Source organism: Sceloporus occidentalis, unplaced genomic scaffold (assembly GCF_023333645.1).
Source record: "Sceloporus occidentalis isolate IW3139 unplaced genomic scaffold, rSceOcc1.0.p SCAF_32, whole genome shotgun sequence".
In the NCBI taxonomy this organism is placed as follows: Eukaryota; Metazoa; Chordata; class Lepidosauria; order Squamata; family Phrynosomatidae; genus Sceloporus; species Sceloporus occidentalis.
This window is the reverse complement of record NW_028317012.1, coordinates 1,307,820-1,379,908: the sequence shown is the minus strand read 5'-3', so window position 1 is coordinate 1,379,908 and position 72,089 is coordinate 1,307,820. Positions and strand designations below refer to the sequence as shown.

The 72,089-nt window shown below is 43.2% G+C and overlaps 3 protein-coding genes across 4 annotated transcripts in view; all 3 read right to left on the bottom strand.

Annotated features, from left to right (window-relative positions):
- Positions 1–33,171: 33,171 nt before the first annotated feature.
- On the bottom strand, positions 33,172–56,119 carry LOC149298457 (solute carrier family 12 member 4-like). 2 transcript variants are annotated; one of them, XM_089487428.1, is made up of 24 exons: positions 55,984–56,119; positions 49,635–49,723; positions 49,188–49,319; positions 48,738–48,884; positions 48,020–48,074; positions 47,534–47,664; positions 46,401–46,642; positions 45,686–45,900; positions 45,269–45,433; positions 44,771–44,869; positions 44,519–44,576; positions 40,354–40,528; positions 39,759–39,877; positions 39,353–39,451; positions 38,698–38,817; positions 38,157–38,261; positions 37,636–37,804; positions 37,180–37,375; positions 36,493–36,662; positions 35,932–36,063; positions 35,531–35,638; positions 34,764–34,948; positions 33,498–33,631; positions 33,172–33,263 (listed from the first exon to the last, which is right to left on the bottom strand). In XM_089487428.1, exons 1-24 carry the CDS (start codon positions 56,117–56,119, stop codon positions 33,172–33,174), a joined length of 3,273 nt encoding a protein of 1,090 aa, XP_089343554.1. The 2 variants fall into 2 exon arrangements, with proteins under 2 accessions (XP_089343554.1, XP_089343555.1); XM_089487429.1 differs by having other exon boundaries at positions 35,950–36,063.
- A 1,623-nt stretch (positions 56,120–57,742) lies between these two features.
- On the bottom strand, positions 57,743–63,384 carry LOC149298456 (dipeptidase 2-like). The gene is made up of 11 exons (XM_089487289.1): positions 63,245–63,384; positions 62,749–62,875; positions 61,965–62,094; positions 61,726–61,867; positions 61,320–61,389; positions 60,778–60,954; positions 60,166–60,250; positions 59,423–59,498; positions 58,935–59,070; positions 58,207–58,359; positions 57,743–57,856 (listed from the first exon to the last, which is right to left on the bottom strand). The coding sequence occupies exons 1-11, from the start codon at positions 63,382–63,384 to the stop codon at positions 57,743–57,745; spliced, it is 1,350 nt and encodes a 449-aa protein (XP_089343415.1).
- A 4,749-nt stretch (positions 63,385–68,133) lies between these two features.
- Positions 68,134–72,089, bottom strand: part of LOC149298455 (tRNA-dihydrouridine(20) synthase [NAD(P)+]-like) — a 9,726-nt gene continuing 5,770 nt past the window's right edge. Inside the window, exons 10-16 of the mRNA XM_089487288.1 lie at positions 71,871–71,957; positions 70,492–70,660; positions 70,217–70,338; positions 69,580–69,738; positions 69,223–69,310; positions 68,693–68,766; positions 68,134–68,356 (exon numbers count right to left, since the gene is read on the bottom strand). Of these exons, the coding sequence (XP_089343414.1) occupies positions 68,134–68,356; positions 68,693–68,766; positions 69,223–69,310; positions 69,580–69,738; positions 70,217–70,338; positions 70,492–70,660; positions 71,871–71,957 (922 nt within the window). The remainder of the gene's footprint in view (positions 68,357–68,692; positions 68,767–69,222; positions 69,311–69,579; positions 69,739–70,216; positions 70,339–70,491; positions 70,661–71,870; positions 71,958–72,089) is intronic.

Genomic DNA, 72,089 nt, shown 5'->3' with positions numbered 1-72,089 from the left:
GTGCAGCCGCATAAGTGCTGTGTTTTTTTTTGATCAGCAAGCAGTGACGTTAACTGTTTTGCAAAGATTTTCTCATTTATTTTACATTTTATTTAAATTTTATTAAAAGTACCCTTAGTGCTTTGCTCACCTCAGTCCATCAGTGAAGTGAACTTGTTGGGCTAGTGAGTGCAGCCGCATAAGTGCTGTGTGTTTTTGTTCAGCAAGCAGTGAAGCTAACTGTTTTGCTGTGACATTTTATTTCTAATTCTTTTCAAGAAAAATTGACTGTGGCGAGCTGTACTAAGCAAAGCTTCAAGCTACTAGCTGTAGTACTAAAATAATTCTAATCTTCTTTAATCTTAATTTATAATATATTATAAATAATATATAACAATATAAATTCTAATTCATAATCTATAATATAAGTAATTCTAATTCTAAATTCTAATTCATAATCTATATTCTTCTATCTATAATACATAATATATAAGTAAATTATTTCTAATCTATTAATATTATATAACGTAATATTAATTAATAAATCATATACTGAATCTGATTTAACCTCACTTTAGCTTAGTGGGTTTGAGAGCGTCTGCCTAGAGGTAGACTTATAGTAAGGAAATATAGCTTTAGGCTAGCATAGTAGTAGGCTAAGCTCTTAGGCCCGTGTAAATTCAAATTAAAAATAAAATACTGCTAGTTATTAAATAGTTAATCTTGAGTTAATAATTTAAATAACTTTAGCACTTTGGCAGATTGCACACAACAGCACAGTGCAGTAGTGCATAGTTTTACTTTTTAAGCAGTAGCACTGAAGAGAACTTCCTCTAATTTTTTTGTCTTTAATTCATTTTTCCTTTTTTTTATTTTTTTTTATAGTTTTTTAAACACTACACTACACTACACACACACTACACACACACTACACACACACACACAACACAAAATTTGAAATGGATCCTCCTTTTGGGACTAAGTAGGGACAAGCTCCATCTACCACCACCACCACCACCACCACCACTACGATCATCACCATCACCACCACCACCAGCAGCAAAACCTAGCAAATCTAAAGCTAAAGCAATTAGCAGTCCCACTATGGCCAGTACTATTACCACCAGTCCCACCACCACTAGTTCTGCCTCTGTTCATCCACCCCGAGCAGTAGGAGCAGCACCCAAGGCACACTCCAAGGCACATTTTACCAGTGCTAGCATGAAGCATCACCTCAGCACTCAACACAACGCTGTGCTATTGGGGAAAGATGCAGAAGTAAAACTTAATGCAGGCAGCATAGCTGGTGGCCGTGGAAAACCCCCAACAGCTTCTTCTTCTGAGCCAATAGCAGCAGCAGCTAGTGCTGGCAGCCAGAGACCAAGGCAGGTTGGAGCACTGCATGTCCAGCCCACCCTGGCATTCCAATCCAAAAGGTCAATGCCCAAACAGCAGGCCAATAAAGTAACGCGACTGATTGGTCAGTTCATTGCTGTTGGAGGGGCATCCTTCTCTATGATCGAAGGGGAGCCTTTCAAACAATTGATGGCGGCTGTGGCTCCACAATATACAGTTCCGTCACGTTCCACTTTCAGCAGGAACATTGTCCCCTCATTGTATCGGTACTGTGTTGCAGCAGTGAAAGAGGAGCTTTCCAAGGCTGCTGGTCAGTCTGTTCATTTCACTACAGATTTGTGGTGTGCACCTAGCGGCCAGCATGCCTTTCTTTCTTTGACAGCACACTGGTGGCAGCCCGGTGTGTCTAAGGAAGCTGCTGCAGCAGGCTACCGATCTTTCCTTCTCCATGCAGAAGTGATGGATGAAAAGCACACTTCCCAAAATATTCTGCATGCAATGAGGAAAATGTTTAGCCTTTGGGTGGGAGCAGAGGGGGGCACCAATGTTGAAGTCGGTTTTGTGGTAACTGACGGAGGTGCCAATATGGTGAAAGCGCTGCGAGATGGTCATATTGTTGGTGTGCGCTATGCAGCCCACATCATCCACCTTGTAGTGAAGGCAGCAATGTCAGAAGGAACTAATGTGGCAGCAGTAGTTCTGTCCCGCTGCAGAAAGATCGCTGGGCACTTTCACCATAGTGTTAAGGCTAGCCAACTTTTGAGGGAAGAGCAAGAGAGGTCAGGTCTTCCCATACACTGCCTACGTCAGTATGTCAGTACACGGTGGAACTCCACGTTAGACATGCTGGAGAGGATTTTGGAGCAGCAGAGGGCAATCCATAATCTTGCCTCAGAGCACAATATTGGGATTACCTCTCCATTGAATAGGGAGGATTGGACAGTGATCGCCCAGCTAGTGGCAGTCCTTAAACCATTCAGGGATGCCACAGAAAATTTAAGCTCAAACACTGCCAGTCTGGCCCAGGTAAGCCCAGTGTTCTCCCATCTAGGCAGCAAGATGGATGTGTTCCTTGGAAACCGTGAGGCTGTTCAAGGTGGCACTCTACATCCTGACGTAGCAGCCATAGTCAGGAAGCTGAAGGATCTGCTAAAAGTATAGCTAGCGTGTCTTTGCGATCCAAGAATTAAGGGAAAGCTAGCTTTGAAATTTAATGTTCTCAGTAGCTACCGGGAGCAATTGGTCAACAAGGTGCGTGACTGGCAGCGTAAAATGGGAATGCTGTCCGAGGAGGGAAAGGTGCAGGAGGAGGAAGAGATTATGTGGTCTGCTACTCCTAGCAGCAGCATCAGCAGCAGTGCCACAAGCAGCACAACACAGCTGAGTGGAGCAGCTGCGTTTTGGGAAGAGGCACTTGGGAGTATAGTTGGACCATCTGACAGAGCTAGCAGCAGAAAGGAGAGTAGTGCTGCTGAAATGGTCAAACTTTACCTCTGTGAAGTTCCTTCTGCGCCTAATGTTGATCCTCTTAGCTACTGGGATGAAAAGAAGAGTGTGTGGCCTGCACTCTCATGGGTTGCGCAGCAGCTACTATCATGTCCGCCAACCACAGTTCAAAGTGAGCGCGTGTTTTCTATGACTGGAAACATACTGAGTCCACAGCGCTCACGCATGGCACCTCATCTGATGGAGCAGATTGCCAGCTCTTTGCTTGGAAAGTTCATTTTTTTTCTCTGTAATGTTTAAGGTAGTTTCTCCCCCTGGTTGCACTTGCTGCGGTGTGGCAACGCCTGCTACCTCCGCCGGTGTAGCCAATTTACGCTAGGGCCTAGTGTCTGAGTTCTGGAAGTCCGCTCCCAAACGCCAAGGACTGACAGTCTTCGGATGCTTTGCCCTGGGGTGAAACAGGTGAGCGGGTCGTCAATTGCCCACTCATTCACCTTTTTCCTGTTTCCAACGCTGCTGCATGTGGTAGTGCCAGTATCTTCTGCCAGTTCGCTTCCTGGCTGAAATCATGCCTCAAATGTCCCTAATGGAGAGGGTAGTTAATCCCCCAGGTTGCATTTGCTGCGGTGTGGCAATGCCTGCTACCTCCGCCAATGTAGCCAATTTACGCTAGGGCCTTGTGTCTGAGCTCTGGAAGTCCGCTCCCAAACGCCAAGGACTGACAGTGTTTGGATGCTTTGCTCTGGGGTGAAACAGGTAAATGGGTCGTCAATTGCCCACTCATTCGCCTTTTCCATTTCATTATTTTCCTTCTGATACACAACCAACCAACCAACCAAACATAGCACACACAATAACACAAATAACACAGTGACATAACACATAACACACAACGCACATAACACATACACGTACAATGCACAAATCACAAGGACCTTTCCTCTTGTTATTTGTCCTGGCCTTCACTTCTACACTCACTAGCATTAACGCTATAACTCACACTTCATACTATAACATTTTTTCCATCCACATACCTGCCAACAGACCCAACTTTTTCAGGGACAGTCCTGCTTTTTTCCAGTCCTGTCCCATCTAATTTAGCTATCTAGGTATGCAAATACACGTTGGTAGTTATAGCTCGGTAGGTAGCACTAGTATAAACATTAAATAAATATAATAAAGTACTAAATAATAAATCTAACTTTAAAATACATTTAAATAAACCCCTAATTTTTTTCTTAAAACCCATTAAAATTAAAATTAAATTATTATTTAGACATAATACATCTTTAACCAAACCAGTGCACTGCTACTAATCTTAAACATAACCGTACATTAACCCTAAGCTATTTTTTAGTTCTTGTCCAACATTTTTCCATCCGCATACCTGCCAACACACCCAAGATTTTGGTGGACAGTCCTACTTTTTTCCAGTCCTGTCCAGTAAAAGTTGGGTTGTTGCAAAGTATGCCATTGTGAATAGGTAGCAAATGTTAGGCATGTATTACAAGTGGTCCAAAATCAATTTAAAAATGTAAAATAATCCCTATTCTTTTATTAAACATTTATGGATGTGTGATTGTGTATGATAAACGGAGGCCAAGTTCCTTGGAGCATTTGTCTCTAGGTCATTTTGTGTACAGTACACCTCAGTACGTGTGTGCAACTCTATTGGTCGTTTCGGCAGGGGGCTGGCCTGCCATCAACGCATGAAGTGCGTTCTGCAATTCACTCGTTGATGCCAGACCAGCCCCCTGCCGAAACGACCAATAGAGTTGCACACACGTTCCTTCACGGCAGCTGCTGCTGCTCCGATGTGTTGTTAACCCTGTTATTAACCCCTGCTAGGCAACCGGGAAGGAAACGAAGATTAAACGAGCACGAAGAATGTCCGCGAATATTCGCCCGAAGAGAAGACAGGAACGGGCGAATATTCGCGGAATACGAAGGTTTTTTTTCCCCCGAAGACGAGCACGAACCTGGTGCCCAAGTCTAGAAACAAGACCGAACCGTGACCTTCTCCCCGGCAGAGACGTAATAGACGTTCTACGCCCGGCTTTAAAATGTATCGCGCTCCAAAGAATCGCGGCAGTTACAGACATGTCATCGTTAATAATAGGTTAAAAAAGAAAAAACTAAATTGCATGAATTTGTGCAAGCGGAAGAAATATGAAATGAGAAAACCCTGAATGAGAAAAAAGGGTAACCAACGGCCATTACGCCGAGACGTCTGCTCTGTCCGGATCACGCGGCTGCAAATTGAAGGAGACTGGAGAGGAGATTATTTGTGAATCCCTCGTTTAATGCACCAGGCTGGAGGGACGCTAACGCCGCTCGACAACACATTATAGCCCAAGGCCCCGGTCTTTGCCTCCGGTCTAACGAGCAAATTGATTTTAGCTTTGACAGTTTTAAAGCTAAGTGACTTCGCGGGAAGGTCTCGCAAGACAAAGGAGGCTTTAAAGAATAAAAGTAGGGCAACAATGTATCAGTTACAGAAGGTGCAAGTTTGTGATGGGGGAGAAGAAGGGAGAGAAGAAAGGGTTCCGGCAATACACCGAGATGCGTTAATGGACAAAACAAAACAAACTTTGGCCCCTCGAGACTCCTCTCTTTAAACGACCATCTCACGCTCATTAAACTGACTAATGGACCTGCAATCATTCTGACAATCAGGGCTATACACGGCACCCCGGGTAGAGCGAGTGCAACATACAGGACAACAGAAACGGTATTTCATACGCCTCGCGGAGCGCGTGCACCATCACCCCGGCCTGCGGGGGGCAGTATAGAGTGTCTGTTAATTACCTGACAACACTATCCCTCTTCTAAAATGATCACCTAGCATTATATTGCCCTCCCCTTTGGAAGCGAAGCTTAGAAAATTGCCCAAAGTTTAACCTTTGGGAAAGATTGCCCAAAACTCTCAAGTTTGAATCTGTTTTGGATCCATTACTTCCACGCTGTGAAGGGGAAAGGTTTGCCACCTACATGTCGGCCCTACCCTAACTAAGAAGAGTCTCGTGAGCTGCACCTACGTGGTTTGAGAGAACTCCGGAGCTTCATCGTTCACGTTGGAGACACGGATGCGGACGGTGGCTGTCCCGGTGTTTGGGTCTTCTCCGTGGTCTATCGCCAGAACCACAAACTCGTAAAGATGGTTAGGCCTCTCGTAATCCAACTCCTGGAGGGGGCTGATAACGCCCTCCTCGGAGATGCCAAAATCGGGGCTCAAAGAATAATAAGAAACCTCGCCATTCAAACCGGAGTCTCAGTCGGTGGCTGTCACTGGTTATAAGCAAACACAAGAACAATAAGCATGCGCGGCGCTCTGATACACCATATCATTACACATCAATACAGCTGGCAATACAGCCCTATAGTAGGACAGCCGTACGGTTTGGGGGATTACGGCTGTAATTGAGTCTGCTGCTGATCGCTCGACGTTCACTTTCTTTATTCCCAGATATCACTGGGTGAAAATTATTTTGAAGCCTTAAAGGGAAAATGACATTTTACCCAATACATTTATACACTTATACACACACACATACACACACGCACACATACATCCATATACATATACACACATACATACATATACACACATACACACACACATACATCCATATACATATACACACATACATACATATACACACATACACACACACATACATCCATATATATATACACACACACATTCATACATATACACGCACACATACATACATACATAAATATATATACACACATACATACACACATACATACATACACACACACGCACACACACAAATATATATACACACATACACATACACACAAACACACATACATACATAAACACACATACATAAACACACACACACACATATACATACTCTGCTAATTCCACTTCTAGAAGTAGGAGCATTATAGAAATAGAGCACTGAGTATCTCACCGCATGGGTGACATCTTTCAGACTGATGCAGGAAGCTATATTATACTATATATTATACCATATATAATACTATATATTATACCATATACTATACTATATATTATACCATATATAATACTATATAATTATATTATACTATATATTATACCATATACTATACTATATATTATACCATATATTATACTATATATTATACCATATACTATACTATATATTATACCATATATAATACTATATACTATATATTATACCATATACTATATATTATACCATATACTATACTATATATTATACCATATATAATACTAAATAATTATATTATACTATATATTATACCATATACTAGACTATATATTATACCATATATTATACTATATATTATACCATATACTATACTATATATTATACCATATATAATACTATATACTATATATTATACCATATACTATATATTATACCATATACTATACTATATATTATACCATATATAATACTATATAATTATATTATACCGTATACTATACTATATATTATACCATATACTATACTATATTATACTATAGAAATATGACAAAGTCTTAAAAAATGAAAGTTTTCCAGTCCCAGAACGGAGAAGAGTCAGTCTCAGTTTCTTAACGAATAATAAAATTCTACCTCTTCAGTAATTAACAAATAGATCCTCTTCTCAGCCGCTATCTCCTAATATACCAAGAAGTGAGAGTTATCACCTGAAAAGTGCATTCTATCTCGTGGGGCGTACGGGTAGAGAGCTATAAGACCCCCCCACGCCAGCAAGGACTATCACATTAACCTTGTAAGAGAGCGGCTGCCGCAGGCACTGTTTCAGGTACGTTATCCTTGCTATGGATTCGCTGCTGAAATTCTGGCTTGCAGTCATTAACATCTGTGATTCCAACCGCCACCTGCAAGATATTCAATGAGAAAAATATTCAATCTGCATAACATAGCAACGCATCCAAATGTATACCATGCGCGCGGAGACATCTCAAGCCACTAAACGTCTCCTGCCGGGGTGCGTTCTCCCCAAGCGCGTGCGTAAGCGCTGCACGTCCCGGCAAACGAGCGGACATCTTTCTGATGCATAAATTCCACTATTTTATCTCCTTTTGGGCTAGAAAGAGTCTCCCACCATCTGTGCAGGCATTAGCGAGCCTCTCTGTGCAGCACTTTAATTAAAATATATAGGAACATTATGGAAGAACATTATAGGAGCTCTGTTTCCTGATCTCGTACTTCATTGAAACATAATGACTACCTGGCTACGAATGTATGAGATATGGGGCAACACAACAGCATACATTGTGGCATATACAGAGAAATACTCCTAGACCCCGTTCGCCGTCTGTCGGGCTACCTGCACGGTGCTCTTCAGGTCCGTCGGCTTTTCGGTAGCGGTAACTCCCAGTAGAAACTGGTGTGGGTCACTCTCCAAATCTACACCTGATGAGCGTCACCTCGCCAGTGATCCGGTCCACGGAGAACAAACTTTGGGGATCTGCGACCATGCTGTAGCTCAGGGGATTACTTTGATGCGATATCGCGGATACGGTCACCAACCTAGAACATGGAGGACAGGTCAATCCATCGCGGGCAGCGGCTCCAAAACCAAAGAGACCGTTGAATGGCGACTTACGTGCTTCCCGGGGCAGCGCTTTCTGGAACGTGTACGGTGTACGAAGCTTGTTTAAATTGTGGGGGTCTGACACCGGCGATCACCGACACGACAGCCGGGGAACCTCTCATCCCAAGCTTATCAGCGGCCTGCACTTTGAGCAGATACTCCTGACCTTCCCTGTAGACTCTGGTTAGTTGTCCGTATCCAACCTGTGCTGCGGTCAACGACAAATCTGTCTTCTCCACCTGGAAAGCCAACAGATGTCATAAAACTGTACATCAAGAGCAAACCTTCAAGCAAGAACACTCTCGCCCCAATGCCAAGTTAAAAGCCCTACAGGGGGCTTGCAGAAAAGGTTCTGGGATACCCACCAGAAATGGCACACATCTGAGAGAGAAACGTCGGGATCATATACATTGTGCATTTCGTATGCTGTTTCTGGAATTATTACCTTCCAATAAGAAATACTCCACTTCTCCGCTCATGCCTTCGTCTTTATCCATAGCATGTAGCTTATACACGCGTGTTCCCGGGCCGGCAGAAGGTAACACCGCAGCCAGGAAAGGCGAGGGCTCCATTGTCTGGGCTCTGGTCATTAACGTCCACCATGGTCAGCTCCAGGTGAACGAGGTACAGAGCCGCTCCTGGCGGAGTTCCGAAGGGACGCTAGGCCGGTATTCCTAGAATACCGGCCTAGCGTCTCCAGTCATTGCCCTGGCCCTGAAGGCTTCTTTATTCAAACATCAGGTGTTGTAGAGCAGCTAATTATAAGCTTGTACCATTCAAGTGATTTAACCCACCCAAGCAGTTAAAATCTTTTTTTAAAGATTAATGTGCACTCTGCACTGAAAAGCAGTCCCTACTAACGGGATAGGTTGTGTGTATGCACATGGGTTAATCCATGGTAACAGTATCCAGTCCCCAGAAGTGCCAAATGATTTAAATGCCCCCCCAAAGCAATTATTATTATTGTTGTTCACGAGAGCAGACAAGCGGTGTGCGGGGACCCGAGGCGTGCTGCGCTCAGACAGGCGCCTTCCGCCTATGGCTCCGGCTACATACATCTAGAAAATCACATTGCCCCCGGGCCACCACAAGCTACGGATCCAGCCGTCCTTTCCCTTTTAAATGAGCCTGCGCAAACGTCTCCAGCGGAAAATCACACCGCGGGCGATGCGGGGGGTTAGGGGCTCTGACAAGGGCCACACATTCTGATGCATGGGGTTAGGGGCTCTGACAAGGGCCACACAATGTGCTGTCTCTGCGTCTGGGGCGATCCCGCGACACGTTATAGTTCAGGATGGTATGAAGTATCTGGTAAACCGGGTGAGGGTCTAACATGAGACTAAAAGTCAATGCACCGGGAATCTCTTCCTAGAGGGTTTCCGGACGTCTCTTGATTCGCTTTCGTTAGGATATCTGCTTCCACCAACCTGAGAAAGGACGGTCAGCTGAACAATTACCTGCGCGAGACACGCTGCTAGCGACCATATAAAAGAAAATGTTAATATCTTCATTCTCTCAGCGAGGTCTTATGCTGGTCTGGATGAACCCGGACGTATAGCGCATGAGCCCGGAAGTATAGCGCATGAGCCAGAACCCAGACAGAGAGAAGGGAGAAAGAGAGAGACAGAGAGAAAGGGGGAGACAGAGAGAAAGGGGGAGACAGAGAGAAAGGGGGAGACAGAGAGAAAGGGGGAGACAGAGAGAAAGGGGGAAACCAGAGTTACGAATGGACCCCTTACCGGTGCCGTGCAGCACTCTCTGTCCAGGGTCCTGAAGGGGGTCACGACGCCGGTCTCCCAGTTCACCCCAATGGGACAGTCCCCAGGGGAGACTGGCTGGAATGAGGAGCCATTGAGTTCTCCAGGTTCCAGGGCGCTCACAGCAGAGCCCGGGGCGGCGTCTTCTGCTATGGAGATGGCATAGAACGCCTGGGGCACGGGGGATGCCCTCTTCCGCCTGAAGATGCCCGGAGATGCCTCCTCTTTACTGGGCACCGAAAACGTCTTGGCCCTGGGGCAGATCCGCAGCTGTAGAGGGGCGCTGCGCAGCGGGGGCTGGCCATGGTCCCGGGCATACACAGTCAGGTTGAGGGGCTTCTTGACGTTGAGAAGGGACCCCACCAGGACCACCTGGCCGGTCTTCGGGACGATGAAGAAGTAGTCGCTGGTGGGCTCGGCGAAGTACACCAGCTCGGCGTTGGTACCTTGATCCGGATCGTGGGCAAAGACTCTGAACACCACGGACCTCAGCCCCGTCTTCTCATCCAGGCTGATCGTGGAGCGGTTTACGGGGGCAAACCGGGGGGCATTATCATTCTCATCCAACACGTGCACGGTGAGCACGGCCAGCTCGTTGACAGTATGCCCCGGAGAGGAGCACCGCTGGCAGCACAGCCCCAGTCTGAACTCATACCGGGAGCTCTCCTCCCTGTCCAGCACCTGGGTGGTCTTCAGAGACAGCTGGGCATACCTGTGGTGGAAATAGACTTCAAACAGAGAACCCCTGTTAACCCGGAGCACCAAGGCTGGGGGCTGATCCTGTTCAGGGGGATGTTTAACCCATTCACTTTAGTCCCTATGGGCCAATTCTCCCGCACCGACCCAGAGAAGACAGGTTTTCTGAGTTTAGGTCCTTCATCAGTCCAGGTGGCCAGAGACACCAGAGCGCACCTGGAAAGGAGGATGCAGAGCAGGCAGCCCCTGAGCCGGGTCCTCATCACCCCCAGCAGGCTAGGAAAAGGGGATTAAATGGGAACGAGAAGATACAGCGTATCAAAACCCAGCAACATCTACGATCCTCCTGAAGCTGAAGGCAGTTTGATGCAGAAAGCCAGAGATATGGTCAAGTTGGAGGCGTTTAGGGCACCCTCTATGGGTGGAGGAGGAGACCTTCAGCCCGCTCTCTGTGTGTGGCAGAGACATCAAGGGGTCTGCTAGGATGTGATGGGAAGGGAGAGGAGGGGGCATTTCAGTTACCAAAACAAGCCTTTGATATACTAAGCGATGCGTGAGACAGGGCACGAAGAACCTTCAGAATTACCGTAGAACAAGGCAAAGAACGGCGGAATTGAGATTCATCCTGTAATTAAATCAGTGAGCTTTCCATTGGGGACAATATACGATGTGTTAACTCTCGGTGTGCCAGCGCCGGTCTTTTTGCCACTTGGGTAAACAAGGTTAAATCGGAGAATGTCCCCCTTTCTCTATATTTACGCGTATCAGTGATATTATCGCACGTCCTCAAACCAGAAAGTCATCAAAGATTTTGGGGGGGAGACCTAAAAAAGATATTTTTCTGCCTGTAACGTAAAAAAGGGAACTTGAGGCGTTTTCTTTCGTTCTAGAATGTTTTTAAAATGTTACACGTCAGGTTTTTTTTCTTTAAGACCATTTTTCCCCCCCCAGTAACATTTTTATTCTTCAAGTGACCTTTGGAAACATTAGTAGATATTTCTACGCAGAAACCTAATGGACACAACATTTTTTCCATTAAAGTTATGAAAGGAAAGATCTGGAGGCCGGCTCTTAAAACTGTCAGTGTGACCGATTCCGAGGAAGAGTGACAAAGCCCATCTGTTTCTATAGGAGCTTAACAAGATCTGCGAGCGTTCGACTAAATAATGTGTGGCAAACGTAATTACTCGTAGAGCCGTAAGCCGCTTACGATGTCATTTGTACGATGCAGTCTTTGGTGTATGATACCCCGGGGAGTTATTCTCAAGTACTATTTATTGAGGTGCATTACAGTTTATTACCTCTCCGGATGGGCTACACATTGAGATTGGCTGCCGGCTTTTAGACCACAAATCAGGCTTTAGATAACCCTCTGCGTGCAAATAGATCCGATGATATCTACGGCAATGAAATCTACAATCCCACTCGGCGAGGTCAACGTGGGGTATCCATAAAGACCTCAGAGCTCATGCAAACTCAAGCAGAACTGTCCGTCATCAACCATCCTCTTTGTAAAGCTCATAACTGCTGCAGATCCTGAGAAACCCGACTTGTAGTCCACAGCCGCCATCTACATCTTCCAAAGAAGATCTGCAGCAGCTGTAGGGTTTGTCTGGTACATCATTACAAACTCAACAGCCAGCAGGATAAATGCTTTAGAACCCAACATGTATGCGGTGGAACAATAGGAACCCTTAAGAACCCAAACTTGTAGCCCACTGCTGCCATCAACCTCTTAGCTTCCAAAGAAGATCTGCAGCAGCTGTAGGGTTTGTCTACATCATTCACATAATCTCACCAGCCAACAGGCTAGATGCTGTAGGACAATAGGAACCATTTGAAACCCAACTTGTACCCTATTGCTGCCATCAACATGTTGGCTTCTAAAGAAGATCTGCAGCAGCTGTAGGGGTTGTCTGGTTTGTGTTACCCATCACAATGTCATCGCTATGAGACTAGTGGGAACCCTTAAGAACCCAACTTGTACCCTACTGCTGCCATCGACACCTTAGCTTCCAAATAAGATCTACAGCACCCATAGGGTTTGTCTGCATCATTCACGCAGTCTTACCAGCCAACAGACTAAATGCTTTAGAACAATAGGAACTCTTTAGAACCCTACAGCTGCCATCGACAACTTAGCTTCCAAAGAAGATCCGCAGCAGCCGTAGGGTTTGTCTATTTTTCTTTGTACATCATCACAACCCCAGCGGCCAACAGGTTCCATCACACTGGCTCTTGCTCTGTACCATTAAGATCACACAGGCTGATGAATGGTTCTCCGGGGCAAGTTTTTTGTTTTTTGGAGTCGGTTTCTGACTTTGCACATCTGAGGGCATCTCTAAAACCGAAGCAGTATTTCAGGCCCCTGGGAATCTGGTCCTCCTCGCGCTGCCCGCCCGAGGAGGACGTCGCGGGCGGTTGCGGCAGCCCCATCAGGGGTCAGGCAAGCCGCGGGGGGGTGAGTAGGCCCGGCGGGGCTGCACGGGGGGCGGCTGGGGGACCTGCTGGGGGGGATGTCTCGGAGGAGGCAGGGGGGTCCTCCGGGGACGACCCGGCCCTCTCTCCAGGGCCCTCGGCCCGCTTACCTCCTCAGGGTGGGGGGATGGTGGGGTCTTCCCGGCTGCAGTACGGCTCCTCTGATGAGGAGGCTTTCGCTACCCCCCTCCCCCCTTTCATTACGGCGCCTGCTGGTGGCTTGCCAGGTTTCTGGTACTGCAGGTACTGTTCCAGGACCTGTGCTCTCACCCCCTTCCTCTTCACATGCTGTGTCTGGTGGGCTGCTGCAGGATGCTTCGCTGCTGCTGGGACCGGGACTTCAGGGACCTTCTAGCAATACGGCTTCAGCTACGGCGCCGCAGGAGGTCTGCCGGTCGCTTGGTGGTGAGTTGCCTTCTCATTCTGTGGGCCTCTTGGGAGCCGGGGTGGAGGGTCGCTCGGGCTCTTCTATGGGTGCTTTTCTGTCAGGTCTGCGGGGTTTTTTGGATGCGTGGGAGCGCGACAGGGGTGCTGGTCCATCGGGGTCGGGGCTGGATAGTCAGGTTAGGTCCGTGTGGGAGCAACCTGGTGGTGGCGCGGGGTCTTTAGGTTCGGTTTCCTTTTCTGTGCCTGCTGTGGCGGGGTCTGCTGGTGCCGGGACGTCTGGCCCGGTGGCCCCCGGGGTTCCGGTGGCGGTGGCCCCGCCGGCTGGCGGGGCTGCTGCGGTGATTGGCTCGGTGCCAGTTGTGGATGCAGCTTTAGGGGTGGCGGACGTGGCTCGCGGGGCGGCCTACATGTGTTGGTCTGGCCCGCTTGGCCTGCATTTGAAACAGGAGGTTAAAGACAAGATCTGGAAAGGGGAGTTTTTGGAGATTTTCTCCCTTCTGCCGCTGGAGGAGGCACCTCCCCCTGCGGCGGAGGAGAAGGATAAGGAAAAGGAGAAGGAAAAAGAGAAGTATCGGTATCGGCGGATTCCAAAGACCTTTGGGAATTGGATTCGCGCCTTTTCTATTTTGGCTAGTGTGATAGGCGAAAAGTGCCCTGAGAAATGTTCGGCACTTTTTGCGTATCAAGATCTCATCTGGAGTGCGTGTCGGACTTATGGGGGTCTGGGCTGGTGGCGGTACGATGAGCAGTTCCGCCAACGCTTGGCGGTCCGGCCGTCTATCGGTTGGGATCAGATGGACATTGGTCTGTGGCTGGCCATTATGACTCGGCCGGCCACGCACCAGGGTGGTTTCTCGTCGTTTCTTGGGGGGGCCAGGGGGGTATCTGGTGCCACGCCCTCTCCGGCCGGTCAGCGGCGGCCGGGGTGCTGTTACCAGTTCAACGACGGGCAGTGCAAGTTTGGTGCGTCCTGTCGGTTCAAGCATGAGTGCTCCGGCTGTGGCGGAGCCCATCCCCATTCCCGCTGCTTCAAGCGGGCAAAGGGGGGCGAGCGCACAGATGTGGGATCGAAGGGCGACGACACCAGTGGACGTCGCCGCGATGCGCCCGTGGCTAAGCCCGGCGGGCTGCTGACATTTTGTTGCGGGGGTTTTCGGAGGGGTTTTGGATTCCCTTTGTGGATGCCCCTGGTTTGGTTAATTTTCGGAATTTGCGCTCTGTTGCGGAATTTCCTGATGTTGTTAGGGACAAGTTGCGTAAGGAGGTTGAGTTAGGGAGCATGGTGGGCCCTTTCGCCGTGCAGCCTTTGGCAAATTTGCGGGTGTCCCCGCTCGGGGTGGTTCCTAAGAAGGATCCTGGTAAGTTTCGTTTGATTCATCACTTATCGTAGCCCCTTGGTAGTTCGGTTAATGACGGCATTTCGGCTGACATGGTTCGGGTTGTTTACGCGTCCTTTGATAAGGCGGTTGACATGGTGCGGTCGGCGGGTCGTGGGGCCCTGTTGGCAAAGACAGATATTGAGGCGGCGTTTCGCCTTCTCCCGGTTCACCCGGCCTGCCATCATTTGTTGGGTTGTCAGTTTGAGGGTTGTTTTTACGTTGATATGTGCCTCCCGATGGGTTGTTCTATATCTTGCTCCTATTTCGAATGTTTTAGCACGTTTTTGGAGTGGGTTGTTCGGGAGGAGGCGGGTTTGGCTTCTATCCTGCATTATCTGGACGATTTTTTGTGTATCGGGGCGGGGGATTCGGGGGATTGTCTTCGTCTCCTTCACACCGTGCAGGCCGTGATGTGTCGTTTTGGAGTTCCTCTTGCGGCCGACAAGACGGAGGGTCCCTTGACCTGTCTGAGTTTCCTTGGAATCGAGATCGATTCTGTGGCGATGGAGTGCCGCTTGCCTGTTGATAAGCTGGTTGACCTGAAGGGGTTTGTTGCCAGGGTGCGGGGGATGAGGAAGATTCAGCTTTGTCAGTTGCAATCGCTGTTGGGGAAGTTGAACTTCGCTTGTCGCATTTTGCCGATGGGTCGGGTTTTTAGCCGGCGGCTGGCTGCGGCGACGGCGGGTGTTGTCCGGCCCCGCCATTTTATTCGGCTCACTCGTCCGCTGCGGGACGACTTGGCTGTCTGGGGTTCCTTTTTGGATACCTACAATGGTCGGTCATATTGGCAGACACCCCAGGTTTCTAATTCCCAGTTGCATCTTTACACGGATGCGGCTGGGTCGGTGGGTTTCGGGGCTATCCTGGGGGTGCACTGGTGTGCTGAGAGATGGCCGGTCTCCTGGAGGGAGTCGGGGCTCACCCGGAACTTGGCGTTCCTGGAGCTTTTTCCCATTTTGGTGGCGGTAGAGGTATGGGGTGATGTTCTCCGTGATCGGCGGGTTCTGTTTCATTGCGACAACTTGGGGGTTGTTCAGGCTATCAATACTTTGACGGCTTCCTCTCCTCCGGTGGTTCGCCTTTTGCGTCGGCTGGTGTTGCGGTGTTTGGGTCTGAATGTGACCTGTAGGGCAGTGCAAAAGACCTGACCTCTCTTGCTCTTCCCTCAAAAGTTGGCTAGCCTTAACACTATGGTGAAAGTGCCCAGCGATCTTTCTGCAGCGGGACAGAACTACTGCTGCTACATTAGTTCCTTCTGACATTGCTGCCTTCACTACAAGATGGATGATGTGGGCTGCACAGCGCACACCAACAATATGACCATCTCGCAGCGCTTTCACCATATTGGCACCTCCGTCAGTTACCACAAAACCAACTTCAACATTGGTGCCCGCATCTGCTCCCACCCAAAGGCTAAACATTTTCCTCATTGCATGCAGAATATTTTGGGAAGTGTGCTTTTCATCCATCACTTCTGCATGGAGAAGGAAAGATCGGTAGCCTGCTGCAGCAGCTTCCTTAGACACACCGGGCTGCCATCAGTGTGCTGTCAAAGAAAGAAAGGCATGCTGGCCGCTAGGTGCCCCCCCAAAGCAATTATTATTATTGTTGTTCACAAGATCAGACAAGCGGTGTGCGGGGACCCGAGGCGTGCTGCGCTCAGACAGACGCCTTCCGCCTATGGCTCCGGCTACATACATCTAGAAAATCACATTGCCCCCGGGCCACCACGAGCTACGGATCCAGCCGTCCTTTCCCTTTTAAATGAGCCTGCGCAAACGTCTCCAGCGGAAAATCACACCGCGGGCGATGCGGGGGGTTAGGGGCTCTGACAAGGGCCACACAATCTGATGCATGGGGTTAGGGGCTCTGACAAGGGCCACACAATCTGATGCATGGGGTTTGGGGCTCTGACAAGGGCCACACAATGTGCTGTCTCTGCGTCTGGGGCGATACCGCGACACGTTATAGTTCAGGATGGTATGAAGTATCTGGTAAACCGGGTGAGGGTCTAACATGAGACTAAAAGTCAATGCACCGGGAATCTCTTCCTAGAGGGTTTCCGGACCTCTCTTGATTTGCCTTCGTTAGGATATCTGCTTCCACCAACCTGAGAAAGGACGTTCAGCTGAACAATGACCTGCGCGAGACACGCTGCTAGCGACCGTATAAAAGAACATGTTAGTATCTTCATTCTCTCAGCGAGGTCTTATGCTGGTCTGCAGGAGCCCGGACGTATATAACACAGGAGCCCGGACGTATATAACGCATGAACCCGGACGTATATAACGCATGAACCGAGCGGACCCCGACACATCCCGCCGGTATATCCCGCGCGGACCCCGACACAACCCGCAGGTATATCCCGCGCGGACCCCGACACAACCCGCAGGTATATCCCGCCCGGACCCCGACACAACCCGCAGGTATATCCCGCCCGGACCCCGACACAACCCGCAGGTATATCCCACCCGGACCCCGACACAACCCGCAGGTATATCCCGCGCGGACCCCGACACATCCCGCAGGTATATCCCGCGCGGACCCCGACACATCCCGCAGGTATATCCCGCGCGGACCCCGACACATCCCGCAGGTATATCCCGCGCGGACCCCGACACATCCCGCAGGTATATCCCGCGCGGACCCCGACACATCCCGCAGGTATATCCCGCGCGGACCCCGACACAACCCGCAGGTATATCCCGCGCGGACCCCGACACATCCCGCAGGTATATCCCGCGCGGACCCCGACACAACCCGCAGGTATATCCCGCGCGGACCCCGACACAACCCGCAGGTATATCCCGCGCGGACCCCGACACAACCCGCAGGTATATCCCGCGCGGACCCCGACACAACCCGCAGGTATATCCCGCGCGGACCCCGACACAACCCGCAGGTATATCCCGCGCGGACCCCGACACAACCCGCAGGTATATCCCGCGCGGACCCCGACACAACCCGCAGGTATATCCCGCGCGGACCCCGACACAACCCGCAGGTATATCCCGCGCGGACCCCGACACAACCCGCAGGTATATCCCGCGCGGACCCCGACACATCCCGCAGGTATATCCCGCGCGGACCCCGACACATCCCGCAGGTATATCCCGCGCGGACCCCGACACATCCCGCAGGTATATCCCGCGCGGACCCCGACACATCCCGCAGGTATATCCCGCGCGGACCCCGACACATCCCGCAGGTATATCCCGCGCGGACCCCGACACATCCCGCAGGTATATCCCGCGCGGACCCCGACACATCCCGCAGGTATATCCCGCGCGGACCCCGACACAACCCGCAGGTATATCCCGCGCGGACCCCGACACAACCCGCAGGTATATCCCGCGCGGACCCCGACACAACCCGCAGGTATATCCCGCGCGGACCCCGACACAACCCGCAGGTATATCCCGCGCGGACCCCGACACAACCCGCAGGTATATCCCGTGCGGACCCCGACACAACCCGCAGGTATATCCCGCGCGGACCCCGACACAACCTGAAGACACTTCGACAATCCATACGTTTAAAAATTCATTCATATAGGATGCTATCATTTTCAGATGGGGTCCCTTTAATCCCCTCCTCAGCCACATTCGCGTTTCACGGGTTAACGTCTCCTCGTTCCCGGCCCTAGTGCCCACTCCTAGTGTTCTGCACCCAAGGGGGATTAAAGCTCCCGGGGTTAGCAGAGCTCTGCGTCGGGTCTCACCGCGTCAGGACTCATTATTCCCGAGTCGGAATCTGATCGATATGAATTGAAAATGATGGGACAGAGACAGCAGCTACGATGCGACTCGACAATACCGTGCGTTACACGGACTCAACCGGACAGCTCTGCATCCTTCCCGACGTGTATTTAGCGATCCGTCTCGCGGGAGAAGCGGTACTCCACATTACTACGATTACAGAATAGCGCGTGACGAGATAGACAGATCAGCCGCGGCGTTTCATGGTCGCTTTAAATTATCCATAAACCTCGTTCTGCGGTCGCATCCGCTTCCTAATCCGCATTACCCAGGTGAATGGTTTCCTTACACAGTTAATGGGAAATATACCTGAATTGGTGCGTTTCGCGTGGCCGTGGGGTCTGGGGAATATACATTGGGCAATGGTGACCAAAGAACGATATGGAAGCGTCGGGCTGTCTGGTAGTGATGGGAGTATACTCCTGATCTAATTATGTATAAATAGCTGTGCTGTTCTGTTTGCACCCTACACTAAGTCTCGACTAGAGCTTGGGTGATCACAAAGGGTTAATTCCTAATTGAGCTTTCAGCGGCAAGAAAGATCTCTATGGCGGAGATACTCGGAGTACGGGTCTCCGTCACACCAAAGGAACCCCATAGATAACTTGACAAGAGGGATAACCCACCGCTGCCACCGAAGGACTACCAGCCGCGACATCCCACCTGGCCACGCAAACCGGGACGTACATCGATCCGGCATGAATGCTCCATATAGAGCACCTCGCGGGACGTTTTCGGATGAAGGGCCAGCTGGTGCCCCAAACCATAGTACCCTATGACAGCGGAGACCCCAAAGGTGACCCCAGCAAGCATCTAGCAAGACTGCCAGCCCCCGCCAGGGTTGTCTGAATGGGATCATCTTGGTTAATAAATCTGGAACATCCCAACAATACTCTTCAAAGAGTCATGACCTCATAGGAAACATGTCCACCAAAGGAGAAGCTTCAGCACCGCTTCTCACATAAAATGAAGAATCTTTTCTCCGACATGTGCAGAAGAGCCTTGAAATATTTCAGTTCCTGAGGTACGAGCCCCGCGCAGGCTCAGCCCGTAATTAAGGATAGGGATCCGTGGCATTTCTCTAGAAACGCTCGCCGTGAACACCTTTCTGAATGCAGAGTGATTAGCGCCCGGCGCGCCCCGCTCCGCTCCGCATCGCCGGCCGTCTGACATCATTCGTAATTGCGGTTTTTCAGCACTCTGAAAAGGTTAATGATTTCGCATCGCAAGGTACACGCGGCGTCTCGACCGCCAATCATCAATAAACAAATCCGAAAACAAAAGGGAAACGCGTTTCCAGCTGAAACGGCATCGAAAAAAGCAATTTTCATTAAACAAACAGAAAAGTGCAATCCTTTGTTTGTTTCGGCTCCTGTTTGGATTTATTTATTATGGGAGGAAAGTCGCGATTCGTGGGTCGCCAGCAGGTTTCTGTGCACTTTTCTGCATTTAATCCACGGGAGCTAAACTAATATACAGTTTGGGGCAGAGCTCTGTTTGCTGGAGGACTCTGATCCCTATCATCCTTTCTGAGCAGTGTCTGGCATGGAGCTCAATAGTAACACCTGGAGCAGAAGGTGGGAGCGTGCATGTCTAGCGCGCACAAGGTGCGAGCGTGCATGTGTAGCGTGCACAAGGTGCGAGCGTGCATGTGTAGCGCGCACAAGGTGCGAGTGTGCATGTGTAGTGCGCAGAAGGCAGAAGAGTTAAGACACCCAAAGAGTTAAGACACCCAAAGAGTTAAGACACCCAAAGAGTTAAGACAACCAAAGAGTTAAGACAACCAAAGAGTTAAGACAACCAAAGAGGTAATGCCTCCTCTTTACTGGGCACCGAAAACGTCTTGGCCCTGGGGCAGATCCGCAGCTGTAGAGGGGCGCTGCGCAGCGGGGGCTGGCCATGGTCCCGGGCATACACAGTCAGGTTGAGGGGCTTCTTGACGTTGAGAAGGGACCCCACCAGGACCACCTGGCCGGTCTTCGGGACGATGAAGAAGTAGTCGCTGGTGGGCTCGGCGAAGTACACCAGCTCGGCGTTGGTCCCTTGATCCGGATCGTGGGCAAAGACTCTGAACACCACGGACCTCAGCCCCGCCGTCTCATCCAGGCTGATAGTGGAGCCAGGGGCGTAACTAGACGCCTCAGGGCCAGGGTGCGAGAATCTGTTAAGGGCCCCCCCACCCCCCCCAAAAAAAAAAAGTTTAACCCAACAATTTTTTTTCAACTAATTCAACAAATTCAATTTACATATTGAATCATATCTGTAAAAAAATCAAAGAAAAAGGGGCGCATGTACAAAGGGCATAATCCAGGGGTGTCCAAGTTTTTTCTGCAGTGGGCCACTTCATCAGAATTGTATACGTGCGCGGGCCGCACTCATTTTTCACTGTGACAAAAAATATGGCCTTTAATAAAATATGCAGATTAAAATAGAGTAAAATGACACAAAACCTTTACTCTTCCTCTCACTGATTTCTGGGCCTTGAAAGTTTTGCGACTACAAATTCAGGATTCCCTAGATTTATTCTGGGGATGAACTAAAATGAAAATTCTGGACCAAAACATTCAGGGTTCACTTAGCCAAAACCGAAAATGACCCCCACCTTTAAAAATAATAATAAAAACTCACATGTTTAATAAAAGTAGGTAACACACAATTGGACAAAATTAGCAATATGACTTGGCATAAATGCTGGTACCTAGGCATGATGGGACTGTGCTCGCTGTGATTGCTGTTAGCGCGGCCTCCCTCTGCCTTCTCTGCTAAAGCACAGAGGAAGTAGGATGTCACGTGAACTCCGCTTCCTCTGTGCTGTCCAGAAGACCCTCCCACAAGTAAGTAGCAGGGCTTGAGATGCGGCTCGTGTAAGATCAGTTGCCCTGGCTGCCGACCTTACGCGGGCCGCACCTCGAGGTCTCGCGGGCCGCATTTGGCCCGCGGGCCGCATGTTGGACGCCCCTGCCTTATTTTAAAAAAAAAAAAAAAAACGTAAAAAAGATTTCGGGCGGCCCCTTGGCTTGGGCCCCCCTGCTGCCGGGGCCCGGTCGCAGTCGCGACCCCTGCGACCCCGGTAGTTCCACCACTGCGTGGAGCGGTTCGCGGGGGCAAACCGGGGGCATTATCATTCTCATCCAACACGTGCACGGTGAGCACGGCCAGCTCGCTGACGGTATGCCCCGGAGAGGAGCACCGCTGGCAGCACAGCCCCAGCCTGAACTCATACCGGGAGCTCTCCTCCCTGTCCAGCACCTGGGTGGTCTTCAGAGACAGCTGGGCATACCTGTGGTGGAAATAGACTTCAAACAGAGACCCCCTGTTCCCGAGCAGCTCCAGATGCAGCCGGCGACCTGTTACCCCGGAGCACCAAGGCTGGGGGCTGATCTCCTGCACCGACCCAGAGAAGACAGGTCTTGTGAGTTTAGGTCCTTCATCAGTCCAGGTGGCCAGAGACACCAGAGCCCACCTGGAAAGGAGGATGCAGAGCAGGCAGCCCCTGAGCCGGGTCCTCATCACCCCCAGCAGGCTAGGAAAAGGGGATTCAATGGGAACGAGAAGATACAACGTACAAAACCCAGCAACATCTGCGATCCTCCTGGAGCTGAAGGCAGTTTGATGCAGAAAGCCAGAGATTTGGTCAAGTTGCAGGCGTTTAGGGCACCACCTATGGGTGGAGGAGACCTTCAGCCCGCTCTCTGTGTGTGGCAGAGACATCAAGGGGTCTGCTAGGATGTGATGGGAAGGGAGAGGAGGGGGCATTTCATTTACCAAAACAAGCCTTTGATATACTAAGCGATGCGTGAGACAGGGCACGAAGAACATTCAGAATTTCCGTAGAACAAGGCAAAGAACGGCGGAATTGAGATTCATCCTGTAATTAAATCAGTGAGCTTTCCATTGGGAACAATATACGATGTGTTAACTCTCGGTGTGCCAGCGCCGGTCTTTTTGCCACTTGAAGGGTCAACAAGGTCACAATGATGACAAGACAAATTGCCGGCCAGAGGATGTCCTCCTTTCTCTATATTTACGTGTATCAGTGATATTATCTGATATTATCGCACATCCTCAAACCAGAAAGTCATAAAAAATTTGAGGGGGAGTCCTAAAAAAACACCCATCCAAAAAAAATTTTTTGCCCGTAGGCATAAAAAAGTGAAAAAGTGAATTTGAGACGTTTTCTTCTGTTCTAGAAGGTATCTCAAATGTTACGCGTCGGGTTTTTTCCTTAAGACCATGAACCCCCCCCCGCCCGTAACCTTTTTATTCTTCAAGTGACCTTTGGAAACATTAGTAGATATTTCTACGCAGAAACCTAATGGACACAACATTTTTTCCATTAAAATTATCAAAGGAAAGATCTGGAGGCAGGCTGTCAGTGTGACAGATTCCGAGGAAGAGTGACATAGCCCATCTGTTTCTATAATGTGTGGCAAACGTAATTACTCGTAGAGCCGTATGCCGATTACGATGTCATTTGTACAATGCAGTCTTTGGTGTATGACCTCAGATCTCATGCAAACTCAAGCAGAACTGTCCGTCATCAACCATCCTCTTTGTAAAGCTCATAACTGCTGCAGATCCAGAGAAACCCAACTTCCACCGTCGCCATCAACTTCCAAAGCAGATCAGCAGCAGCTGTAGGGTTTGTCTGGTACATCATTACAAATTCAACAACCAGCAGGATAAATGCTTTAGAACCCAACATGTATGCGGTGGAACAATAGGAACCTTTAAGAACCCAAACTTGTAGCCCACTGCTGCCATCAACCTCTTAGCTTCCAAAGCAGCTCTGCAGCAGCTGTAGGCTCCGCGGACCACCGGGTATATGGACGTTCCACGGCACTCAGAACGGGCCCGGGCAGCAGGTCCCCGCGCGGGCCCGGGCAGCAGGTCCCCGCGCGGGCCCGGGCAGCAGGTCCCCGCGCGGGCCCGGGCAGCAGGTCCCCGCGCGGGCCCGGGCAGCAGGTCCCCGCGCGGGCCCGGGCAGCAGGTCCCCGCGCGGGCCCGGGCAGCAGGTCCCCGCGTGGGCCCGGGCAGCAGGTCCTTATAATATAAAGACACAGATATGCAGATATAAGGTTACGATATAAAGAGCCAAATCCAGTGAAAGTAACGCGTGGCCGAGCCAACTACCCACAGCCATTGATATCGCATTTGTTGCACGAAGTCAGAATTTTCAGGGCAATGAAACACAGAACGTCCAGTACACGGCAGAGAAACGAGGGGCATCTAGGGGCGTGCGGGAGGCATAAAATAACACATAGCAAACAAAAATGGTAGACGGTATTATTACTATTATTATTATTACTTATATACACAATATATACAACGTATCAGCACCAAGAACTTGGAACGATCAGCTTTACACACATGAGAGGGTAACCGGCACGCCGCAGCCCAGCGAGCGAATCAAACCCCAGAACATGGACATAAACTCTGCACAAAGCGTAAACAGCGCTACAATATTAACCCTCTGTGTGCCACAGCGGCGTGTGGCCCATCGCAAGGCAAACACAATCGTATTGTTAAAGACATATAAGCGAGCGGCAAACATCTCAGATGCTACATCACAACAGCATAAAACACAGGGTTTAACCCTTTCGGCCCAGTTTGTATTTTTAAAAAAAACTATTTATGGATAAATAAAACCACATGCGTGTCTTGTAAACAAGCTACTCACCGGCCCTCCGTGTCCTTACTGTAATAGTTCAAACAATCCCTCCATGCGGTAAATTTTGGTGTAATAATCCATTCCCCAGAGCTCCGCCGATCTGCAACCAATATTATATTCCAGGGCCTTGGCCTGCTGCTTGATTGAGCAGATAATTCCCCACTTCACCCCAAACAGACTTTTCGGGGGGCAGAAAGTTGACAGCATCCCCCCACGCAAACTTGTGGGGTCTTTTGGGTTTCCATTTCCTAATAGAAAGAGTGGATTAAGCGGCAACATCAAAGCAGCTCTTTGGAAATCACTGAACAGCCCAGAAGTCCTGACCCAGGTGGATCAATCAGGGCCGCCCTCTACCTGCAAGATCCACCTCCATTCCTACCAGGAGATCCTGACAGCCCGCGGGGATCAGACCTCGCAGTAACAATACGTGAATAAACCGTGATATTCGTCGGAGGACAGCTACAGGAGCTGTAACAGGGCACCTACCGCATGGAGAGGGACAATAATAATCATTATTATGTGAACGATGTATAACGGGGCAATATCTGCACTTTATGCTATAAGATTGGACTATAGTATGTGTTATACAAAGTTTCAGACATGGCGTCTGTTCATCCTCACCCCAGCCTCAGGGGGTACCGGAAAATTAATGGGGTTCATTGTCAACCAACATATTCAATGATGCAACATTTTTTTAAAATAAATGATTGTATCGATAACAATAATAATATTATTATTAATAACAATAATAGCAATACTAATAATAATAATCATAAAATATAACAATACTAATAGTAATAATATTATTAATAGTAGTAATAATATTATTAATAACAATAATAATAACAGTACCGTATTTGCTTGATTATAAGACGAGGTTTTTTCCAGAGCAAATACTATGAATCGGTATCGTCTTATAATCAGACCTCAAATAGGTCTGACTATGTGACTAAGATCCAGATCACCCGCAGCGATGCTGTTTTATGCCCCCCCCCCCCCCAGCTTACCGGTGCATCTGAGTCCCCGGTGCTTAGCCTGGGCAGCGTGTAGAGCTCTACCCAATTCGTGTAGACAACTTCCAGTTATGCACATCTGCCCCCAGGCTTGCCACTCTGCCCCAGAAATGCCTTATACCCCCTATATGCCACTGTGCCCCATGATGTGCCTTTTAACCCCCTTAATGCCACTCTGCCTCCAGAAATGCCTTTTAACCCTCTATACGCCACTCTGCCTCCTGAAATGCCTTATACCCCTATATGCCACTCTGCCCCATAATATGCCTTTTAACCCCCTAAATGCCAGAGTGGCATATAGGGGTATAAGGCAATTCTGGAGGCAGACTGGCACATATGGGGTCAAAAGGCATATCATGGGGCACAGTGGCACATAGAGGGTTAAAAGGCGTATCATGGGGCACAGTGGCATTTAGAGGGTTAAAAGGCACATCATGGGGCACAGTGGCATATAGGGGGTATAAGGCATTTCTGGGGCAGAGTGGCAAGCCTGGGGGCAGATGTGCATAACTGGGGGGGGGCAGGTTGTAAAAAAAGGAAATAAAAACAAAATATTTTTCTCAATCATAGCTTTTATTAACAAACAGTTGTTCACATAGTTTACATGAATTAACATTTACTGGTAAAACTTTTTTCCTATAGGGTCGTCCTATATTCAGGCTTTTTCTTTTTTTCCTAAATTAATATTCAGATTTTGGGGGGTCGTCTTATAATCAGGGTCGTCTTATACTCGAACAAATACGGTAATAATAATAATACATGCTGGAATGTATTAGGGATGTAACACTTTGTAATAATGTATCAACGTGCTGCATTTTATTATAGCTGAATTGTTACAATTCTCCAAAATGACAAGATTTTTTATCTTTCACTTACATTATCTGCAGCCCTAGCACACGCTATTGCTGGTGATCATGTGACGTTTGGATGCCCCCCTGTTATGCTCAATGCTTGGTGGATGAGCTCTGTAAATCACCGCAACACATGCATTTGTAGCTGACCACCGTGCAGTAAGATAAGTACTTTCATCCAAAGTAACCCTCACCCCCATTACCCCTTCACAGTAAGTGAAGTGCTTTTGTGTTAAAGACGACGATACATTTCTCGGGCAGAACATCTCCTGTTTGCTGTCCTTTGTGCTTAATATAATTGGATATATAATAATATATATCATATTATCACTGTTTAATATGAGGGAAGCACATGCTTCATCCGCAGCTGCTGCAGTCTTATTAGGGAAGTATTATTTGTATTTATTGTCTACTTTATTACACAGCACGTGATTTTAGGTCTATTTACGTTCTTCATATATTAATATATAACATGATATAATTAAGGTTTATTATGAGGGAGGCACATACTTCATCCGCGGCTAGAGTGGAATCTTTGTGTTTAATATAATTGGATATATAATAATATATAATATCATATAATAACGGTTTAATATCAAGGAAGCACATGCTTCAGCCGTGGCTACAGCGGAATCTTTGTGTTTAATATAATTGGATATATAATAATATATAATATGATATAATAACACTTTAATATGAGGGAAGCAAATGCCTCATCCGCGGCTAGAAGGGAATCTTTGTGTTTAATATAATTGGATATATAATATATAATATCATATAATAACTGTTGAATATGAGGGAAGCACATACTTCACCCGCGGCTACAGCGGAATCTTTGTGTTTAATATAATTGGATATATAATATCATATAATAACGGTTTAATATGAGGGAAGCACATACTTCACCCGCGGCTACAGCGGAATCTTTGTGTTTAATATAATTGGATATATAATATCATATAATAACGGTTTAATATGAGGGAAGCACATACTTCTCCCGTGGCTACAGCGGAATCTTTGTGTTTAGGCTTTTTATGCAAATTGTCCCATTTATGACAATCTCCAAGCTGCTACTGATACCTCCAGACTGAGAGGGTGGATGATTGCTCTGCTATACAAATGCGCAGATTGCAGAGTGTATCATTCTGTATATACAATACAATTTGTCAAAAATGCATCCAGGGAACATGAATACAGAAGTAAGGGAAAGGTGATTGGAGATTATACAATGAGCCATTTTAGGAATATCAGTTTTGAAGTGTTTTATATGCAGGGAAACGACGGTCCCTCTTTTTCGAATGTATCTGTTTGTCTTGGTCTGTCAATTCTAAATTTGTCACAGCCTTTGAATGTATGGACTGTATGAGGCGCTGCAGAGACAGTAGCAGAGTGTAAGAGACAGCAGCAGAGTGTAAGAGACAGTAAGATAGTGTAAGAGAGTGTAAGAGACTGTAGCAGAGTGTAAGATACAGTAGCAGAGTGTAAGATACAGTAGCAGAGTGTAAGATACAGTAGCAGAGTGTAAGAGAGTGTAAGAGACAGTAGCAGAGTGTAAGAGACAGTAAGAGAGTGTAAGAGACAGTAACATAGTGTAAGAGACAGTAGCAGAGTGCAAGAGACAGTAGCAGAGTGCAAGAGACAGTAGCAGAGTGCAAGAGACAGTAGCAGAGTGCAAGAGACAGTTGCAGAGTGCAGGGGACAGTAGCAAAGTGTAAGAGACAGTAACAGAGTATAAGAGACAGTAGCAGAGTGTAAGATACAGTAGCAGAGTGTAAGAGAGTGTAAGAGACAGTAACAGAGTATAAGAGACAGTAGCAGAGTGTAAGAGACAGTAGCAGAGTGTAAGAGAGTGTAAGAGACAGTAACAGAGTATAAGAGACAGTAGCAGAGTGTAAGAGAGTGTAAGAGACAGTAACAGAGTGTAAGAGAGTGTGACAGAGTATAGGAGACAGTAACAGAGTATAGGAGACTGTCAGAGTGTAAGAGACAGTAACAGAATGTAAGAGAGTGTAATAGACAGTAACAGAGTGTAAGAGACAGTAAGAGAGTGTAAGAGCCAGTAGCAGAGTGTAAGAGACAGTAGCAGAGCGTAACAGAGTATAGGAAACAGTAGCAGAGTGTAAGAGATAGTAAGAGAATATAAGAGACAGTAAGAGAGTATAATTGACAGTAACAGAGTGTAAGAGACAGTAGCAAAGTAAGAGACAGTAGCAGAGTGTAAGAGACAATAGCAGAGTGTAAGAGACAGTAAGAAAGTGTAAGAGAGTGTAAGAGACAGTAGCAGAGCGTAAGAGACTGTAACAGCGTATAGGAGACAGTAACAGAGTATAGGAGACAGTAACAGATTGCAAGAGAGTGTAAGAGACAGTAACAGAGTGTAAGAGAGTGTGGTAGAGTGTAAGAGACAGTAGCAGAATGTAAGAGACAGTAGCAGAGTGTAAGGGACAGTAAGAGAGTGTAAGAGACTGTAGCAGAGTGTAAGAGACTGTAGCAGAGTATAAGAGACTGTAGCAGAGTGTAAGAGACTGTAGCAGAGTGTAAGAGTGTAAGAGACAGTAACAGAGTGTAAGAGAGTGTAAGAGACAGTAGCAGTGTGAATTTGTGATGGGTGAATTTGTGATTAGGAAGTGAAGTTCATATTCTGGAAATATAATGGATGGTGGACGTTGCTTACAGTCAGGATGTGTATTTTGTTACACTGTGATGTGAGGGATGTCGATGTTGAGGGACCTAATAGTAAGAGTCAATGAGCACCCAATGTCGACTGGCTCCTTTAGTAAAGTTTCCGAGAGAGCGCAAGGGTCCCTTCTGCCTGCCTGTGTTAAACATAGAAACATAGAAAGTGACGGCAGATAAGAACCATTCGGCCCATCCAGTCTGCCCAACCTCTGAATCCTTTCCTTAGTATCTGGCCTTATCCTATATCTAGCTTAGCCTTATGCCTATCCCATGCTTTCCTAAACGTCTTCACTGTATTGACATCTACCACTTCTGCTGTAAGGCGATTCCATGCATCCACTACCCTTTCCGTAAAGTAATATTTCCTGATAATATTACTTTACCTACGGTTGTTAATATAACAACCAAGTAATTATTTGTTCAATTTCTTAACACTCTTAACTGGAGGTCAGTGATATTTTATTGAATCACCCTTCGCATCAATAATAAATCACATAAATTCTGCAAAGTACAGCCACTTAACTGAACCCCTTAATCTCCTGTTTCCGGACAGAAAAAATTGTATTTATGATTTACTGTAAAATCTAGTTCGCCAAGTACGCTTATTTTGTCGCCATACACCGCTTTTAAGCTTGTTTTTCAGTGTACGTTTGGACAGAAGCATACCTTTTTATTAAAAACATTTTATTGCATCTTCTTCTGTGTTGGGTAAATACCGCAAACACGTGTGGGTAGGAGACAGAAACAGATCAAAGGAGCCACACAATTTACTCTTTACTCAATGATCATGTTACATTTTTAATTAATAAACCTCTGTTTACAGATTTATTATTATTATTTATTTATTTTTAAGTTTTTTTAAATCTAAAAAGTACCAGCTCATAGATTAAGAAACCAACTGAATCCCAAACTCAACAAAACCATGTATAATTATAGCTTGTATGTACTCAGCTGCACAAATTATTTAACAGATACATTGTAACTAGTAATAGTATCAATTAAAATAACTACATATTAAAATTATTAACAAAGAAAACAAATAGACTCACGTGAAATATATTTGATAGTTTTATTAAAACACACACCATTCAAAAAACATTTAGTTTGTTAAAACAAAATATTTGCATTTTGTCAACACGGGAAGAAGCAGCGTTTATTATTCAATAGCACACTTAATTAAAAAAAAATCTCAGTATAAGAAAATTCATTGTACAGGGAACGAACGGCATATTCACATAGCTGTCTGTGTATCCAGATAAAACAGGATAAGCGTGAAGTCACGGCAAGAATATGAAATAAACACGTACTCTTTTTTCTATTAACCACCCACCATACAAAATTATATGACAAATGCCTTACCGATGACATTAGGCAGAAAAGAGTGAGGACGAGCAGAGTCGCTGTTAAACCCTAGACTCAATAGATGATTATTTTAAATTTAATATTTAAATACCCTTTATACTTACCATTTAAAAGAAAGTAACTAATCATGAAAAGTATCCATTGTACTAAAATTGTTTTGCATCGGTAAGAACAACAGAAAATAGTTATTGTTAATATATAAATGGGTTTCCCCAAGGATATACACAGCGGCATGCTACGTTTTTATGTTTGCCAAGCATGTGGTTGGAGCGGCAGATGAGTTGAGTGTGTGGCTCTGTCGGCCGGTGGCCCACTGGGCATTTGCCCTGTGTGCCAGATGGAAAGTCTGGACCTGTATAAGACACGTCATGTTATTTTGTATTTCTGCATGATACTTTAAATGTCTTAAAAAAGGGGAGAACATGAAATATGTGATTTTTAACATACTAAAATAATTACGATAGGAGGGAAAGGATAACTATTCCACTGGTATTCCAGACACCAACTCAGCCGACATTCAAATCCTAAAGTTCAGGCTTCCAAAAAATATGGCACATTTTTAGTTTTACAGTTTTGCCTAATCATTTTTGACTTTGGTTAAGCTCTCAAACCCAAACATACACCACTAAACATGGTGTGAAACACCATCAAAGGCACGTTACGTTTTCCTCTTTCACCCCCAACAGTAAGTGCAAAAACTTGAAAAGCATAACATTCCAGAATAACATAATCAAGCTGGATAGTAAACGGATGAGTAAATACTCATATGTTCCACAGCTTCATAGGTAGATTTGAATAGGCCACAATTTTTGGGGCTGACTTACATTAACTGCAGTAATAAAAATGTTGAAAGTAAGCTGCTTTTCCCAAATATAAGATTAAAAAAAACAACCTCAAAAATATTTGAATACTTTTACTGTAAGCCAATCATGTTTGCTTTGCTGATCCTTGCATACTGGGCAGTAGTTTAATCATAAATGGTGTTCATGACTTATCTGTGCTGCTTATAATGAACCAACAGGCACTGTGAGCACGCGTTCACAGGCATCTCCCTTGGGGCTAAGTTTAGAAACTGAACCGAGGTGCTTCCTCATGCCATTGGCATAGAAGGCTGGTAGGTGGCCTTGAGTAGGGGGGGATTGCCTCACTGTTTCGCAAGAAGGGTTCCAAACTCCAAGATTCAAGGGCCACAAACAAAAAGGCAGTTTGAGATATAACATCTTAAAAGGGACAGTTTAGTCCCTAATTTCTGTTTAGAAAAAAGCATATTGGAAGCCATTTTGCACGGACTCCAAGGTGTTTTATTGCAAGTGCTTTATTTGGTTATTGGAGGCTCCCACCACCCTGCTATATTTTTCTTATAATAAAGAATTAAGTATGTTATTAATACCTACGTAATGCTTTATCTTAAATCCCCTTAATTATTTAATTGTACTTACCTTACTGCTTTACATGAGTTCTCACCTACTAATGATGCTCTGGCATTCTCCAACCTCTGCCCTTGTGACCTGTAAGCCTCCTGGAGATCGTAAAACTACAGCGACCACGAAGCCGGGTACAGCAAGGGTAATTATTGCCCTTTACGTATGCCTCCTGCACATGCGCTATAGGGCTCTTATAGAAGTCAATGGACGCAGCAGCAAAGAATTCAATTGACTTTCACTAATTCCACGGATTTCAATGGGAGCGCTACGGACCACGTGCAGGAATCATCAGATCACGTGTGTTCAACACTTCAATACAGTGACACACGGCACTTAAAACACCGCTTTAATCTGCTATGCATAACTGTTAATCAAGACAACACACACCACAACACACAGACAACAAGCTATGCGGTATGATCGAGGATCTTTTGTGGTACTGGGTCCTGTCGGGTTTCTTAAATTACTTAGTACCTAAGGTATTCTCCATCCTATACATCTAACCATGTTTATTACCAAAAACCCAGTAAGCAAAAACATTTCTGTAGCAATTCTAATACAAATAAATAACAGTACAAAAAAATAAACATTTCAAAATTAAAAAAAGTTGCTTATTTAGTGCAGTAATTTTTGTACTATGAATACGAGTTTAACATAAAAGTCATATTAGCTTTAAACAGCAGCTTTTCTACTCCTGCCGGTTCTTGTTTGCTGTGAAATGCTCTAATTTTTCTTTTGCTATTGACTGGTCAGGTTTACTACCCTAAAGCACACTGGCAGTTAAATCCACTATTTATTTATCAAACTACTTAACACGACCAAAAGATTTTCGCTAAAAAACAAAAGTAAATAAAAAAAAAAACTCCAATTATGTGAATTTCTATATTTGTTCAATGAATACATGTTTTTGAATGCTAGTTCAAAGAACTACCTGCACTCAAAAAGAGGTACCATTATCAAAATTCCCAGCACTGAAGCATGGTCAAAACTTAGGATACAATTTGCTTTACATACCCCTGGGCCAGAAGGTGCCAGCCCTCCCCTGCTAATTTCCTAGCAAATAACTATAGTATATACAATTTCTGTGCAAAGCATTTCAAGATCTTCATACTGGTGTATGGCGTATACTCTATTTTACCCACATTTCTTTTTGGGTACTCCCTTAAGGTCCCCAAAATGTACACTCGGATGCACAGTCCGTAGGTTACTGAATAAATAAACAATGGAATTTTAATTAAGGAGACAGTACAGGTTATAGTATCAACACAATTTGCCATCTTAACAATGCCCTCTTTATGTAAAAATAATGCAGACTAAAATAGCCTGAAACACCAGTCACAACTGTTGGCTCAGGAGTAGATGGTGATAACTTCTCTTCCTCCTCCTCGCACCAGAAGGACTCTCTCCAAACCTTCCGTCAGGACCTCAAGAAACTCCATATCTTTGCAAGAAAGTTAAGAATATACGCAAGCAAATAACAGAATACATTACACATTATATAGGGCCAGTCAAGCTCTTCGGGCAAAAAAGGCTCACTGGGATTGGACCTTCATAATGTGTAGTGAAGTCAGGGAGCTACAACCAAAACTCTCCTGCAAATTCACTATTGAAGACTTGACACAATCTCACAAAACTGCATGTATTAGAAGGTAAGAAAGTAATCTGTGTAGGATACAATTTTCATTCCCATCTGGATTTTTAGGTGGTCCTGGCATGTTGAGAAGTACCAGTTTGGCATTATGTGACCGGTTCACAATAACTTCATTCAGCTTGACTGCAGTGTGCATCTTCCAAACATTACCCTGGTTCCTGTGATGATATTACAAAAGAACACCATAATCTACAAAGTTGCCTTTACACATGCAGTGCTGAATAAAACACCGCACATGGATACAAGATAAATGGAAATAAAAACATGTTGGCCTCAAACAAAGGCCTTGCCCTATTTGTTGTAATTTTTGTCCACATTAACATGAACTTGGATCTAGTTTAAGCCCCAGGCTATTGACCTAGGTCAAAATGAAGCCACGACAGGAGCATAGAGGAACTGTTTGTGTTCGATTCACTCCACAAGTAGACACGTAGAATGTAACAAGCTCCTTTCCCAAAATTTCAAGTTCAAATACCGTATTGGCTCGAGTATAGGCCGCACCGAGTATAGGCCGCACCCTAAAAGTTAGGTGCTTTTTAAAAGAAAAAATTTAATTTATAGTGTAATAGATATGCTGCCAATCTGCCCCCCTCCCCCGAGACATGCTGCCACTCTGTGTGTCCCAACGAGACATGCTGCCACTCTGTGTGTCCCAATGAGACATGCTGCCACTCTGTGTGTCCCAACGAGACATGCTGCCACTCTGTGTGTCCCCCAATGAGACATGCTGCCCTTCTGTGTGTGTCCCCCCGAGATATGCTGCCACTCTGTGCCCCTCTCCCCTAGACTTACCAGTGCAGACTCCCGGAGTCCCGGGTGTCTTGCAGGGCCGGCGGGGGACATCTATTCTACGCAGAACTGTATACAACTTCTGGCACCGGAAGTTGTATACCGTTCTGCGTAGAATAGATGTCCCCCGCCGGCCCCGCAAGACCCCCGGGACTCCGGGAGTCTGCACTGGTAAGGAGGGTTGTTAAAGCAGACGTTCACCGGCGAGCGTAAACAACCTCCACTGCCGGCACGTCTGCGCGATGTGCTTTAACAATCTCCCTTGCCGGGACTCCCCGTATCGGAGAGTAGGATGCAGTTCCCCTGCACCGCTGCGGGGGATCTGTATCCTAACCCTGCTGCCTGCCCGGCGCCCGGAACTGCATGTCCCGGGCGTCGAGCGCTAGACCCCGAATATAGGCCGCACCCCACTCTAAAGACTTAAACTGGGGGGAAAAAGTGCGACCTATATTCGGGCAAATACGGTATATATATATATTTTTTAGCTTCTTCTTCACTTACGGTTTGATGTTAATAAGTTCTCGAAATGGTTCTTCTATGTTGTTGCCAGACCTTTGCCTTGACCAGTATTTCTCCTTGGTCCAGGTCATATGAATCTTATCCGGCTGCATTTCTATTTCCATCTCTTCACCAAGATATGGGGTCTCCAGGTGAGTGATAGAATGCCTGTCCTTTACTAACTGAGCCTGATAATTAAGGTAAACATGTTGTTAGAGAACCACAGCCTGAAATGCAAGGCCAATGGTCTTAAACAAATAAAAAGCACAAGGAGCATGACTTTAACTGAATTGTTCACAAATCATTTAAAACCGTATACAGGGTGTAACGGGTTCACCTAGAGAGCTGTAGTAACTCCCAGAGATCACCCACATGTATCCTCCTGTTGTCCCCGAAATAACTTCCAGCACCAGCCAGCATACACACCTTGGAACCCTGCTATGTGTACCCAATAAGTAGACACAACTACCTTGAATTGAGTACAGCAGGAATGAACAACTTATTGATGTAAAACATAGACTCATATATCCACAAAACTTAATTAACATAAATTAACATTGATAAACAGGTACATGTAGACAACCCAACCTTTAATCCCCTTTAGCTACTGAATCTCCCCCTGACAGCAATCCTGTTAATGGGATTAGTTTACACAATGGAGTTCCTGCCTGTGCAATCTTTGTTTGGCAGCCAGGCTGGAGCCATCTCTGACTACCTTGGGCCCTTGTACGACAGGTCATTCTGTCACACAGGGAAACATGCTTCTGTACCTCTCGATTTCTTTCCGTCTTGGTGAGGCGTATCTGTCTAAGCATTTGTGAGCGTTGCTCCATCATCATAGTCCTCTCATATGTGTACGCAGATATGTCATTGTTATGCTAGAAATAAAAAAAAAAAAGGGACGTTACTCATCAACGTAATCATCTTGCCTCTGTCTGCATGAACCTTCAATAAAAGTTTTCAGAACATTTGTTTATGAAATTGTTTCATAATTGTTTCTCATCAGGGTAATTATTTAGACATTTCAGAATCACAACATTTTTGTTTTGTGTATTTTATAATTTAACTACATGGCGCAACAATGAAAATAGTGAAAACATTTGTTACTATTTACATTACTTTTGTACAATGAAATACGCAACCCGTCTTAAGTAAATAGATATCAACTGACCATTTCCACGACTTCAACCTCAGCTTCAATCCGCAGATGATAAAGGAATGTTGCAAGATCTTTCTTCATTTGAATGCTGTTGTCATCCATTTGTGCCACGGTAAAAATTCTTAGTTTGCATTTTTTCCAAACCTGGCAATGAATTGATCATTTTCACAAACTGAAAAGGCATCAGCTATAAACACGCAGCCCACTCTCTTTGTGAAAACCCAGATGGGTGACCTTTGGAGCCACTGATGGTCAGTGACCTTAATGACCAGTCTTAAGAAGCTTTGTAAACAGCTTCTGACGCTTGGAAAGTAAGACATTTTATGATGGATTATTTTCATTAAGGACCAGACAATTAAATAATTACCAGATTTACTACTCTATTAATTCCGTTTTGCAGGTCACAAAATAGCCACACTTCAGCTGCACAAAGTTGCACTAGATTCTCACATAAACAGTACTGAAAAGATCAAATGTAATTCTTCATTCTGGGGACAATATTGGGAAAGCAGGGAAAACTGAAAAGAACTATATTAAAAAATGAAAACAAACTATTGTGATTAATATTGATACCTTGTGCTGTTTCAGGAGAAATGGAAGGAGCATGAGCATCCCACCATCATGCACTATCCACCATACATCAATGGTCCCATCCAGATAGCGCTCATGGTTGCTTGGGTAGAAAGGGACATTTTTGGGTACCATCAACGCAAGATGTGCTGCAGTGGTGCACCGTACAGTGTCTGAAATGGAAAAAAGTTTAAGTAACACATTTGAAAGAAAGAATTTAACCTAATTTTGGATTTTCGCCATGATTTTCCCCCCAAGGATAAGGTCCCATAGCGCTGTCAGGTTGCCCCCATTCAACTGTACAGAGAACATAGGTTTGGGAAAAGGAATATGGTAGTTGGTCCTCTGCTAGCCAGCCAGTTTCAATTACCTCACCAACACATGGGGTGGATGAAAGAGAAATAACCGATGATCCTTAGGAACTTGTTTTGATATGCTTATTCAGGTCAGGTTGCCCCCATTCAACTGTACAGAGAACATAGGTTTGGGAAAAGGAATATGGTGGTTGGTCCTCTGCTAGCCAGTCTGTTTCAGTTACCTCACCAACACATGGGGTGGATGAAAGAGAAATAACAGATGATACTTAGTCCCTATTGATTTCAAATTAATCTATGTTTGTGCCCTGAAATGTAGAGCTTTAATGCGAACAAGTGTACTATAAATATAAGAAGGGCATATGAGTTAACGTACCAATAAAAGTTTTACATGAGCTTGGATCTTCACTTTGCCTCCATCCATACGGCCATCCCAGCATCACAGTGTTATGTTTCATGCCTCCAAGCCCGCTTGACTGTATTAGGTGGGATATACCACTCCCTACTGTATTGGAAACCACGACCTGGCAGAATCCTTTCACCTTCTCAATTTCCATCATATTTTTAATTGTCTGTAAGGAAAGAAAAAAAAAAACTGTATGAAAAGTATTTGGCAAAGCAAACATTAGAAAACAGCAAAATGTATAATGCATTCATCAGCTCTGGAAAGATGTATGCATAATTCCACTGCATTTACAAGAACATGCCCAACTGAAAGAAAATATAATCCCTAAATAAAAGCTCTCAAAATTATGCAAACTTTAAAAATAGAAAAACACACACAGACCATTTTCAAGAGAATATAAGAAAAGATAGATAGATGTAATTATACCTGTTCTGCAGCCTGTACCTCCCCATAGCTCTCCAAAAAGTTCCCCTGTAAGGTGGTGCCAATAATAGTCAATCCTTTGCCCGCTTTTAGCTGTGAAGCAAAAGTCAGCAGACGTGGGTACTTTACGTGTAAATCCTCATCCAGTTTCAAAAGCACCAGAAGTTGAGGTCTGAAAGACATAGGCAAAATAAAGACTATTAGCTTAACTCGTGACTGGTCTAGGTTTGGGAGAAAACCTTTATAAATTAATTAAAACCGATTCTCAGAGCCGATTTTTATTAACTATTTGGTTCAAAAGGGGGCAATTTTTCCCAATGGAAGCTGTGTAATGTGTCAGAGCTAGCATATCAATCATTATTTTGGCTTCTCACCCTTATAGAGGAAGACAATCCAACTGCCTTCAAAGAAATAGAGCAGCAACTCAGAAGATAAGCAAATAAACGCTGTTAAAATTAGAACTCATCACCTAAATGTGGGGAAAGATTAGGTTTTCATAGAAGAGCACAGAGAAAGCTAAATACCTCCAATTCTTAGTATGCGGGGGTCCTTCTTCAAGTCTCAGCAAGGAATATCGTGCAGCACTTAGAGAAAGGCCTCTGATCCCATCTCCCCATTCTTTTTTGGCCCTGAAAGAAAAAATAGCTTGTGAGTCCCCTCAAACAGCTTGTCTGTGTCTTCAAACAGCTTGCCTGTGTCCCCAAACAGCTTATCGGTGCTCCCAGTCAGCTTGTCTCTGCCATCTTTTCCATGAAACAGCTTTTCAGTACCCCAAGCACCCTGCCTGGGCCATTTGATTACCAAAAAAGAGTAGGAGAGAAAATCCTGGTGGTGTGTGTGGGGCATCTGTAGGGGGGACCATCTGTTCTTTAAGGGATCCCAAAATGTCTGATGCCGGCCCTGACATATGATGGCCTTCTTCACACAAGAAATTACTATAATTAAAGACAACCCTGCTGCATTGTACAGCCCATGGAGAGGTTTGTTTTTTTAGTATGACTTGCACCTGCAGATAGACACAGAGAAGCACTGTTTCCTGTTTTAGTTTTCTTTAGACATACTTACCCTTGGTATTCTATATATTTATAAATCACTCCAGCAATCAACATGGCCACAAGAGCATAATACCAGGATGAGATGAACATCAGGGCCAAGCAGATACTCATCCCCAAGAATGACAATGTCCTAGAAACAAAGAAAAAGTACTTTGGAAATGTCACCAATGTATATGTATCTGACTGTAAATAAGGGGAGTCAACTGGTAGCTATCAATCCCAAGATTACACAAAAGTGGGCACTGTATTGTATGAACTGTAGTATATCTGCCACCTGGATATCCCTGTTCTGTATTAAACTACTAAAGACTATCTTTATTCTACATCTGAATCGATGTTCAAGATTTCTGTAACCCACCCACTTTGATACTACAAAGAAGTACAAATTTAAGCTCAACAAATTTACTGAAATGTGGATTGGGGAGTCAGTTAAAGTATTTAAAATGCCTTAACAGTATGTTTTACCAGTTACATAAGTATAATCTATTAACTCTTCCAGTCACTTAATCAGTGCTTTTGTTCTACAAACATAAATTTAACAATTTACTAATATTTACCTTTTTTAATATTTACTAATATTTTAAAAAATATAGACAAGTATATTGCATATCACCATGGGGAAATATGCTTGGGTTCAAGTCAACTTTGGAACACATGTTTCTCACCAGTGATAAAATTTAAACCGCGGTCTCCAGTTTGGGGTTCTTAGCAGTGTCTGTACAGCACACGCCAAATTAACAAACAAATAGCACATTAGGAAGAACCTACAGAAAGCAAATTAATAAATGATTAAAATAAACAATTGTGATCTATGCCAATCGTATTTGTTACCCACTTTCCTGAACAATTCTAACAAGACACTTGAAGGAATAGCAATAATATAAACACAAACATAAAATTTTACGGCAGATAAGAACCATTTGGCCCATATTGTCTGCCCATTATATAAATACAAACAAACATACACCATCTACATCGTGTTTTGTTATTTACTAGATTATGGGTTCAAATTAATACTGCAGTAAATGTTCATATCTGGGTTTGTGGTCGGCTATTAAAAAGCAGTCTTACATAGATAAGATAGGTGCCACCATGTCCAGTGAAGCAATGAGAATTCCCAGTTCTGCAATCACAGCCGTCATCAAGAGAGCCCATGTTGGTTCACCATTTGCTTTTCCGTAACCAAACACCTAAAATACACAAATAACTCAAGAATTACTGGGATTGTGCAATTAGTTGGATAAATGAGTTAAGCCAAAATTACAGAGTGCCAAATAACACAAAGATTAATTACGATGGCCTGTGCCATTTCCAGTAAAAATGTGTTAGTGACCCCACAGAATATATTCAAACTAATCAAAATAATGTGTTTTACCCTCTTCCCTTCTCCGCTCTCTAACATTGTTATTTCCCTTTGTCTCTCTCTACATGGGGAATATTGAACCATGTTGGAAATTTATAATATGGAACCTACATCTTGTTACTCATTTTTGGGACTGTTTGATGGTAAACCCGAGAAATCCAAGAAAAACCCTAAAATGTTATTCTAATGCTGTATTTGTTTAATGCCGTTTGATTGACACAATAAACATATTTACTCAAACCTTCAAGGCTGTACTATCACATAGTAATGTACATAAACATGTGACATAAATTATCCGCCAACCTGCAAGAATGGGATGATATTATCATTGGCTATAGCTTGCAATAAACGAGGAGCTCCAGTTAGGCTTTGCAGTCCAGCTCCACACGTAGAAAAGAACGAGCCAATGACGATGACCCAAGGCGAAGGCCAAGACATGATCCCTACTACCAAGTTCTTATTGACTGTATCTCCAAATCTATAATAAAGACAATGGTTTATATCATCAACAGTTGTTTTTTCACTACAAAGGGAATTTACACAATAAATAAGAATCTTCATTTGCATCATAAAATATTGAAAGGACAGACTTTGCAGCAACGGGTGGACCATTTAATTTACAATATGTGGAATGAGTACGTAGGACCGGAGCACATCCTTGGTAAGATGTACCATGGACCTTCAGTGCTAATTCCTACACCAGTTCAAAATATGGTTGTCACAGAAGGCTCTGTGCATGGGGCTCCTGAAAGGGCCTGGGGCCAGTCTCCTCCTTACAGACTACGGGCCCTGGCCTTGGAAGGGGTTCTTTTTTTGGGGAGGTGGATACAGGGGGGTCCATTAGGAGTACTGCTTCCCCCTGGTGCAGAGTGCCATGTTTCCCCAAGTACCAGAGACTGTGGAGCTCGGACACAGTTTTGGGGCACTTGTATTTTGGGAGGGGGTTTATGTGTGGTTTTACTCTCCACTGGGTCAGGACTTACATGAGAGCTCTATGGCCAGTATTCACACCTGGGTCTGATATCCAGCAGGTTTCAACCATAAGTTAGGGAACTGCATGTGTTTATCATCCTCCCCACAGACTAGAATAGCGACCCCTACTGGGCCAAGGTGGGCTGAGTGCAAATACTAAGCTGTGTGCAAAGGAGAACCTGATGGAGAACTGTGTGTGGTTTGTTGTGTCTATTGTATGTAAATTACCCCCTTGTACTGTTTAAATAGTAGTGTGTGTCCAAATAAACTGGGTCCTGTTTTCACCTCAACATGAGTGCTCTCTGATGCTGGCATCAGAGCAGGAGCACCAGGGAGGGGATGCAGACAACATCACTTTTTATTAATAAGAATAATAAAAGTTTATAATATAATCAAATTTTTTTCTATAATTAATTAACCATAAAGCAGGGTGAGGAGGGGGCCACCTCCAGACTCACAAAGAGTCATTCTCCAGCCCGCAGGAAAGGAAAAACCCCAGCGTTGGAGGAAACCTTTTGAGAAGCCATGGCTGGAAGGATTGCCCTTCCCTTTGGGCATTAAGAGGTTAATTCTATCTTGTGGATGGGGTAAAATTAAATTTTAAATTAAATACCAATAAATAATCATAAACGTAAATCTGCGGGTTACAATCTTCAGACATCTACTTGGATCCCGACATTCTGCAAATCTCTTTGCCGGCGAGCCAACACTCCGCAGATCTCTTTGTCAGGTGACCAGCAGTTTTGACGTAACCTCTTAATGCCCAGAGGGAAGGGCAATTCTTCCAGCCGTAGTTTCTCAAAAGGTTTCATCCAACGCTAGGGTTTTTCCTTTCCTGCGTGCTGGAGAATCTCGACCTGCTTTATGGTGGATTATATAGGAAAAATTTTATTGTCTATTTTAGGAAGAGCTGGCATCAGAGCAGAAGCCCCAGGGAGGGGATGCAGTCGGCATAATTTCCCATCCGATGTGTGAGTGCCTGGGAGATGGCGCACCTGGCCATACTCCCCCAATGGGAGCTAACAAGTCCGAAAGTGAAGGAATCCGTCCTCCCTCCTCAGCAGCAGATCCCAATTCAGGGAGCTGAGGAAATTGTCCTCCCTCCCCAGTGGCAGGCCGATTCAACAGATTCCGTAGCCCCAGCTGAAGCACTGGCAACAAGACAGAGTGACGCTGGCCTCTGCCTCGCAACTGCAATGGCTACAGGGTTCCAGGGAGGTGCGGCAGCCGGCCCATCACCCCAGTGACAGCCGGGACACCAGGGAGGGGATACAGAAGATGGCAGAAATGGCCCATCTCCCCAGCGGCAGCAAGAACTCCAGGCAGGGGATGCAGGCGACATTACTCCCCAGCGGCTGAGTGAGTACCCAGGAGATGGAGAAGCCAACCAGTCTCCCCAGTGGCAGCAGGAACTCCAGGCAGAGAATTCAGGCAGAATCACTCCCCTGCGACTGACTGAGTGCCTGGGAGATGACGCAGCCGGCCCATCTCCCCAGCAGCAGCACGAACTCCAGGGAGGGGATGCTGGCGGCATCACTCCCCAGCAGCTGTGTGCAAAGGAGGACCTGATGGAGAACTTTGTGTGGTTTGTTGTGTCTATTGTATGTAAATTACCCCCTTGTACTGTTTAAATACTAGTGTGTGTCCAAATAAACTGGGTCCTGTTTTCACCTCAACATGAGTGCTCTCTGATGCTGGCATCAGAGCAGGAGCACCAGGGAGGGGATGCAGACAACATCACTTTTTTTATAAGAATAATAAAAGTTTATTATATAATCAAATTTTTTTCTATAATTAATCAACCATAAAGCAGGATGAGGAGGGGGCCACCTCCAGACTCACAAAGAGTCATTCTCCAGCCCGCAGGAAAGGAAAAACCCCAGCGTTGGAGGAAACCTTTTGAGGAGCCATGGCTGGAAGGATTGCCCTTCCCTCTGGGCATTAAGAGGTTAATTCTATCTTGTGGATGGGGTAAATATACATTTTAAATTATATACAAATAAATAATCATAAACGTAGATCTGCGGGTTACAATCTTCAGACCTCTGCTGGGATCCCGACATTCTGCGAATCTCTTTGTCGGCGAGCCGACACTCCGCAGATCTCTTTGTTAGGCGACCAGCAGTTTTGACGTTTCTGGCCGCCTGACAAAGAAATCTGCGGAGTGTTGGCTCTCCGGCAAAGAGATTCGCGGAGTGTCGGGATCCCAGCAGAGGTCTGAAGATTGTAACCCGCAGATCGATGTTTATGATCAATTATTTGTATTTAATTTTGAATTACATTTTTTCCCATCCACAAGTTAGAGTTAACCTCTTAATGCCCAGAGGGAAAGGCAATTCTTCCAGCCATAGCTTCTCAAAAGGTTTCATCCAACGCTAGGGTTTTTCCTTTCCTGCGTGCTGGAGAATGACTCTTTGTGAGTCCAGAGGTGGTCCCCTCTCAACCTGCTTTATGGTGGATTATATAGGAAACATTTTGTCTATTTTAGGACAATGGTCACACTGTGTAGCTAAGCTTCGGCTGGCAACAGTGCCAACACAGGTCCGGTGCAGCGACGCCCCCCTTCTCTCTACAATGCTGATTCTGTCTGGTGCTGAAGGGGTTAATCGCTGGTGTACCAGCAGGAGGAAGCAACGTTTGGCGGGCACTAACCCAGCAGAAGAGCTGGCATCAAAGCAGGAGCACCAGGGAGGGGATGCAGTCGGCATCACTTCCCATCCGGTGTGTGAGTGCCTGGGAGATGGCGCACCAGGCCATACTCCCCAGCGGCAGCTCAAAAGTCCGGGAGTGAAGGAACCCATCCTCCCTCCCCAGTGGCAGATCCCAACTCAGGGAGCTGAGGAAATTGTCCAACCTCCCCAGCGGCAGGCCGATTCAACAGATTCCGTAGCCCTAGCGGAAGCACTGTCAACAGGACAGAGTGCCGCTGGCCTCCGCCTCGCAACTGCAATAGCTACAGGGATCCAGGGAGCCAGTGACAGCCGGGGTACCAGGAAGGGGATTCAGGCGGCATCCCTCTCCAGCAGCTGACAGAGGGCCCAGAAGATGGCACAGCCGGCCCATCTCCCCAGTGACAGCCAGGGCACCAGGAAGGGGATGCAGGTGACATTACTCCCCAGCGGGTGGGTTAGTGTCCAGGAGATGGCGCAGCCGGCCCATCTCCCCAGCGGCAGCAAGAAGTCCAGGCAGGGGATGCAGACGGCATCACTCCCCAGCGGCTAAGTGAGTGCCGGGGAGATGACGAAGCCGGCCCATCTCCCCAGAGGCAGCAGGAACTCCAAAGGTGTTAAAGGGCTAAAAACAAACATATTACTGGCTCATCAGCAATATATTTCAAAGTCCTTCGACTGAGGTCACATAGCACTGTTGGAGCACTTTACATTGGGCCATATACAATTTGACGGAAAATTAATCAATTATCATCCCTCTCATGGGGACATATTGGAAAAGAAAAAGGAGCGATTATCAAGTTAAACACAGTAGCAAGAAGCCTTACTTGTCTCGAAGCACAACTCCTTCGATGCACGCTCCAAAGAGGATCACAGTGCTGATGTCTAAAGCAATGTGTTAAGGTATGTCATATCTATTTTTTGTTTCTGTCAATTTATTTTTGGAGAATTCCTAATATATGTACAACTGTCAACAAATATTAAAAAATATTGTTGTAAAGGATTACTGTTATCTCTTCAACACTGTAACTTGTTGAAAGCAAAACATTCACTCCATTAAAAGTAATGTGAAAGGATACATATAAATGAGGTGGTGAGTATGGCTAGGATGGTTCCCACCGGTATCGATTTCTGGGCATCTCGCAAATCTCCTGATCTGTTACTTCCAGCCATTATACCTGAGAAATAAAGAGAAAAACAATGAAACAGCAACTACACTGAAGGTGTTCGTGACCCATTATAGGCCTCTACTGATGCCTTGGTCTGCTTTACAGAAGATACCTTTCCAAAGAGATATTACATATTTATGGAACTGTGTACAGACAGAATCGAGTTTGTGTGATTAAAAAGACCAGTAGTTCCCAACACAGTCCTTAAGGAACTCCATTGATCTGGGTATTTTTTTTACTCTCCGTGATGAACAGAATATCATAATCAATAAATCATGCCCTCAAGCACTGTTGGAAACCACTGCTCAGATCATTCACACTCACTATTTACTTATTATGATGTGTTTTATAGTGAATTGAAAATGATTGCATACTGTAATGGTGCCAATATAATTGAATGGTCCTCACCAGTAACAGATGGAAAAAAGATACCAACAAGCACCATGAATGTTGTGGTGATATCTGCCACAACATATATGCGATTGTTACTCGGAGATCCAGGAACAGCCACAGAACGCTGATGAGATTTCTCCAGGAGCTCTCCACTTGTCAGGTAGTTGCTCCAAAGGTTATCTGAGGAGGTAAGAAGGGAAAAATCAAAGAGTCAGAACAACTGCACAATAACAAAATAGATCCCTGTAGCCTGGCTTAGAGAGTAGACATTGAATCAGCTCAGTATCAGACAAACGTATGAGCAAACATGAAAAGACATTACTAAAACGTCAAAAAAATATATATAACAAATAAAATAGTGAAGGACAATACTGTCTTCCATGTCATTTATACCGAAACACTAATGAAAACTTATGGCCATGCAAGTCCTACCTTTTAAAATGCCGCTTGCGGCACCAGGAACAGCAGCGATCTCACTGACATTGTTCTCAAGGAAATATTCATCACAAGAGTTGGTGGAAAGATTGTATGAGCCACAAAATATTTCCCACAGTTTAGTAGCAACGGTCTCATTATCCATAATTTCTGTCTTTGAGCAGATATCAAACTGGTCTCTGGAAAGCGTCCTGTTACCCAGCATACATATCCTGCACAGGAACATATCATATCATTAGCAATTTTACCAACTAAGAACCAATTAAATTATTCACACCAACAAGTCACGTGTCGGCACAAATCTTCTATTCCGTAATTTATAAAAAATCATAAAAAACCTTAATTGGTTTAAATTTTATTTCCAACAGAAATTATATTAAAATATTTTAATACTTTAACACTTTAGCATAATATATCACTAGAAATTTCATACAATAGTATTAACAAATCATAAATCTATAAATGCGTGGTATTTTGAGAGATCAGTAAAGCATATTTACTTATAATATTAGTATTTGAACTAAAAGAAAAAGGAACTACAGAAAGTGATGGGTGATGAAGACTGGACACGTTAATAACCATTCATAAATGTAATATGTAGCCACTGTAATTTTTTTGAACATTCTATGTAGAGATTTGGCTTTTTGTGATTATGGTTTACAAATGTTACGTATTATTTACAGAGAAAGAAAATCAAAACCAATATACTTACGGATATTGAGGAGGTGCAAAGATGGATTTGATGCCACCGGCGTAGATTGACAGGATAGAAACGATGACACATGCCAGGAAGAGCAAGGCAAACTTGTTCACGTACTTCACCCCCACAAAAACGACGACCACCATCAGGGTGAGGAAAAGCGAACCATAAATTCTCATATTGTTCAGCGTCGCACTGGAATTTTCCTCAAGGTTTGGTGAATGGAAGATGGCTGCTGATGGTGCAATATAAACCTAATATTGAAGGGATATCCAAAAAAAAACACATTTAATATGGTTCATAGAGCAAGCACTAGAGCATTGTGTGAAGCTTCTTGAGAAAGGGTTTCTTGGTGAAAAAAGGTTTTTGAGGGTTATTTATGGAATTTTAGCAACAGCATAAACATGATTCACAGCCCAAACAAATTGCAGAGGTGACACATATGCAGTGTAAATACTGATGCCCCTCATTCATATCCACCCCCTGCCAAGTACTACTTCAGGTATGATTCCACCCCTAATATAACTCAATTACAAAAGATCTTGAAATGGGGTGCACACAGCTTAGCAGTAGACCTCACAGTAGTGCCTATAAGCAACGATGTTGAATTGGATAAGGAAATATGTTTTGCCATTGATCCTGCAAAGATAAAATGGTGCCCTTTTAAAGCACTTGATGAACCTGCAGTATTGTACAAAGGAATCATATTTTCTCCTTCACAAACCCCAATTTCTGGAAGAGCAGAAATGTATTCATAAAGTTCTTGTAAACTCTCTGTGATGTATTAAGGGAAGGGATATGACAGTTGTGTAACTTGTATATCAGCACTCGGCTCTATATGCCTGTGTATGTTTGTGTCTCTGTGAAACTATGTGTGGGTAAAAGATTTATATATTGAGGTATGTATGCATGACACATTGACATACATTTTCAAATACTCTAAAAAAAAGATTAATATTCTTATTTAGTATTTTATCCACTTAGGGGGCATTAAGACCATTAGTAATGTTCTGTTGCTTGTCTAACACCAAAGCATATGATAGATTTAATTATATTATCAATATGAACAGCCCCTAGAGCGCCTTTCTTTTTTAAGTATTGCATATTTTGAAATACGTTGAGCTTAAAATGCATAGTTCTCTCACCAGAAATATCTCAACGGCACCCAGAATGTACATTGCTCCCGCAAACGTTGTTCCGAGATAGAAGCAAAGGCCAACTGCTCCTCCAAACTCTGGTCCGAGGGATCGCGAAATCATGAAATACGAGCCACCAGCTGTAACGAGGAGACAAACGGACAGAGGAAGGAGCATTTATTGAAACGTTGAAAAGCAATATTTTATTCAAAATTTATATTTTTCAACAGAAAGGACAAGGAAATAAGTAGACTGAAGAAAAAGTTATTCCTGATATGTTTACCTGTACTTCTGCCCTGGTGTCACAAATACCACGGAGAACCTGTTCCTATTTCCCTGTATGTTATGGCTGTGAAGTGCATTGTGTACAGGCTGTGACCGATACATTAATCTGCAACCCCAGTGCAGTGTCACGGGATAGTTGGTAACAAACATTATTTGGTCCAAATCACCAAAACACTGAATCTAGGTGGTTAAGTTAATAAAAGTGATTACCTGGTACCACTCCATTCGTGGCTATGGCACTCATCGAAATTGCTGTCAGAAGCGTCTGCAAAGACATAAATAAGAATATCCTCAGAGAGAGAGAGAGAGTTGCATTTGTAGGCAACAGATTTTTCTTGTAATCTGGTAGAGTTGGACCAAAGTCCTATTAAGGCTAGATGAGCTGGTTCAAACTCAAGAGTGATATCTGGATTAACACACCAGAAGGGCAAAGAAACACTAGACAAGAGCCAGAAAGGAGAGGACCAGCATATTCTGAAGACACCAGCTATGCAACCCGCGCCTGGCTCTATTGGATCTAACTGATGAAATTAGCACCAAAGAGTCTCTATGAATTATTAATAATAGTTCTTATTTGCAAATACTTAAATATAAACAGAATGCAATAACACGTTTGAAAATCAAAGAACACAAACAATGGGCTGAAACACTTAAAAAAAAAAAATGTATACATACAAGAATAAATGTTGCAGGCCATGGTGATTACTCATAAAAGCATTACTCATACTAGCAATGTCTACATCTTTACAAAAATGGTAAAGTTAAAATTGTAACAGTTTTTTACAACAGTTACATTAATTAGTACGAGTTTACAGAGATTATTCTAGCATGGACAGTACTTTATATTTGCCCCATACATACTCCCTGTGTCCTTTTTTTTCAACATCAGAACATGATGTGGTGCTCGATGACTCCAAATGATACTCACACAACAGCAGCAGATCAGCACGATCAGAAGGGTTTGCAGGACTCCAGCGACACCTACTATCCAGGTGAGTCGGAGAAACAGAATCACTCCAAGTATGTTCTGCATACAGGGTAGGTAGACCCCTATCAAGGTTCCCATGTTGGGGGACTACAAGAGACACAGAACAGAGGACATTCCGTAAATTCTTCATTTAAACTCTAATCTAGAACATGAATAAAGGACTACTTAAAGTGTAGGTCTTATCAGACGTACAGAGGACACGTTACAGGAAATACGAATAGCATTTAAAATATTTCTCAATGTTATAGTGTTTGAGGATTTCATTTTTAATTTCAGTATAATTATTTAAGTGGAGCTTGCCAATTTCAAATTGGATGGAAATATATTTGCCCTCAGAAAACTTGAAAAATGTCTTGGGTAACAAAACCCAATGTTGCTCTGAACGCTGACCTTAGAAACTTTCTTGTTAAGCTCCTCAGAACTATCTGAAGCCTCACGTTCCTTTGCTCCCTGAGTCAAGTTTGTATAATTGACCAGACGGCTGAGAAGGGAGGATACTTTGGGACGGATGTCAAGTTCCTCCTGAAAGAGATTAAACAATGCATAGGCAATGGGAAACAGAAGTTCTGCAGTGACTGATACGGTAAAACTAGTACTTTGAAGCAAAAAAAAAAAAACATTCATTGCAATAGAAATTGTAGCCTCCTCAAAAGACAAGATCCACCTCATCATAATTTACATACAACTTCCAGCTAATAAAACCCAAATTGTCTTTATGCGTACCAACAGTGGCCAAATTTGACTGCCACAGGCTTGTAGAGTAAATCAAACAAGCGTCCTAACTGAACTCTCTTACTGAACCTCAACACAAGAGTCCAACAGAACAATTCTACTCACCTCAAATAAAGCCAAATTCTGGTCATAGAACTCTTTGTTGGATTCAGAGCTGGGAAGAAAAGGCTTATTTTCCTTGTTATCTCCATGACCTATAATAAAAGAAGAAGAAGAAATTTCAAAGATGAAAATATGGTTCATCAAAAACACAAAACAGTAGCTTGTGGTTATTCCTTCAAGAAACCACGACATCTCTTATGGCTTAACATGGGTTTTATCTATAAGAGTAGCGTTCCCCCAATGTACTTATTTCACTATTTCTTCAATACACATTTTGCACATCTTCATTATTTGTTGCCAAGCTTCTTGATCATCTCAGTTTGCCTGTGTCATCTTGCATTTCCATCCTTAATGTTTATCTGTGTATCACCCAAAGAATCAACCAAGAAGGTTTATGGGACCAATGGTGGTCTTGTGAAGGCAAAGGATGAAATGATGCTGCGAGAGAGCATTATTTATTTTGTAATGTCTTTAGAGTATAAAGGCGAGCTATTGTTTATCATGGATACCAGATACCATGACCTTCAGACAGTGGCACAAGAACACAAGTTTTCCAGATACTACTAGCAATTCACACAAAAAACACGATGTTGGAAGCTTTTGAAAGACGAGACACAGAAATTTAATTTCAAGGGTTGTGAAATTCAGCTGAAACGCCACTGCATATGCTGGCTTTATTAGATGCAGGAAGAGACAATGATCCGAACCTCCATAAAAAATGAATGCGAGTTTCAATGTGCACTTTAAAACCAAAGACAGATTCCAACCTGTATTTTACTCGCTCTAGGGGTGGTGTGTATCTTTGAGGTTATGTTTGCCACATTGGTAGGAGATTAGCAATAGCATAAAATTCAAACCAGGTTCACCTAAACTTTGATTGCATAGAGGCGTAATCTGATTACATCCGAAGAAGGGGCTTTAGAGGTCTTGAAAGCTTACGTGAAGCTGCATCTTACTCTAAGAACATTGGTCCACTAAAAACGTCTTCTTTTGGGCCAGTGTGATAATATCTGTTCTTGAGTTAATTGTCCTTCACCTTGCTAGCCAACTTTCCAAGCCACAATCTGATTTCGTTCAATGTTCCCTTTTTTGTTTTTTTATGAAATTTTAGTTTTTTCTAATTTAAAACCAAGGCACAGGAGGAGAGAAATGTTGGGGCAGCCAGAGAATAATTTAAATCTGCTTTTTATAAACTTGCTACCCAAATTATTCCAAATATGCATGAACGTGTTCAAACTAGCCTGCGGTATGAGAACAGTTTTTCCAAGAATAAAAATAACATGCAAATTCCTGACACTGCAATTACAGAAGTTAAATTAGTATAAACAGTAATAACTAATAAGCATTGCCTCCTTGATTATATATATATAGTAATTTTTAAAAAAAGAAAAAAAAAAAAACACAACTTCCTAGCACTCATTGGGGTCTTTTCACCAAAGGGAGAGTTGTGTTCGGCTCCTTGACTTCATTATTTCTCATAAATTAGTATTAGGATCCACTCGTTCTTTTTAATCCGGAAAATAGATCCCTGACTATAACTGCCCTGCTGTTGGGGGTATATCAGGAGATCTCTGAAACAGGACTAGAAAGCACCACCCAGAGGACCTTACCATTATGGTTTAACCTGGTCTCCTGGGTGGTTGTGTCTATATACTATATACATGTTGCATTACAAATATTTCCACTTTATATGCATCCATTGCTATAATTTTTTTCTTTCTTTGTATATATAAATGGAATTGAGTCACTGATTGGACTCATCAGTGACCTGGAAGTCTAAAGTCGAATGAGTATTAGCAGAAGGTTACCTCGCCGTTGAGCCAAGGAGGTAATCACCTATATATATATATATATATATATATATATATATATATATATATTTATTTAGCACTGACATGCATAGTGCTTTCCAGCTAACATTATTATAAATGGTGTGATATATTCATACAATAAGTACAGTAATAAGACATGATCAGGGTACAATAAATATACTCGGAAGGGTGGTCTCTGCCCAGAAGAGCTTACAGATCCCAACTGCACCTTTAGATCTGCAGGAAAAAACACCTTTGCCGAGTTTGAATTAGATAAGCATGGGACGGCCACCATCTTCCAGAAATTCATTTTTTTAAATGTATATTCAATTTATTGGCTTTCTAAACCCATCATTTCTCCACCTCTTAGATATCATCTGTTTTACTTTTATTTTATGCTCTTCCTTTATTAAACTGTTGTTCATATATTTATGTCCCGTTAAGTGTGCAGTTATAAACAATATAGAAAACAAATCATCCTGTAATCTTATATAACAATAAAAGTGTCTGCTCCACCAGAGGGGGTTAGAAATCATGGGTGGAAAATGAAAATCATTACTAAAAAAAAAAAAAAAAAATACATTATTTTTCTGTATAAATTTAAACATTATATATTTATATTACCGGTATATATATATATATATATATATATATATATATATACATACACACACACACACACACACATTATTATAAATAGAATTTTTTTTTCTAACAAACCATGCAGAAGTTTCCTTTTAACCAGTTAATTTCCAGGTGAACACAGTGGAAACTACCTTAAAGAACAGAAAAACCATCATAAACATCACAGCAAAATCCTTTCGTCAGATAATTCCGTCTCTCTGCATTATAATAAACATGGGGGGCAAAGTCAGTGCCTTAGAGGGTCTCGAATACACTCACAGTTTTTCTCTGGCTCCATGCTAGATGTGTCGCCCCCATTCACCTGATGCCCCTCAGACATTCTCCGGGTTAGATGGCAGCAGGGGCACGTTCTGCTTCCCAAAACATATTTCTGCTTGGCTGCACTTACAGCCGGTGTGGCAGCAAAGTGAATTAATCTGGATTAAGCAAAGGGCTTTCCGCTCTAAAGCCAAGGCTGTCGCTAAGCAGTCACTGTGAGGGAAGGAGAGCGAGTCGGACGTGGATTTTGTCACTCTGATCATACTAAGCACGGCCGAGCAAGCAAGAGATTCTTCTGCGCACGTATATTAAATGTATCAGGAATTGCCAATGTTATCAACAACGTTTCAACCCTCATGCAGGCAGGGTATTCATCGGGATCCAGTAAGTAGAGGATTTTGGTGGTCAATTGCTGCACTTCTGCGCATAATAATTACTTTCGGTAATTTTCCTTCCACACCTGGTTCTCTAAGGATTTGTATAGTTATTAGGATATTATATAAAACCAAAGTGCATATATATATATATATATATATATATATATATATTATATTTGAGATTTGAACACCTAGTCATATGTATGCAAATCTCTTTTTCTCATTCTCAGAAGTGACTGTTAGCTCAAGACTGAACACATTTAACTATACATTATACAGGGCCTGAGGTGCTGGGCTTGGCCCTTAATGACACATAGTGAAGTAATGGAGCTAAAAACGCGATGATGCTGTAGTCTCTCTTGCCTACTCTCTCTTTAGTGAATAAACCCAATCAAAACAGCAATGTTTCAATCTCAATTAGAACTGCATGCGGATACATGACAAATGCACTGGGGTCCACAGAAAAGATTCCAAAGTGCATTAAAACATTTATAGGCAGGGCCCACAAATTCCCTTTTAACATTCCTATCAACAGGAGGTTACTGAGCACAGTATTGCAGTAAAGAATGTTTAATATGAAACTGCAGAAGAATAGTCACACAGTGAATGATTCTGCGTTACTGCATTAGAGAATAAGGTTTGTGGGTCCCGGGCAACTTTAAAGTCCTGACCCTCATTAAGTTGGCATGACACAGATTCAATAGTTTGATGTTATTTTCCTTGTCTCCACTAGCATAATGGTGACAATGTAACTATATAGTTGGGGTTAACTGCACCACCCCAGATTTAAAGGTCATTTTACATATTGTCCACAAGGTGGCGCTATATGTTCACTTTATAGCCTGGTGCAGCCTATGTACATTTTAGTTGCCAACTAACCAATTTTTTCCATTATTTATTAAAAGAACTAACGGCTCATACAATTTCCAATGAGCAGAATTATTTGGAGATATTTAGTTTAAAAGAGGGAGCCTTTTACCTACAACCACTATAGCCTTTAAAAGGTAATTTTATATTTTGTCCACAAGGTGGCGCTGTTCACTTTATAGTCTGGCACAGCCAGTGTAGAGTTTAACTGGGGCATCACATAATGTGGGGTCTATTTACTAAAGGGAGAGGTGTAAGAAGAATTTGCAGGAGAGTTATGGTTTAGATTGTCTCATTTCACTGCTCATTTACTGGAAAAGGAGACTTTGAAGAAATTAAATGTATTTAATTATGCATAATGCGACAGAAGATCAGACCTTCTTGCTTACAATCTCTCTCATTTCGCTCATTATGCTTCCTGAGAGGGGACAGAAACATTCTTTAACACACATGGCATGAAAACATTTCTGAAAAATTCCAAATGAAGCAAAATTTGACAAGTTATTTCTGCGTAGGTTTTGGGAACGCATCATCTGGCTGAGAGTGAGGGGAGTTGTAGGCAAAAATCTGTTCTTTTTTTCCCCAAAACAAAAATACATTTTTGATCAGTAGCACTCACTGCCCCAAAGCAAAGGCCTGTGTTTAGTGTAAACTGACTTCTGGCGCCTGGTAGTCCCCTGAACTGAGTTTTTTTAGGGGGGGGGGGGGTAAGACTTTTTTGATTTTTTTACATGACATTACATGCTATCACTATAGGGTTTAAAGCCAACTATTTTATGAAAGGTAGAATGACCACACGAATTTGCCACATGCACCTAAAGAATGCTGCCCAGACCTGTCTATTCCTTAACCAAGACCCAACAAAACCCTGCTTGTTTTCTAATTTCACATCTAGACTTCTGTTTGGTATTAATTCATGTATAGATCACCCATCTCTCTGCACTCTAGTATCTCCACCGCAATTCATCACATCCCTCCCTACCTTACCATTCATTCACAAATCAAGCTTATCCAGACATAACATTAGCTCCTGTAACAGCCATTTCTCTAAGGTGTTTACAAAATAATATTATTCATGTACCAGCTGAAATAAAGAGGCGTATAATGTCCCTGACAGCTTCACCAAAATAGAATGTATATTAAAGAACTTGAGGACTACTTTGATAAGCATTCTTCTTTTTAAAAGGTATGTGCCTTAGGGAGAAGCTGCAGCTACTACAGAATCCATTCTATGCATTCGCAATGGGGGAAGCCACAACATTTTAAAGGGACTTCTTAGCTATCATACGGCTCAAACTGGCCACCTGCCATAACGGACAAATGGCTGTTGGGCTTCTGGCCAACATCACTTCATACAAACCCATCTGCCCCTCTATCCACTGGCTGGATTTGCCCAGCCACCCATTATGTGGCGTGTGGCCTCTCATACCCAGCTAATTCATAGTGGGCCACCAGCCTTCAAGTGCCAGGGCCGTCCTGTCAGCGCCAGTCTGGCCCTGATGGATAAATATGCGTCAGATGTGGAATACGTCAGCCTCCATTAATTACACTCCATACAATATTAGATAATAAGTTCATACAGTTGCAGTGTTCAGAGTCAGGGCCATAAAGTTCCCAGGAGGCAGGTAGCTTTATTGCTAATATTTGGCTGTTTTAATGCTATTTAATATTGATGTCAATCAGCTTAACCCTTAATGAAAAGTAAAGCTTTCTCCAAATATACTTTTTTATCAAATATTTTTACAAATTGAAAGAAAAACAAATATTCAGTTACCAGCAGAATCACTTTTTCATTTAACAAAGTCCAGCCCAGAATCTGTATAAATATAAGCTCTCATTCATTCACTTAGTGAGTCAATGTATTCATTATCCTGTAACATTATGAAGAATAAATCTCAGTTCCACAAACACATGTGGTTAGGAGACAGAACCGATTAATAGAGTCACACAATTCACATTTCACTCAATGATCATGTAAATAAAGTCTATAGATATCCCAAATTTCCAGAACTATTTATAATTATACATAGTGAATGTGGGTACTCAATACCGTTAGGTATAGCAATCTCTTTAACCCTGGGATCGTGGTGCAGGGGAGTGGATCACTACATTTGATCCCAGTTGTGATTATGGTGCACGGGAGTGGATCACTACAGATGATCCCAGTTGTGCTTACGGTGCAGGGGAGTGGATCACTACCGGCGATCGCAATTGGTGATTACGGTGAAGGGGAGTGGATCACTATAGATGATCCCCATTGGTGATCAAGTGTGTTTACAGTCTCCCTTCACACTGAAGCTGGTGTTTAGTAAAGATAATTAACTTTAAAAGGTTTCTTAAACTGCTCACCCAAGTATCATTCCCTTTTAAGAAAGATTCCAAAGCACTTCTTACCGTCTGAGCTGACCGAATCGTAAGGATCTGCAGACGTTTGTCCCGTGTCCCTATAATCCACCCAGCTAAAGCCCTCCAGGTCGTCATAGTCTACTTTTCGTTTGTCCTGGACGGGGATCACGGTAAAATGGGGCATGTCTGTGGACTTGGAATCAGACAGATGCCAGCAGGACAGCGAACACACAGCAGATCCACGAAATTCCAAACCGGTGGACTCACTTCCTCCCAGGAAATTACCAAGTTCCAGATCCCTCCCACCCAGACATTACCCACCAAAGTGACAGTGGGAGCTCTGCTTTAGGGATGTAACCGATGTAAATATGACATCACCGGGGTTAGATCTTGTTATGGGTGTCCTGTTGTGTAAACACAATTGTAGAGATGTTTACCAGGTTCATGGGGGATTGTGACACATCCACAGGTTACACCAGTACAAAGAAACCCTTGTTTGGAGTACACAGCTTGTGCCTTTAGTTTTCCAATCAGTTCAATTGTTTTGGGATTGTTTAGATTGAAAGCAGCTTTATCTCTGGGGTATCTGTTTAGGTGGTGCACCCCTTCCTCCCAAGATGCCCCCTCTTTCATCAAGGAGCTCAGAATGTTTCCTGGGTTTAAGTGCAATTCAAATTTCTACCACCTTTAAAGTTACAATAATGTGTTTATAAACAGAAACCATCTGTTTATAAATTAAATTGTGTAGAGAAAATACATTCTTCTGGGTTGCTTATTCATTTACATAAGTCGTTTTCTCTGGTCAGGTATGGATCAGAATGCCATAAAAACCCTAAAAACAAAACCTTCCCAGTTTCTTTGGCAACAACCTATCCATGCCTACTTTTGATCACATGACAATTAAGAGTTCCCAGCAAAAATATATATTTTTATCTATGAAGATATCCTTAACTGGTGGATGAGGGTAAATCTAATGCACATTAAACAAAGTCATTAACACATGCCTGAAACAACAAGATTGTTTGTAATGACTTGGCGTGGCCAATACTGTCCTTGTCTCAGGTTAGGAATCCCAAGTTGATCTACTGAAAATTTGTCTTGAACCTTTTTTGGACGTTTTGGGTCCTGGGGATGTTATGTTAATGTTTAGTTCCTGTTTGTTTTTTAATTAGACAGTTTTAGGAGATTGGAAGGCTGATTGAATGACTGGGTTCCTCTGGCAAGAAGTCTTTTTTACGCTTTGTTTAAAAAAAATATATTAAATCTATGCTGGAATGTGATCAGAGTGGTTCACACAATTATGGTTTGTTGACATTGTGTCTCTGAAATGTGAGTCTTATTGTTAACATTCCACACATCTAATAAAAAAAGTGAAAAATTTCCTCCAAGTATGTCTGACTTGTACCTGTGTGCCTAGGTGTAAGTATACACCATAGTTAATGCAGTGTATCCTGCAGAAAAATGAAGAAGAAAAAAGAAATTGTCTTTTCATGGTCTTTATTGATTTTCTGGTGTATGAGGAAAATTGTAACATCACAAATAAATAATACAATGAAAGGATGATGATGAATACTTTCAAAGTAAGAACATGGAATAGTTCTGAAGGCTGAGAAGGGTCCATAAAGCGTAAGCAAAGTACGAGGACACACTTGCATTAACAAGAATTTCTCAGATGGATGGGTCTAATATGGCGCTGATTTAGAAGATGACCTGTCTGTAGTACATGCAGAGGCCCACTTTTCCTCTAAGCCTTTTCTCATTTTCTGACCGTGCTTTTCCTGCATCAATGAGTTCTTTAAGGTTTGACCTAGGTGAAGAAGCTGAGGTAAGAGCAGGTCATGGATACTTGGACCTGGATCAACCGGGTCATTCTTGCTCCCGTTGCCTCTCCTTCAATTTCAATGGTAAGGGCAACATAAGCCTTTATGAAGTCATGGAGACCACGCAAGATAAGGGTATCCATAATTTTATGACTGAGCTTTCAGGGGCCTTTTCACTCCAGTTAGTTTTTATAGGTCTGGTTTTGAAATACAACCTTCGAGCTATAACTCTGAGCCAAGCAAAACCAAACCAGAGTTGCTCAACTAGATGTAAGCAACAGCTTTATTACCTTTCCTAAAGTACCTGAGAGTACTGTTTTTCTTATTGATGTAAACCCCAGTAATTGAAATTATAGATTGATTAAATATCTAACACTACTGGTCCCTACCCACCTAATCAGTGTCAATTACCATATAGGTAGACACAGAAAAATGCCAAAGAAGCTAGTACTTGTATCGGGTTATGCCTCCCGCTCTCCTGTGCGTTGGAATTTAAAAAAGTATTTCGTGCCAAAGCCCGTAGGTCTAAGCGGCAAGCGTAGTTCACTTCATCTGCTGGAACTTCTTCCTCATTCGGTTTCAGGGACATCTGTTCATCTCTCACCTGCACACCACAGGAAGTTTGACATCAGCTTTTATGGTAAAGGACATATACAACTGCAGTAACTACTTTACCTACTTACTGTGGACAATATAAGAAAGGTCTTTTTACTGGCCTTCAAGACTTGAAAGTACAGTTTGTTTGTTTTTTTTGTAACGTTTGTATCACAGAAATAATGACGTCTTTAAGAAGCACAACCATTCGGTGATAAAATATACTGAACAAAGGATGATTGCAACCTTGACGCAGTAAACGTTTTGCCACCCGCTATTTTTTGTGCTCTTCTACAGAACACCCATATATCATGGCGATTTCCCAGCTTTTCCGCCTTTTCATATATTATTCTAGTTCTTTCAATTCATATTATTAAAAAAAAAAAAACCAGTATAAGAAGGAGAACAATGAATGTGTAAGAACTAAGCCTATGGGGATTATAGGAATACAACAGACTTGACAAAATGTGGTCTAACAAAGAAGCGACTTGGTTGCATGTCTTGCCTGTTGGGCTAAAATATATCATGGCGGGAATGTATTAGTTTTCATCCCTCTGTAGTTTTTGTTGCGCAGTATACACTCACTCTCTCCACCTGGCTGAATACACGCAAGAAATTGTTCCTTAAAACTCCTCCAAGTTCCTCTTCGCTCCAGCCGCGTCTTAGCAGCTCCTCAATCAGTGATGGGTATTTGGAAGCATCTTCTAGACCAATTGGAAACCTGAGGAAAGATGTATTATGGCAATAAATACATTTGATTTTAGAATATTTTCCTATACAACAGATTCTCTGTGAACCAAGATTTGTTAATTCACAAACAAAAAAATCTAAACTGTGTTAAACATACAAGCTGCAAATACAGAATAAAATAAGGTACTGCTCCACTGCTTCACAGCAGCTCAAAAAAGGACACTATTACTGGACTAGAAAGTTTAATTTGATTGTTTCATTTAAATCACATATCCTAAAAATATATCTTTTCTTTCATGAGGTTAATTCAGATAAAAAGGTAAATAAGAACTGGTTGTTAGAAAGTCATCATATGGAAATAATCTAGAAAGCGGATGATTTACCCATTCACACCATCATAATCTCCTCCAATCCCAATATACTCTGCGCCAGCTATCATCTTGATTTGGTCAAAATGATCTATGAAGGAAGCAGCTCTCATTAGCATTTACTAATGTATCTTTTTTCACAGTTAAATTTAAATTAGTACATTTAAATTAAGTAATATAAAAAATGTATAGTAATTATGTAGAGTAAATCATGTTTGGCTTGTTTCATTATGCATTTAAACTGTGTTGCCAAATTCATATAAAAAAAAACTGTTGTTGACTTTGTTACAGATAAATAAGCTGTTTAACAAAGATTGGGAAGAAACAACTTTGCAGTCACGTTATCGAGTTACTTGTGTGAATCACCAGTTCACATTCACAAACATTAACTTGAAGGCAATTTTCAGTCTTAGCGCAACTTGAAAGGCAAAAAACCTCATTCCTTAGTTATATTTTACCATGCCTGCACCTCCCCACCAAGTGTTTTCCCACATGATAAAAAAATATAGTACCGATTTACCCAACCCAAAGAAGAGTGAGTGAATGAATGAGTGCTCCTCATTCTTCCGCAACCTAAGTATGGAAGGGTGGTGGGCATAACTTCAATGACTATATCTTGTGTTCCAGGGGGTTAATATATAAGTAAATAGGACAGAGGCTGCCTATTCTAAAACACATTCATGTACTTTTTAGCATCTACTATTTAAAAAAAATCCTACACATATTTATCAAGCAGAGTTAAATGATAAATTGCTGACCTGCCACGGTAGAGATATTTGCTGATTTCCCGCATGCAATAAGCTCTGTGTGAAAATTAACCATAACCAGGCCCTGGTTCTTTCTCTGAAATAGGAAAATACAGCTGTGTGTAGAACAGTAAGTTAAAATGCAAGACGTAATAACGATTAGAAATAACATGTGTGACCAACAGCCAAACATATCCTTAGTGTGGAACATAAGTGTGATTGCAAAGTATGGAGCTAATGGGGGGGGGGGGGTCATATATTTATTTATATAAATTAAGTGGCAAATGCAGAAAGGCATTTTTTCCAAAACTTTGAATTTATTTCCTTTACCAGAATTTTCCTGACGTTGGTCCACCTTACCAGAGCTGAGTCAACCCTGATGCACTTTTGTTCCTATATTCATCAATCTCCTACCTCCCTTAAGGCCAGTAAACACATTTCTAAAATGTATTGATCACGTCCCTGCCCTCCGACACCAATTTTTCCCCACTATCAGCTTTGCTTCCTTCCATGATCTTCTCGCCTCAACTGAATAGACATCCCACTTCTCAAACAAAAGTGAATTCCCTCCATTCAATGCTTCAGATGCTTTTCTAAGAAGGTCTCATTAGATAAATGACTTACAATACTAAGCAGAATATCATCCGGGACATTCCGAGTTCTCGGGCACAAAGCAAAGGCTGCAGAGTGACTGAAAATGACGGGTGCTTTCGTTATCTCCAGCACAGCTCGAGAGGTGTTGAAGGAAGTGTGGGAAAGATCAATAATCATACCGATCCTGTTCATTTCCTTTATAACTTCCTAAAACACACAAAACAACATAGTTCACATTGACACATCCCATATAGTCATTTCGCCCGACAATAAATCATGTTTTGCTTTTTGGGGTTTTTTAAATGCATTTTTTTTTTTTGCTACAATTATATATACAAAAATATTTCAGGTAACTTGCAAAGTTGAATTCTACCTTCATAATAAGATAAAGACTAATATAAAAGTATTTTACATATACTATATTGTTATTATAAAATTCGTTTTTATATTTGGTTAAATTGTTAAACGAAGATATAATTTTATTGTAGGCCTAATCACATTTCTAAACCAGCTGAATATATATATATATATACTGTAATGACTATTTTATTTTATAAGTAACCAAGGCTTACCTTGCCAAATTCAGTCAAGCTTGTCCCTCTTTGGTAAAACGAATGGATTCCTGTTGCAGAGGTCTCTGCCCTGTAGATAAAATATACAAATATTAATAATGAAAAGTGTGAAACAGTCATCGGTTAACAGGATTCTTAAAGAATGGCCCTTAAAATGTTAACACAAATTTTCTATTCTCTATGAGCAAATGTATAACTCACTAGGGACACTACCAAAGCCTTAAAGTTTGGTTTGAGTCTCATCTCTATGACGTTCAGTCGACGATAGTCAGGCGGTACCTGTCCAATAAAATAGATGAAGCCTCTGACTTCAATGATGAAGAATAATAGGATATGTCACAAAGTTAGTTAACCTCTGCATCACCCGTTTTCATATTCATTCTTTCTATAAGAAGTCACATTTTACCATGGAGTGTTGCAGGTGTGGGTTAAAGTCATGTATCGCACTCCAAGATCATAGAACATCCTCAGTGTTCCCAGACTACTGTCTATGCTGTGTCCACCTTCCAATCCAATCAAGCAGGCAATCTTTGTGGAGTCAGATATACCTGGAGAAAAAAAAAGTACGTGTCTAATGATCATGTCCAGTGAAGAACGCATTCTAATTCTTTCAGCAATGGGTGATGTCAAGGACAGCTCTCTCACCACTAGAGGAAGTCACAAGTTCAAGCTCCTCGTATTCTTTACACATTCGTTTTATGACGTCAATCTGTTCCAGAGTCAGTCGAACAGCGTCCTTGTCCTGAGCATTGCACAATACGTACGCTGACCAAAACTAAAAGTACGAAAGAGAGTACGGGTTCAGAAAAAACTCCCTTTACGGTGGTAAAACTAAATGAAGCTTATTCTTTAAAGAGAGAGCTGCAGTTTCATCTCACTGACTTTACTTTACATCACAAGCCAACATCAGTGACCTTCACTGCTAAGAATAGCTTAGATGGGCATGTATAAAACATATCTAAGCCAGTCTGATTTATTGAAATTACTCCATAGATTGAACAATCCATTATGCATGACCAACTCTTCTCTTCTTTCGTGATATATTTGTCAGGGATGGCCGCTTATAATGGAAAGGGAATTTAGAGAGTTGAAACCACAAACCCCCTGCCATCTCCTACAAACCACTATGTGGGACACCATGCCAGGATTGTTTTCTTTACTTAAGTAGTTATCTTCGATAAGATTGCTACACCTATAGCTATATAATACAATGGAATGAAATGGTCTCATACAATATTCTTCCAGTGTGAATAAGTTAACTATCCAAGGAGTTTATGAAACCTAAAGCCCGGACCATGTATATTTGATAATGGTCAGGGAACTGTATAAATGGCAACAGGCACTCTAAGAATGCACGGCATCAGTACAAGGCACATCAGAGGCGTTCCATTCCATGTCCTTATGGTCATCATTTTTATTTACGGCGTACCTGAGCTCCCACAAGACCTGCTTTAAGTTTCTCTAAGTTGGTTCTGGTGCTGTTCAAGGTTCTCAGGTTGATTTTCGACAATCGATTATTGTACATCTTTCTTAGCTGTAAGGCAAGGTCATTGTGTCTGCAAAAAATACAGAAATGCTATATGAAGAATTATTCAATAATGGACATCAAGGCAAATATTCTGTATAGAACTTCTTAATATAATTTTTTTGTTCATTTATACTTGAGATATAGGGTTGTCTGCTGGGTACCTGCTGACACCATGCTTTATTACATGTACATAGTGGTCATTTCAGCAACCCCCCCCAAAATCTCTATTTAACCATTTGATAGGTGTTGCTACCATTTTGTATTTGTTTTCTGCTGTGGTCATAAGAACACTTTTCAAACTTTGCACCAGAAACGCTCTTGATAAATGAGTAGAATCCATTTTAAAAGTAGTTCTGAATGTTATCAAAAAAAATAAAACACATTGTGCAGAACTCACCCATCAATCAAAGGGAATTTCTTCATAAGGTTAATTGCTTGCTCCTTGATTTGACCATCATTAAAAGATGAGATGAACGGTAGGATACAGAAAATCCACGTAACGAAATGCGACAAACCTACTGAAGACATGAGCCTCATCCCTTCTATGACAGAAACTTCTTCTTCCAGATCTTCACTTTTCTGCAACAAAAATTGTGTTGATTAGAAGTCTTGCACTATCCTAAGTGATATAAAAAATACAAAGGTAGAAGGGTTCACTAAACTAGGAGGTTTCAGGAGACTCAGACATTTCAGCTCTCAGAATTCGCTATGTATTATGAAGGCCAACCCTAGTAATCTTCTCCTGGAAGAATGTACATCGTTCTTTCGCTGCTTACATAGGAATGTTGAGAAAATAAAGAGAAATATAATCTAGCTTAACCATGACTTCAAAGGCATACGCCTACTGTGTCATATATCAAACTTCTTATCTCTCTCGCACAGTATTTCTCTCACATGTCATTTTGACGAATTACAGCTCCGGTGACCAATGTCACTCTTTCGTAATTATTTTTTAATGTGTAAAAGTTTTTGAATGCAGATAGACCCACAATCACAGTATCTAGCACAGGTGGTAGGGTTTTCATCCACGACAACCCCTATTCCCTCTGGAGGTTGAGCCTCTGGGTACTCAGCGGGTCCAGAGACATTGCTGCCTACCAAAGTGCTGCTAACCGGGGGACATAAACATGAACAAATAGATAACTCGTAGTTGTAAACAAGCCAGGAGTGTCTACACAAGAAAAACAAGTCAGACAGGGACATGGTCAAGCCAAAGTTCATTACAAGGGCACAAAGACCAGGTTAAGCCATGACTTGGTTAAGCCAAAGTCCAGTACATGGACACAAACACCAGACCTGGTCATTGTCAAGATTTCACTCAAGCTGCCCCATATCTCTGGAATCTACTTCTACTGAACTTACAGCTTTCACCCTCCCTCCCAACAGTCAAGAAAAATCCCAAAACCCACTTCTTCAGAGAAGCATTCCACCTTAGCTGCTAGAACTTCCTTGTCATTCAGACAACCACCACACTACCTCTCACCCTTTCTCTGTGCCTTATACCCCCCACACTACCTCTCACCCATCACTGATACCCCCCGCACTACCTCTCACCCTTTTTCTGTGCCTTATACCCCCCACACTACATCTCACCCGTCACTGATACCCCCCGCACTACCTCTCACCCTTTTTCTGTGCCTTATACCCCCCACACTACATCTCACCCGTCACTGATACCCCCCGCACTACCTCTCACCCTTTTTCTGTGCCTTATACCCCCCACACTACATCTCACCCGTCACTGATACCCCCCGCACTACCTCTCACCCTTTTTCTGTGCCTTATACCCCCCACACTACATCTCACCCGTCACTGATACCCCCCGCACTACCTCTCACCCTTTTTCTGTGCCTTATACCCCCCACACTACATCTCACCCGTCACTGATACCCCCCGCACTACCTCTCACCCTTTCTCTGTGCCTTACGTTTGTCACCCCATTCCCTCAAGATTGTAAGCTTGCGAGCAGGGCTCTCTCCACCTAATGTATCGGTTTGTCTTAGTCTGTCAATTCTCGTCTTGTCATACCCCTTGAACTTATGTATTGTATTAAGCGCTGCGTAAATTGTTGGCGCTATATAAATAAAAGATAATAATAATAATAATAATAAAATTGTTAAGCCGAGGTTCGGTACATGGCTACAAAGACAAAACAGGGACATGGTTAAGCCAAGGTTCAGTACATGGGCACAAAGACCAGACAGGGTCATGGTTAGGCAAAGGTTTGGTATATGGGCACAAAGACAAGATGGGGTCATGGTTAAGCCAAGGTTCCGTACATGGGCACAAAGACAAGATGGGGTCGTGGTTAAGCCGAGGTTCGGTACATGGGCACAAAGACAAGATGGGATCATGGTTAAGCCAAGGTTCGGTACATGGGCACAAAGACCAGACAGGGTCATGGTCAAGCAAAGGTTCGGTACATGGGCACAAAGACAAGATGGGGTCATGGTTAAGCCAAGGTTCCGTACATGGGCACAAAGACAAGATGGGGTCGTGGTTAAGCCGAGGTTCGGTACATGGGCACAAAGACAAGATGGGATCATGGTTAAGCCAAGGTTCGGTACATGGGCACAAAGACCAGACAGGGTCATGGTTAGGCAAAGGTTTGGTATATGGGCACAAAGACAAGATGGGGTCATGGTTAAGCCAAGGTGCGGTACATGGGCACAAAGACAAGATGGGGTCATGGTTAAGTCAAGGCTCGGTACATGGGCACAAAGACCAGAGAGGGTCATATGCACATTTGTCCCTTGAGATTCAATATGTTCCCCTACAAAGTCAGAAAGAATTCTTAGATTCCACCTCCAGATTCCAAAAATGTGTCAGTTCCCACCAAAAACAAAAAGAACAATAATTCAATTATTCTGCTCTACAAATACAAGGATGTAAAGCAATGGTTATAGTTGGTAGATTCACTAAAGGGGCAGTTAGCAGGAGATCCGGGGGTTTAGCGCCATCACGTCACTATTCATTATGAAGGACCATCACAGGCAGGTTTCTCCAGCATGAAGGGCTGATCTAGCCCTGTATAATGTATAGTTGAATGGGTACTTTGAAGAAATCTCACATATATACATTATATGGGGCCAGCCGAGTCCTCCCAGCAGCAAAAGCGTGTTTGCGTTAAACCTTCATAATTATTAGCAAGGTGAAGAACTTAAAACCACAACTCCGATTACTTTGCCTTTGTGAATAGACCTCCTTGTGTACTAAACGCTGGTTACAGTTCAGGCTGTGACAAACATAACGAGTATCCAAGTGAGCAATTGTTGCAAAACACTAAAGAAAACTAACTTACAAGAAATTAAAACAGTGCAAACAATTCAGTGGGGGAAATTAGGTCAAATAATAGAAATATCAAACAAAGGAGTATCATTTTAAGTTGGAGTTTAGAATACTATGAACACCCATGAAATAGTAACAATGCAAACATACAGACTGTACCTTAAACTTCGGCGATTACGTTTCCTGCAGGAAAGTGTTTCGCAAAAGGGTTCTGTCCCAAAATATAAAGTGTTTCTGCCGATATATGTTATCTAGAACTCGCAGCAAAGCCACGCCTCGCCCCACAAAAGAAGAAGATGAATATCGGGGCCTTAAAAAGAAAAAAAAAAAACAAAAAAAAAAACAGAACAATAAAATGCTGACAGAAAAAGGAGAACGCGTTTTTACTGCTGGGTCGAAAACAGGATACGGCTCCGAGAAGTACAGACTGAGGTTTCTTATGAGATACTTGAGATATAAAATAAATATTATTCTTGTAATTGGAAGAGGTTGCGTCATGCTGCATTTGTCAGGTTATATTTAGTGATAGAGAGAAAAAAAAAAACAGCTAAAGAAAAAAAGAATGTGGGAAGCGGATGGAGAGAGCCGAGACCGTTGATCAAACATTAATGCTCATTTTAGAAGATCTCTGACTCACTGATTAGGCGATCAGAGATAATGAATATCTTTCATATGTGCAATAAAAAATAAAGTTGTGAATTTATAGCTCATACATGTAAAGACACAAACAATGGGTTCTCTCTTAAACCCAGGTACCAGGGGAGAACGAGCTGGAAGTAAGTACATGCGCAAACAGGAAGAAGTCCTGGCAGTTCTGTCTGACCGACATCAGGAAGCAGAGCTTGAATGAGTGGATGATGAGGGAAAGAAATAGTTTTCCTTAAGGATTCTTAAAAATAGTCATCACATAACTGTTCACAGGATGAACTCTTTGTGTTTCAAACTGTATTTCCAGCTCTCCCATTTCGATGTGTATTCGGTCAACCACAGGGAGCCTCTCATGCAAGAAGTGCTTGCCTGGCCTGTTTAATACATAGTAAAGATAGATTTGCTTAATGTCACCTCACTGATCACCTATACATTATCGAGCACCAGCTCAGCCCTTAACGGTCAGTAATAATGAAGTCAGTGAGTTGAGGCCTCAGCTCATTGCAAAGTCTCACGTAGACCTCTCTGCCTGCCTTGATCTTTTGACTTGACGTTCAACTTTAAGCTTGGTTTATCCCAACGTGCCCATTGGGTGCTCCTGTACATCTCAACAAGAGACTCTCCTACACATCGGTAATCATATGCAAAATAACGACAAAGCCACCTAAACAAATGGGTCGGTCACATGTATATTTTGCAGCATTTTTGCATGTAAACATTTTGTGTATCCAAATATTCCAAGCACTCCACATAAATTAAGCAAGCGGATACCAGCACACAGAAGGCCTTTTGTTTGAGGCCCAACACTTGTGAACCAATAGTGTTATAAAGATATTTTGAGCTGCCATAACTATGATTATTATGTGTGAAAAATGGTCAACATATGCATAATATCCACACATATAACGTTTATCTTTATTATACTGTCGATACTAGTATTAACACGTGTATTGTGATTGCACCATTTGATTTAAAAAGGACTATAATCTTTAAGTCAGTTCTGGAGTTAACTGGTATCAGAGACATCTTCTAACCAGATACTAGACTGGAACTTGTGACGGACATGCAGTTCGAGTTTTCGCCCAAGATGTAAGTAAAACCTTTGTCTTGAGTACGCACATTTGGATCTAGAAGAAACATCTTCCATCCAACCACATTCGAAAACGTAAACATGAAGCCTACAGAATAGTTCACTGTGCGTTGGAGACCATGTGTGTTCCTTGCAGTCGGTCCCACAGTTTCCTACGACTTATCGCTTTTTATTTTAGATGTAAGAAACCGGTATGCATTCTAGAATTCATGTCTTGATTTGACTGGGAGGTGAGTTAGGAACAGTCTTTGCACGTGCCATTACAGCTCTTCTGGGCAATCTTTGTTGTCACAGTTTTGGTGTAATTTCTTGCTCAGTGCTTCTGCAGGTGGACATCCGTTGTCTTCCACTGGTCCTTGGAGTTCACGCTTTCGTTTACGAACTAGTTCACTTTCGCTCTCATTCGATTTTCCATCAGTTATACCCAAAGTACGAAGACATACAACAGCTGCAGTCTGTTCGGCCAACTTCTTTGACTTATCCCTGAGGTAATGGAAGAAGGAATTGAGAAATCTGATATCCTCATTGCTAGGCACCAGATAACAGCGAAGCCTGTCACTCACACAAAGCATGTACGTAGGAGCAGTATATATACAAAAATATAAAGTGAACTCAGTGGGGTCTGTTCATTAAAGCTCCATTTCATAGTTTCAATCTTCTTATAATTTCTAAAAAGCTAAACACTGTTTTCTCCCGCACTTAAAATGCACAAAATACGTAAGAATAAAACAACAGGTGTTTATGGGGTAACCTGACAGTTACAGGAGGACACAATATTTCCTGAAGAAGAGAGTTTATTGATATCAAACCATAACTCACCACATGGTGGACTGATATTTCTTCTCATCCACTGTAACAAGGGAGCGGAAAAACCTATCGCGCGGCCGCTGCACCTAAGAAATAAAAAGATTGATTAATAAATAATACACACAAAGTATACTTACTGTTGGTACTCTAGAAGCTATGCTTGTGTTAATGTAACAAAGAAGTCCTTCTGTCCCACTAGACAGCATATGAATGCAACAGCAACTGGTTATGCCATTAATTACAACCATGTGTTTCTCTCCGACATATCTGTTAAACTGTTTTATTCCTAGAAATGTAATGAGTTTCCTTAGAACAATAGAAAGATAAGGAGCAGGTTTGGGAATCTACGGAAAAAATAAAGACGACGCTCATTGAAGGCGTCTTGCATGCTTTATGGACAATCAGGCCCAGCCTATTCCACCCTCTATAGTTCAAGGCCATTTAAACCGTGTTATCTTATAATCAAGCTTCCTCTCATGTCCCATCGACCCCCCTCGCTCTCATTTACCCGTTTACCGTTAGTTTCCGATTTCGAAACTTACAGTTTGATAGACAGGCTGCGGCAACTTCTCCCTTCTGCTCCATTCCAACAGGAGCATTTTAGGAGTGATTTTTCCTGGATACTCCTTCCTACAAGATTAAACAATATAGAGATATACGTTAAAAATTACACACCAACAACCCCAAGGTTAGAACATCTCACTGCAGATGTTTAATAACTTAAGTATCCTGGCAGTAAATGAGCCAATTTACTTATGGGAGGACTTTACGACACTTATTATTATGAAGCTATGCTATAACTGAGATCCTTACAATGTAATTTGATTAAGAGCATCTTGTGATGTTATTTTAATGCAAAAAACACAATACTCCTTTCTCTAATAAAAACCTGTTCTCACCTTTCAAATCTGATGGCCATGCGTGTAACGCTAGGATCCGCTTCGTCCACTTCATCCTCTTGCGTTGAATTCTTCAATTCTTCTACGGCTAGGGACGTTTTCCTCGACTCCCAAGACTCTTTCAAACTATCATACAACGAGCTCATCCCAAATACTTCACTACAAGAAGAAAGAAAAAAGAATCCTTATGAAAAACATCTGTAACAGTATACATGGATTTTGGTGTCTTCGGTTATTTTTTCCCAGGCCTGGGTGACACCAATTAACTTTATAAGCTCATCAAGGACCTTATTTTCTAGGTAACTTTGGGCACCAAGGACCTCCACCCATTCAGCAAACATATTTGCTCCATGACATGGGTAAGGCTGGGGTATATGTCCAGGGGACATTAGGAGAGAACCTGTGCCAACCAGATAATGCCCGTATAGGTAACACTCATAGAATGAAAGTAGAGATTTAATACAGACAGTTTCCTCAAAACTCTGGATAGTGAAGTTGATCCCCAGCCACCGAGTAACCACTAAACAGAACTAAGAACGCACGACACTAAAAACTCATCTACTTGTGGTTTAATTTTAACTGAATTATTGTGTAGTTTTATTTTGTATTTAAATATCATTGAACACCAAAAACTTACCAGATGTCCTCTGTTGACTGAGCAGCATGAAGCCTCTTCCCCATGGGAGACTCAAGTTGGTCCCTTAACATTTGACAAAGGCAATACTTTGTGTTGGTGTAGTGGTTGTCATACTGCAATGCCTGAAATAATAATTTACCCATTATCATAGTTACAGGAAAAAAAGAAGATAAGGGATTTAACGGACATCTATAGTTTGGCTTGCGTCCTGCTCCCTTCTACTTATCTAGCTAGTTATATGCGGGTGACGCAGTTCAGTCCAACATTCTACTCACGAGTTTGATATAATCACGCATGATTTCCTCCAGGTTCAAATGTCCCTCCTTTCTGAAGACAGAAGGGTTCCACATTGCCGCTCGCGCCACCATGACTGATGACGCACCCGTGACGGAACGAAATTTCTCTATATCTTCAAATTCTTTGATGATCTCTTGGGAGCCCCCACTGAAACAAGCATAATTTAAAAGAAAAAAATAATTTAAACGCTTATACACTCATGTATGACATTCGTGACTCCGATCAGTCCCTGTGCTCCATCAAGAGATTGGATGATATATAAAGCGCCAACTACCACAATCTTTAAAAATGGATGTATTTCAGTACAAAAATATACTACAAAGGGTATAGTTCGGTGGTGTTTGCCTGTATACTTTAAACACCATTAGCAATGCTTAGAAGTTTAAACCATGCGAACCTACTAATAATATTTATCATAACAGGCAAAATAGAAAAGAATGCATTTCCTAAAGGAAGAGAAGAGAAACAAGGGTGAAGAGGAAAAATGGGCCAGATCAGGGCTGGACAGATTTAAACGACTTTTTAGCGTCTGGTCACAAGGAATCTCCATCCTGCGTTTTCCTCTGTACAGCATAACGAAAGACTTACTGACTTACAGGCTTACTGACAAACATCTTATTAAAAAGGTAAAGATCAAGCATGACGCTATCATCACTGTTACTTCACCTTGGTTTAGCTACCATATCACGCCTGGGTAACAATGTAGGCACTGGCAGCTTTCATACATGGCTACCGCTAACTCAATGGCAACCCTACAAGGACTCCCAGCATGTGTAAGAATACATGCTTGAAGCACAACAGACCAAGTGGAATAATCTCACAGTTTTACCTTCATTTCATTGGCAAGATAGCTCCCTCCCCACCAGGTTACAGGACTAAACGGGGAGCAGATCTATGGAGAGACATCGAGGAAGATGATTGGGACATTATAATGACCAGTTTCTTGACAATATCTGCATGGACACATCTCAACGTGAATAGCTTTGAAGTCATCTTGGATTGTGGAGCTGCCTGGTGTTCAGGGAGGGTTGGGAATACACTTTTTGCCAACATCAGTACTTCTCTGGAAGCTGACTTTTATAGCAATTCCTAGACTGTCGTCTTAAAAACGATCATGACCTAAAACACACTTCTGATGTGGACATCAAAGTCCTGTTTGTACAGCAGTCCGAATGTACGTAGTAAAAGCACTGGAAAACATGGAATGTCCCCATACTATGAAATCTGACAGAAGATCACAATATACAAATGCACATCGTATCTTGACAGTAACTTGTTTCGTGGCCCCTTCTGATCCCCGTTCCACATTAAAGTGCATTGTATTTGGCCACTTTTCCTTAACAGAGCCTGTACTCACTTGGCAATCACAGGTATCGATACTGCTTCTGAAATTGCTCTGATAACATCGCAGTGAACTGGATGCTGCGGTCTTTCTTCCTTCTTCCTTTGAAAAAGAATGTACTAACATGTAATGCCTTTTCCAACACTTAAATTACACGGGTTGATTCAAAATGCCATTCTAATTGAATTCCAATTCAAAATATACAGGTTTCACATTCACAGATATATATATAGA

Excerpts from the sequence above, each read along its gene's own strand:
- LOC149298457 (XM_089487428.1), bottom strand. The coding sequence starts at position 56,119 with ATGCCCCATTTTACCGTGATCCCCGTCCAGGACAAACGAAAAGTAGAC. Across the intron at positions 40,529-44,518 it reads GGAGTTGTGCTTCGAGACAA|ATTTGGAGATACAGTCAATA; the intron begins GTAAGGCTTCTT and ends TCTTTATTATAG. Across the intron at positions 39,878-40,353 it reads ATATCATCCCATTCTTGCAG|GTGTTTGGTTACGGAAAAGC; the intron begins GTTGGCGGATAA and ends TGTGTATTTTAG.
- LOC149298456 (XM_089487289.1), bottom strand. The coding sequence starts at position 63,384 with ATGAGGCTCATGTCTTCAGTAGGTTTGTCGCATTTCGTTACGTGGATT. Across the intron at positions 60,955-61,319 it reads GCTTGACTGAATTTGGCAAG|GAAGTTATAAAGGAAATGAA; the intron begins GTAAGCCTTGGT and ends TGTGTGTTTTAG. Across the intron at positions 59,499-60,165 it reads AAATATCTCTACCGTGGCAG|ATCATTTTGACCAAATCAAG; the intron begins GTCAGCAATTTA and ends CTTCCTTCATAG.